This window comes from Cannabis sativa, chromosome 9 (assembly GCF_029168945.1).
Source record: "Cannabis sativa cultivar Pink pepper isolate KNU-18-1 chromosome 9, ASM2916894v1, whole genome shotgun sequence".
Taxonomy (NCBI): Eukaryota; Viridiplantae; Streptophyta; class Magnoliopsida; order Rosales; family Cannabaceae; genus Cannabis; species Cannabis sativa.
The window spans coordinates 17942020-18014108 of NC_083609.1; the positions used below are offsets into that span (position 1 = coordinate 17942020).

General features: G+C 35.2%; 1 protein-coding gene, 1 long non-coding RNA gene and 1 other non-coding gene across 3 annotated transcripts; all 3 read left to right on the plus strand.

Moving 5' to 3' along the window:
• The first annotated feature begins 814 nt into the window (after window positions 1-814).
• Window positions 815-15604, plus strand: LOC133030908 (uncharacterized). Its single transcript, XR_009684438.1, has 3 exons — window positions 815-1685; window positions 2086-2133; window positions 15371-15604. It is a non-coding gene; the product is annotated as an uncharacterized LOC133030908 (long non-coding RNA).
• Window positions 15605-23179: 7575 nt separating this feature from the next.
• Window positions 23180-28991, plus strand: LOC115722816 (ras-related protein RABA5e). Its single transcript, XM_030652148.2, has 2 exons — window positions 23180-23797; window positions 28383-28991. Exons 1-2 carry the CDS (start codon window positions 23461-23463, stop codon window positions 28700-28702), a joined length of 657 nt encoding a protein of 218 aa, XP_030508008.1. The 5' UTR covers window positions 23180-23460; the 3' UTR covers window positions 28703-28991.
• A 30391-nt stretch (window positions 28992-59382) lies between these two features.
• Window positions 59383-59489, plus strand: LOC115724376 (small nucleolar RNA R71). The gene has a single exon (XR_004013169.2). It is a non-coding gene; the product is annotated as a small nucleolar RNA R71 (small nucleolar RNA).
• Window positions 59490-72089: the final 12600 nt, after the last annotated feature.

Consider the following 72089-nt stretch of genomic DNA (forward strand, 5'->3'; position numbering starts at 1 on the left):
ATATTGAATTGAATAGATATTACGGTAAGTTTTAACATATCTAATCAAAGTTCAATATCGATCCCTTCCGATGTATACTCCATACATCCGATACTGGTAAACTTTGCCAATGTCGTGGAAAGGACATAACACTTTTCCAAGTTGTAAGAATACCTATCGCTGATTATACCATGTCAGTCTAAATCCAGTGTTCTGACAAATCAGGGAATAAACTTTTGAACATATAATAAAGATTATATTCCACTGTGCTGACAACACTATAATCTTTAACAAACACATATGTTTTGGACTTAAAAGGAATTCATACATTATATACATATAATCATGAAATAAATCATGTGAACCATGCAACATTAAATGTTATTTCTGATCTTTATTAATAGTAAATCTGATTATATGAAATGAGTTTTATTTAGGGCATAAAACCCAACAGAGGCAGGCCTCATGGCTCACGAACCAGGAGACAGGAAACTGCTTAGGAGAACCCTCAAAATACTCGGGAAGAACCTGGGGAAACTGAGGGACCTCCTGAAAAACGAACATCCCGGGGAAAATGAAGTTCCCCCTAAAAATCCAAATGATCAGCCAGAACCATCTCATAGAAATGAGAATAGGAGACGACCAGAAACCAGGGAACAGGAGATTCCTCGTGGAAACGAGGAAGGTCTTGGGACACAACCTGGGGAACGTAAGTCACCAGCGAGGAATCACCAGCGTACTTCTTGAACCCATAGGGAGAGGGCTTGTACAAACCTCAGTGGGGGAAACACAACGAACCACACCCAAGGGGGAGAATAGGGCACGAAAAAGTAAGTGTGACCTCGGGGCGCTCAAGGACCCACAGTCGATCAACTCGGGGAGGAGAAAGTACTTGTCGCAATAATGATCGAGAAACACTACTACAATGTTAGCCTTTAGAGGCAGTTTTTTCAACCCCATTTATAAAAAGGGAAGCTAAAGGGTGTGAAAATACCCGCTATGTTCGAAATTGACATTTAGAGGCGGTTTTTTGGTAAAAACCGTAGGTATAAAATTGCATTATACCATTTAGAGGCGGTTGGAAATTAATTTTTATTTTTTTTTTCTGAAATACCCTATGCCGTCGGTTCCTTCATAGGAACCGACGGCATAGGGTACACGAAAACCTGACACGTGTACCCTATGCCGTCGGTTCCTATGAAGGAACCGACGGCATAGGGTCGATCTCTGAATAAACCCTATGGCTCGTCTTCCTCCTTCATTTCACTCAGCCATTTCCCCACCCAGCAAAAACCAGAGAGAAAAAAACCCAGCAAAAACCCTCGCCGAACAAGCTTCTTTCAACCATATCTCCCCCATTTCTCAACCATTTCAGCCCATTTTTTTTTTAAAATCCTCCATTTTCGATACTTAATAACATACACCTAAAAAGTTTTGATTTTTTAGCCTCTAAAAGTGTCATCCGAACCCAAATAGTAAATTTTGGGTGTGAAATCCGGCCACCCATTTTTGTTGAGAAATTGTTCAATCTCAACCTCGTTTAAGGTATAAATATTGCTTCTATTCTTATTGTATTATGTATATTGTTTTATTTTTTGTTTTTGTAAATTATTATTTGAGTTTTTTTATTTTATTAGTAATATTATTGTGTTTTATGTGTATAGTGTCGGGATTTTTTACGGTGGTCGTCGGATTGCGGTTATTAGGTAATAATTTATACCACAATGTATAGTATATATATGTATTTGTATATTTTATTGAATATTTGTATATAATGTGTGTATATATTGTGTGTGTGTATATAGTGTGTGTATATTTTTTATGAAAATAAATTTTGTAATTGTATTTTATATATTTTTTGCAATATATATTTATTCTGAATAAAATGACATTGGAGGGATTTCATTAGTTTAGAAATAAAAATTTTAAAATTGAATTAGTGTGTGATATAATTTTATTTTTTTGAGATAATAGTGTGAGATATAATTGATTATATATATGTATGTATAATTTAGTAACTAAGTAACTTGTTACAATTTTTTATAACTAGTTATAAGTTATGAAATAATTAATTTTGTAATTTCGTTGTATTTCTTTATATTATAGGGGTTCGGCATAATTTTGTGTGTAGCGTATTTGGGCTTGCAATTATAGGTATATACTTTTACTAACTTTTTCTTAATATATAATTAATTATCAATGCATGTTAGTTGAGTTTGAATATCTTAAATATTCATCCGTAGTGAAGTAGGTTCTGCGAATACATGTACTGCGGTTGGATGGGTGGATTAATTTTGTATTGTTTATCTGTTTTGTTTGTTATTTTAGGCACTTGTAAAATTTTTGGGAACGTCCAATTACAGCCATTATGCTGCCGAAATTTCGGTAGAATTAGGATAAATCTTACTAAAACCATTCATAATATAGTTAATTATAACATAGTAATAAGAAGTTAGGTCACATAAAAAATAATAATATTCACATTTATGTAAACTTTTTAATTTTACCAACATTCTAATCAACTAAACAACCTAATAACATGAACTAATGTAAAACGAAAATTTGAGTAATTTTTAGATTAATATGAATAAATTGTGTGAGAAACTTAGTTAGTTACATTGTGTAATTAGTAACTAGATATAATTAGTTACTAAATAAATTAACAAAATAAACATATAAAATCCTTCTTTTTTTATTTTTTTTTTCTTTCATTTGAGAGGTTCAATGTGGATTTTTATTTTTCAAAGAAAATAAAGAGCAAAAGTTAATTAAAAGGGGAAAATATTAGTTAATACCTTTATTGCTTTACCAAAAATTTTTCCCCTCAATTTTATTTATTAAAAATATTTAACATTTTAATAACATTCTAATCAACAAAACAACCTAATAATATGAACTAATCTAAAACGAGAATTTGAGTAATTTATAAATTAATATGAATAAATTGTGAGAAACTTAGTTAGTTACATTGTGTAATTAGTAACTAGCTATAAGTAGTTACTAAATACTGAATTTTTTTGGATAGGATTTTTGTTATGGATAAATCATGGATGCGTGAGGAGAGAGACACACTGCGATTTCAAGTAGGGTTTGATGCATTTTTAGAGTTTGCCTTAAAGAATTCTACAAATCACGATCGTATTCATTGTCCGTGTGTAGATTGTTGTAATGTATCTAAAGGGAATATTACAATGATTAAGGACCATGTGTATTTACGTGGTTTCAATAGAAGTTATACTAATTGGTATTACCATGGCGAACATTTACCTAATGATCCATATCCATTAGGAAAGTGGGGGGTAGATGATATCGAGGGTAATGATTTCGATGATTATCCATTGGACTTGCTTAACGAAGCACAGGAGGAATTTCTTAATGATCCTGAGAAATTCGATAATTTTCTTAGTGATGCTGATAAACCTCTGTTCGATGGTTGTAAAAAACTAAGATTACCAACAATGGTAAAGTTTTACAACATAAAAGCAGAAAATGGAGTGAGCGATAAATGTTTTACTCAATTTTTAGCTGCTTTTAAAGATATCTTACCATTTGCCAACTGCTTTCCGGAATCTACTTATGAAGTGAAAAAAACGTTAAATTCTATAGGATTGAAGTATGAAAAAATTCATGCATGTCCGAACGATTGCATTTTATATTGTAACGCCCTGTCCAACAGGGACGCCACGTGTGTGCACTTTATTTAAAATACCAATAATTATATAAGATGTAACTATACTAAAAGTGTGGGTAATTAAAATTTTGATAGTTAAAAACTCAACCTTTAAATTGTTTAACAAAAGATAAGTAACATGATTTATGGGGTCCCCCTGTTTTCAAAATATTTACAAACTGATTTCAAAGTATTTTACAACATAAACTTTATATTTTTCCAAAATACAATCAAAATAGAGCATCCTGTAAACTGGGCTGCCCGTGGCTGGTATGTACATTGCTGCTGTGACCATAACTCATGGTTGTTCGACTTTAGCTTTTCCTTTACCTGCACCATAAAGCACCAGTGAGTCACAGAGACTCAGCAAGAAAGTGATCAAAACAATAATTGAAAGAAATTGATTATCCACTTAATCTCATGCCATTATGTTTACTCACTATTCGATAATAACAAGCATTTTCTTAAACATCATACATTCCTGGTACTTAATAAAGTACCACTTTTACCACTCGTTACATACGAGCTGAATATGTCACTATCGTTGCCCGATAACGCAAACGATAAGTAAGAAACCTAACCGCGGTTTCTAGAGTAATTACTCATAACGGTAATAACCGTTTCCAACCCTAGGTAATAACCTAGGCTTAATAAGCTTTAATCAATATCATGCTAATAATCAAGATCACCTCCATTCATTCATTGATTTTTAACCACATATGGTGCTTACCACTTTTCTTACCTTAATTCAGAAGTCAAGAATATGGCCGACCTGGGTGGAAAAACAAGCTAGGCAATCCCGGTCCTATGTCACGACAATTGAGAAACACAAATAAATACCTTAACATAATATTCCGGATTAAAACCCTAATTCTAAACCGATTAGACTTAGCCTTCACCATCAATATAATAATTCAAATAACTCAAAATTATTCAAAGGCAGGTACTAGGTTCAACCCCGAGCTAAACACGGATCGTAGAAAAACCCGAGAATTGTTCCCCCGTCGTAACCGGTCGACGGTTCGATCTGACAGAACCAACCTATCGGCCGGCTTCTTGCCGTACCGTAACAATTCTGGTTTTTCTCCTCCAGCTCGAACCAAAACCAAATCATACCTAATTTGCACTTCCAGAACAGTTCAACATACTAAATACAATGCATTCAACATATCATTTAATCACAATTCATCATGTTACTCAAAATCAACATCTCACTTGTCAATTTTCATTAAAAACATCACTTTCCACACCTATTTGTTGCACAGCCCTTAATCTCCCTCAATCTTCATTCACACAAGTTCCAAATCACCCTAAGAACCTACCCTAACTTCAGCTTATACCCCAGCTCTGAATTAAATGAAAACCCTCACCAAAACCTAATCTAAACTCATGGAAACCAACCAAGAAAAGAGTAGAAACCTTACCTCCACTTAGCTAGCTCCTAGGGTTAGGATTAGCTCAAGAATTTGAAGAAAAAGAAGTGAGTTTTTCCCTGGTTCCAGCTGCTACAGTGATCGGCAGAAGGAGAAGAAGAGAAAAGCTTGGAGTTGTTGTTTGTTTTTTTTTTTTTTGAGAAAAAAAATGATTCCTTGCCTTGGAAGGCAACTTCTTTTAAATAAGGGTTTCTTTTTTTTTTTTTTTCCTTTGCAGCCACAAAATAAATAAGTAAAGAAAAGAGATTGCCAAAAATAAAATGACTAAACTATCCCTCAAAATAACCTAAACTTAAATTATAACCTAGGGGCATTTTGGTAATTTTACTAATTCCCCAATCCGACATTCTAAAAAAATTCTAAATTAATCCGGGATATTCTCCAAAATAATTCTTTCATTTAATGTCGTGACATTGCTAACCACATAGCTAAAATTCCACAATTGCCGGGCCCAAAATAACGTATTTCATTAAATAATTTCTCAAAAATTCATCTAAGTAAGATCATAATCCTACTTCATTTTCCAAGTAATTACATATTTAATAAAATATGTCCATTTAAATATTATTTATTTTCTGGGATATTACAACTATCCCCCACTTATAGGAATTTCGTCCTCGAAATTTACCTGAAAAGCTCGGGATACAACTCCCGCATCTGCGACTCTAATTCCCAAGTCGCTTCTTCAACTTTGCTATTCCGCCACAACACTTTGACTAGTGGAATAGTCTTGTTTCGCAACACCTTTTCTTTCCTGTCTAGGATCTGTACTGGTTGTTCTTCATACGACAGGTCGGTTTGAAGCTCAATATCTTCATAACTTAAGATATGAGTTGTATCAGATACATATTTCCGAAGCATCGAGACATGAAACACATTATGAACCCCAGATAAGGCAGGAGGTAGAGCCAACCGATAAGCTACCTGACCTACTTTCTCAAGAATCTCAAATGGACCAATAAATCTGGGACTCAACTTTCCCTTCTTCCCGAACCTTCGAATTCCCTTCACTGGGGACACCCGAAGAAAAACAAAATCCCCAACTTGGAATTCAACATCTCTACGCTTTGGATCCGCGTAGCTTTTCTGTCTACTTTGGGAAGCAAGCATACGAGCTCGAATCTTCTCAATAGCCTCGCTCGTTCTTTGGACAGCTTCAGGTCCAAGATACCTACGTTCACCAGCCTCATCCCAGTGAATAGGTGATCGACATTTCCTTCCATAAAGCATCTCATACGGAGCCATGCCAATGGTACTCTGATAACTATTGTTATAAGAAAACTCAATCAGAGGTAGGTACTTGTTCCAAGAACCTTCAAAGTCCATTATACATGCCCTTAACATATCCTCAAGTATCTGGATAGTTCTTTCAGACTGTCCATCGGTTTGAGGATGAAAAGCTGTACTGAATTTCAACTTAGTACCCATTGCTTGCTGTAAACTTTCCCAGAATTTGGATGTAAATTTTGGATCTCGATCTGAGACTATCGACTTTGGGGCACCATGAAGTCGAACTATCTCTTTAATATACAAATCGGCATATTGATCCACTGTATACGTTGTCCTCACCGGGAGAAAGTGAGCAGACTTCGTATATCGATCCACTATCACCCAAATAGAATCATAATACCCTACTGTTCTGGGTAATCCCACCACAAAATCCATGGTGATGTCTTCCCATTTCCATTCAGGAATCTTTAGAGGTTGAAGCAAACCTGCCGGCCTTTGGTGTTCTGCTTTAATTTGTTGACAGGTTAAGCATTTTGACACATATTCAACAATATCCCTCTTCATACCCGGCCACCAATATAAAGCTTTCACATCATGATACATCTTGGTTGTTCCCGGGTGTAAGGAGTACGGTGTAGTATGAGATTCATCAAGAATCTCTTGTCTGATTTCTTTGTCAACCTAAGATACGTATTCTCGTTTTTGTATCGCAACAACCCATCAGATAAGCATGAAAAGTCTCTTGCCAATCCAGCCTCTAACTTCTCCTTATATCCCTGTAGCTCAAGGTCACCTTGTTGGGCTACTCTAATTCTTTCCAATAGATTAGATTGTATGGTGATATTAGCAAGTTTTCCAATTATAAATTCAATTCCCGCTCTCGTCATATCCTCAGCCAACTTGGCTGAGATTTCCTTTAGTTCACAAACTTGCCCTGGTCCTTTCCGACTTAGAGCATCCGCTACCACATTTGCTTTACCAGGGTGGTAGAGAATCTCGCAGTCATAATCTTTGACCAGTTCTAACCATCGTCGTTGCCTCATATTTAAATCCTTCTGAGTGAAAAAAGTACTTGAGGCTTTTGTGATCTGTATAAATTTCACACTTCTCACCGTACAGATAGTGACGCCAAACTTTTAGTGCAAAGACAACCGCTGCTAATTCAATATCATGGGTAGGATATCGTTGCTCATACTCCTTCAATTGCCTGGATGCATAAGCAATCACTTTCCCTGATTGCATAAGAACACAACCTAACCCTTGTTTGGATGCATCACAATAAATCACGAACTTTTCGTCACCTTTTGGTAAGGTTAGCACAGGAGCGGTAATCAACCTTTGTTTCAATTCCTGGAAACTACCTTCACACTTGTCAGTCCAAACAAACTTACAATTCTTTCGGGTCAACTCAGTTAAAGGCGTAGAAATCTTTGCAAAGCCCTCAACAAATCTTCGGTAATACCCTGCTAACCCCAGGAAACTTCTAACTTCAGTTGCTGACTTAGGTCGAGGCCAGTCACGCACTGCTTCAACCTTTACTGGATCCACTAAAATACCATCTTTACTCACCACATGCCCCAAGAAACTCACCTGAGGTAACCAAAATTCACATTTCTTAAATTTGGCATACAACTTATGCTCCCTGAGACGTTGTAATACCATTCGAAGATGTCTTTCGTGAGTCTCTTCCGAGTCTGAATAAATTAGAATATCATCGATAAAGACAATAACGAAATCATCCAGAAAATCTCTGAACACTCGGTTCATCAAGTCCATAAATGTCGCGGGGCATTTGTCAATCCGAAGGACATTACCAAGAATTCATAATGACCATACCGGGTCCGAAAAGCTGTCTTGGGAATATCCTCCTCTCGAATCCTCAGTTGGTGATAACCAGATCGAAGATCAATCTTAGAAAAGACAGTTTTACCCCCGCAACCGATCAAATAAATCATCTATTCTTGGCGTAGGGTACTTGTTCTTCACTCGTTAATTTGTTTAACTCCCGATAATCTATACACATTCGTAATGTTCCATCTTTCTTTTTCACAAACAAAACTGGTGCACCCCAAGGTGAAGTGCTAGGTCTAGTGAATTTTAAATCCATCATCCCCTGTAATTGAACTTTTAGCTCTTTCAGCTCTGCAGGTGCCATCCTATAGGGAGCTTTCGATACAGGCTCAGCTCCTGGTATTAAATCAATCTCAAAATCAATTTCACGTTTTGGTGGCAACCCTGGTAACTCTTCTGGGAACACATCCAGAAATTCTCGAACCACTGGGACATGCTCCGGTCCCGCTAGTGGTTCCCTGGAAATATCCACAACACTTGCTAAGAAACCAATGCACCCCTCACACAACAAATCCCTTGCCTTAAGGGCTGAAATTAAGGGAATCCGAGATCCTTGCATCTTACCCACAAATACAAAAGGGTCCTCGCCCTCAGGCTGAAAAGTTACCATCTTTCTTTTACAATCAATGGTGGCGTTGTATTTAGCAAGCCAATCCATCCCCAAAATAACATCAAAATCCTCCAGATTTAATTCTATCAGATCAACTGATAACTCTCTTCCTTCCACAAACACTGGAAGGGATCGAACCCACCTGCTGGAGATAACCAACTCCCCAGTAGGCAACAAGGTTCCAAAACCTCTAGAAAGCACATCACTAGGTTTATTCAGCTGCTCAATTATTCTACTTGAAATATAAGAATGCGTCGCACCAGAATCAATTAATACAGTCAATAAAGTACCAGCAACAGAAAGCTGACCTGTCACAGTAGAAGGACCAGCATCAGCCTCAGCTTGAGTCAGGGCAAATACTCGAGCAGGAGCGGGTGTATCATCCTTCTTTTGCTCTGGCAAGTAGCAATTGTGGGCAATTTCTCTTCATATGACCCACCATTCCACAGTGGAAACAGGCCCTAGCCTGACACTCGCCCAGGTGATGCCTTTTACACCTCGGACATTCAGGAAAAGTCCGCCAGTTTTCATTCCCACTACGACGGAAACCTTGGTTACCCTGGAATCTTTTGTTTGGGCCTGCTGCTGATGTTTCACTAGGTCTTTTCCTGCGGTCACCAAGATCAGTACCCCTACCCGAACCAGCACACTGCTGTTTGTTTCCACGAATCTCTTCTGGCAATATTTTTCTTTCGTATCTGAGCCTCTGCACCCTCAGAAACTAAAGCCAACTCAACTATCTGAGCATAAGTTCGGGCAACCCCCGGTTGTTTAGAAGCAACAATCACATCCCGGGCGATGTGTTCATCTAGCCCCCGAATAAACTTTGCTTTTCTAGCAGCTTCAGTAGCCACCTCATCTGAGGCAAACTTTGCCAGTCGATCAAACTTAGTAGCATACTCTGTCACAGTCATACTACCCTGAGTTAACCGTATAAACTCTTCTGCCTTTGTTGCCTTAATAGACTCATTATAATACTTCTCAAAAAATAAGGCCCGAAAAGTTTCCCAGGTCATATTATTCAGATCATGGCCCTGAGATACAATCTCCCACCAAATACGGGCATCATCTCGTAGCATATAGGTAGCACACCTGACTCGGTCATTATCTTCAACTCACATAAAATCAAAAATGGATGTTATCATACTCATCCATTGCTCTGCTTTGAGTGGATCAGCACCACCCTCAAACACTGGCGGGTTCTGCTTCTGAACCGTTCATATAATGGTTCCAAACGATTTCGCATCCGGTGGCACTACTAGAGGTGCCGGAGGATCAGGATTCAGATTTAGAGCAGGCTGAGCTCGCTGCTCTCTCAATTCTCTGATTTGTTCACCCTGCTGCCGAATAGTTTCTTGCATAGCAGCATATAACTGTTCCCAATTAGGTGGTGGTAAAGGGTTCTCTCCCTCACCGGCAGCCCTGAGCCCAGCTAGCTCGCGGGCACCCCTACCAGTCCGCCTTGGGTGCATAACTATACACCTGCGATCACATTCCAAGTAATAACAATACTGATAAGTATTTCCATATATTATAATCCTTCCCACAACATTCTGATATCGACATAATTCAGATAATCAGGTAATCAGAAAATTAACAAGCTGTCTGTTAACTTAAAACTTACTAAACCATGAGTCGATCAGGTCCTTGCAGCCAATGTACATATCAAACCAGTCTTCAGGATCTAAAAACCTTGGCGCTCTGATACCATGTTGTAACGCCCTGTCCAACAGGGACGCCACGTGTGTGCACTTTATTTAAAATACCAATAATTATATAAGATGTAACTATACTAAAAGTGTGGGTAATTAAAATTTTGATAGTTAAAAACTCAACCTTTAAATTGTTTAACAAAAGATAAGTAACATGATTTATGGGGTCCCCCTGTTTTCAAAATATTTACAAACTGATTTCAAAGTATTTTACAACATAAACTTTATATTTTTCCAAAATACAATCAAAATAGAGCATCCTGTAAACTGGGCTGCCCGTGGCTGGTATGTACATTCCGCTTTGTGACCATAACTCATGGTTGTTCGACTTTAGCTTTTCCTTTACCTGCACCATAAAGCACCAGTGAGTCACAGAGACTCAGCAAGAAAGTGATCAAAACAATAATTGAAAGAAATTGATTATCCACTTAATCTCATGCCATTATGTTTACTCACTATTCGATAATAACAAGCATTTTCTTAAACATCATACATTCCTGGTACTTAATAAAGTACCACTTTTACCACTCGTTACATACGAGCTGAATATGTCACTATCGTTGCCCGATAACGCAAACGATAAGTAAGAAACCTAACCGCGGTTTCTAGAGTAATTACTCATAACGGTAATAACCGTTTCCAACCCTAGGTAATAACCTAGGCTTAATAAGCTTTAATCAATATCATGCTAATAATCAAGATCACCTCCATTCATTCATTGATTTTTAACCACATATGGTGCTTACCACTTTTCTTACCTTAATTCAGAAGTCAAGAATATGGCCGACCTGGGTGGAAAAACAAGCTAGGCAATCCCGGTCCTATGTCACGACAATTGAGAAACACAAATAAATACCTTAACATAATATTCGGATTAAAACCCTAATTCTAAACCGATTAGACTTAGCCTTCACCATCAATATAATAATTCAAATAACTCAAAATTATTCAAAGGCAGGTACTAGGTTCAACCCCGAGCTAAACACGGATCAGAGAAAAACCCGAGAATTGTTCCCCGTCAGTAGGCCGACAGGTTCTGATACGGAGAACCAACCGGCCGACCGGTTCCGCCGTACGAACAATTACGGTTTTTCTCCTCCGCTCGAACCAAAACCAAATCATACCTAATTTGCACTTCCGGAATCGAGTTCAACATACTAAATACAATGCATTCAACATATCATTTAATCACAATTCATCATGTTACTCAAAATCAACATCTCACTTGTCAATTTTCATTAAAAACATCACTTTCCACACCTATTTGTTGCACAGCCCTTAATCTCCCTCAATCTTCATTCACACAAGTTCCAAATCACCCTAAGAACCTACCCTAACTTCAAATTATACCTCACTCTCCGAATTAAATGAAAACCCTCACCAAAACCTAATCTAAACTCATGGAAACCAACCAAGAAAAGAGTAGAAACCTTACCTCCACTTAGCTAGCTCCTAGGGTTAGGATTAGCTCAAGAATTTGAAGAAAAAGAAGTGAGTTTTTCCCTGGTTCCAAATTTGCTACGGTGATCGGATCGAAGGAGAAGAAGAGAAAAGCTTGGAGTTGTTGTTTGTTTTTTTTTTTTTTGAGAAAAAAAATGATTCCTTGCCTTGGAAGGCAACTTCTTTTAAATAAGGGTTTATCTTTTTTTTTTTTTTCCTTTGCAGCCACAAAATAAATAAGTAAAGAAAAGAGATTGCCAAAAATAAAATGACTAAACTATCCCTCAAAATAACCTAAACTTAAATTATAACCTAGGGGCATTTTGGTAATTTTACTAATTCCCCAATCCGACATTCTAAAAAAAATCTAAATTAATCCGGGATATTCTCCAAAATAATTCTTTCATTTAATGTCGTGACATTGCTAACCACATAGCTAAAATTCCACAATTGCCGGGCCCAAAATAACGTATTTCATTAAATAATTTCTCAAAAATTCATCTAAGTAAGATCATAATCCTACTTCATTTTCCAAGTAATTACATATTTAATAAAATATGTCCATTTAAATATTATTTATTTTCTGGGATATTACATATATCGTAAGGAATATGCAGACATGAATTATTGCCCGACTTGCGGTTTATCCCGCCATAAAGTAAACAAGAGTAAGGAGAATAGGAAACTTATCCCCCAAAAAGTGATGTGGTACATGCCTTTGATTCCGCGACTGAAATGATTATATCGTAGTGCAGAACATTCTGAAAATTTGATTTGGCATTAGACCAAGAGAGTGAAAGATGGAAAACTTAGACATCCTGCAGATTCCCAAGCTTGGAAAAAAGTAAACTACATAAATCCTGAATTCAAATCTGAACCAAGACACATTCGTCTCGGTCTGTCTGCGGATGGAGTAAATCCACATAGATCTCTAAGTAGTCGTCATAGTTCATGGCCTGTCTTCCTAGTTATGTACAATCTTCCTCCCTGGTTAGTGATGAAGAGGAAATTTAACATGCTTTCTTTAATGATATCAGGCCCGCAACAACCTGGACATAATATCGATGTATATTTGGAACCATTGATTGACGATTTAATAGAATTGTATGAGAACGGGGTTCAGGTCTATGATGGTTTTAAAAAAGAATTTTTTAATCTGAAAGCTGTGTTGTTGTGGACTGTCAGTGATTTCCCTGCTTATAGTAATTTATCAGGCTTAAGCACAAAAGGTTACGAAGGTTGTCCGATTTGTTGCACTAACACATCGGCTCGTCGCTTGGCAAATGGACACAAGATGTGTTATATGGGTCACAGACGGTACTTGCCTGCAAATCATCCTGATAGACGGAAGAAGAAAGCATTCGATGGTACTGAAGAGGGTGATATGGCTCCTTTGCCACTGTCTGGGGAACAAATTCTCCAACAAGTTCAACTTGTAGATTTTAAGTATGGAAAGACGCAAAAAAATAAATTAACTAATGGTTGTTTTCAAAGAAAGTCAATCTTCTTTCGTCTTCCATATTGGAAAAGTCTACTAGTTCGACATTGTTTGGATGTCATGCATATTGAAAAAAATGTGTGTGAGAGTATTATTGGTACCTTACTTGATATTCTCGGCAAAACTAAGGACGGTCTAAATAGTTATTTAGATCTCATTGAAATGGGTATACGACAATCTGTGGCACCTGAGAAGAAAGGTGAACGGTTATATTTGCCTCTTGCTTGTTTCACTTTGTCCAAAAAAGAAAAACAAACAGTTTGCAAATCACTTGCAAATATGAAAGTACCCGATGGTTACTCGTCTAACATCAAAAACTTGGTGAATGAGACTGAATTGAAACTAATGGGTCTGAAATCACATGATTGTCATGCGTTAATCTGCTTTCAATCGCCATTAGATCAGTCTTGCCAAAAAATGTTCGAGAGTGTTTGACACCTGTTTGAATTTTCTTCAGTATCTTATGCAGAAAGGAATTAGAAATGGATAAATTAGATGCATTACATGAACATGTAGTCAAACCATTGTGCAACCTCAAAAAGTTTTTTCTGCCTTTTTTTTTCCACGTCATGATACATTTAATGGTTCATATATTGAGAGAAGTAAGGTTGTATGGGCCGGTGTGGGCGAGATGGATGTATCCATTTGAAAGAAATATGAAGGTACTTAAAAGCTATGTGCATAACCACTATCCGAGAAGCATGTATGGTTGAGTGCTACATATCCGAAGAGGCCGTGGAATTTTGTTCAGAGTACATGGCCGGAGTTGAGGCAATTAGAATTAGCAAACCAAGAACTGACCCAGATGATGTTGATAGAGGATTAAGGGGCAAAGGGACAATGGTGACAGTGTCCAAGCTTGAACTAGATCAAGCTCAATTAGTCGTGATGAACAATAACGCAGAGGTTCAACCATATATAACGTAAGTACCTTTTGTTTGATTAACATTACTTAAGTCACGATGAACAATAACTTGATTTATCTTACTTGTTTTACAAAGGGACTATATGGAGCCGTTACAATCAATGGTTCCAAGAAATCAAAAAAATAAACAAAAATGGGTTGCACCAACATCGTCAAACTTTCATTGGGTGGTTAAGGAATACCATTATATCAAAGTTGAACGAACCGAATCATGGAGTATCTGATGTGTTGAGTCGTATTGCCCTTGGACCAACTTTTGCGGTTGCAAAGCATGAAGCGTACATTGTAAGGGGTAAACGTTTTCATACAAAGTCAAGAGATGATGCTCGAGAGGTTCAAAATAGTGGTATACGTATCGTCGCAGAAACTATGCACTTTGCAAGTGCAAAAGATAGAAACCCTGTTTTAGGTACTATGACGTATTACGGGGTCATTGAAGAAATATGGGAGCTCAATTATTTTGCGTTCCGAATTCCACTTTTTAAGTGTTCTTGGGTTGACAACAACGTTGGAGTAAAAACTGACGAGCTTGGTTTTACTTTGGTTGATTTAAGTAAGAGAGGAAGCAAGAATGATCCATTCATCATGGCTAGCCAAGACTCAAGTTTTTTACATTTCTGATCCGGCTAATGATAAATGGTCTATTGTTTTATCGACACCAGAGAGGAGGTTCTTAGAGACTGAAGAGGATGAGGAGAATGCTGACTTATGTTACGATGACTTCATTGTTGGACAACCAATTCATGAGCAACTCATGGGAATTGATCGTAACATTGAGGAAGACGACGCTGAATACATTAGAAACGATATCAATGAGGGAATATGGGTCAATTGTGATTCAGGGAAACATAAACAAAAAAAGAAAAGAAAACGTGTCTAATTGGTAACTTGATATATAGCTTACTTTATATTGTGGTTGTGAATGGTCCTGAATACTTAACAATTTGTTTATGCTTTTAATATTTCATATACACTACTTGTTATATATAGCTAACTTTGAAGTTTGTTTGTTAATGGTGTAGACATGGCGAACTCAGAATCAGGATCTGATTCGGGAGCAGAAAATGAGTGTCCAACCACAATACCTACACGAGGGCCGACGCAAATGAATGAAATATCCAAACTAATGGATCAGGGCAAAAGAGTGGCCCTTGAAGTTAATGATAAAGGTCAATACTGTGGAAAAAGCTACGCGAAGCTCGTATCCACTCTAGGAGTCAGATGTCGGCAGACAATAGGGTTGGCTTATAAAAACTGGAAAGAAGTCAACCGTACTGCGAAAAATAAAGTTTGGAAAGACATTCAGGTAAGCTATTATTTGTTAGAATTTTGATTTGTTTTTCTATTACTCCAAATGTTGACTCTAACCGTATTTGTTTTCCTTCAAAATAGACGGGGTTCATTGTGCCGGACACCTTCAAACATGATTGTCTAATCCTAGCTGGGAAGTTAATGAAAGACTTCAAGAATAGGATGACAAAAGACATCATAATACCCGCGTTGAAAGAGAATGATCTGGGACGACTGGCACAAGTCCCTGAAAAGCACCCGGAGATCGACGCTGCTGATTGGTGCAAATTTGTTGAAAGTCGACTAACTCCTAAATTTCTGGTACGCTAATTATATTAACACTAAGATAAACTCTTAAATACAAGTACATGTATCTAATGTATTTTTTTGGCATTGTAGGAATTGAGTAAGGTGCAACGTGAACGTTCCTCAAAAATTCAATCCAGACATCGAAGTGGTCGGAGTGGAATGGTGAACGTACGGGAAGCTGTGGTAAGTAATACTTAAAATTTAATGTGCTATAATGTGCTATACAATTTAATTGGTACTCATTTCATTGTTATAACGTTATGTAGAAAAAGGACCTCGAAGTTGCAGATCCTCCCCGCCACCGTGTTTGGATTAAATCTCGCACCAAGAGTAGAAAACTTGTCACTGATTACGACAAGGAAATTGCCGAGAAGATAGTAAGTATATATTAATCCTTAATTGAGTTCTACTCATGAGTTAGTGTATATAATTCATATACTAATTGCTTGAATATATGCGTGCATTAGGCTCAATTAGAGGAGAAGCTTAGTCAGGGACAAATTCGTGTCCGGGGCCAAAACGATATCCTCACGCAGGCGCTCGGGACACCAGAGCATCCTGGACGTGTCAGGGCTGCTGGGTATGCTATTACTTCAAATGTTATTTATTTAGTTACACAAATGAAATCGTTGCTAATTTGCATTTTATGATTTGTAGGTTCCTGACCAGGGCATCTCAACTGTTCGGCAGGAAGAAAAGGGAAGTGTCTGATGTTGTGGCTCGGCAAGCGAAGGAGATTGAACAATTAAAAGCCGAAGTCCAATCCCGCAGCAGAGGAACGCCGCCGAACAAGAGGAAGATGGAGAGGTTGGTGGTGAGGCGTATGTTCCACAACCATACGCTCCTCAGGATGAGGTACAACCACAAATTTATGCTGAGGAGTTCATTTCCCTCAACGACCAAGGTATCCTATACAATTTTGATGACCATGCGGCCCTTAATCAGACAGTACATCTCTGCTCTGACAACATCGACAATATTGTGGCCCGAGGGTATTTGTACGAGCATGTGGGTACGATCAAAGTTCACTGCCAGGATTACGATGATTCACATGCTCGGATCATGGTTTCGGAAATCCTGCAAGAGGATGCTGAAATCCCAGTCCCAATTGAAGAGTTCAGATATGTTAGGGACGTGTACCAGATGTTCCTTCCTTGGCCTAAACACTTAATTTTAACAACCGAGGTAACTTCTCAACTGAAATTAATTATTAATGATTAGTGGAGTTTGAATATCTTCAATATTCATCCGTAGTGAAGTAGGTTCCGCGAATATATGTCTTTGCGGTGGGATGGATGAACAAACTACTGTTATATATGTGTTATTTGTCGTTATACAGCCATGTTCAAAATTTTTGGGGTCATTCAATTACAACCGTTATGCTGCTGAAATTTCGGTAGAATTTAGATAAAATTTGATATATATATATATATTATGTTCTGTTTTGTTTAGGGTCCACTCGCTCAACCGCCCTCAAGACGTGATGCGTCAAAGGGGAAAGCTCCGATGCTTTCTCCACAAAGCCGTGGTGCACGGGAAGATGAGTTGTTCACGGAAGAGAAGATGGCGTTGATCCCTAATTCGCTAAAATGGATGATTCATGAATTCGTAAGGCTCAAAGATAAACGTGATATAATCACAATTTCTGTCCCCCGAGGATTCATTGCACCGCGTACCCAGATCATTTTATACGGAGAGGATTTGCGACGGTTGCTACGTGTAACTACATCGGCAACCGGGGAATGCCGTTTGGAATGATGTATAATCTTCTTTAATCTAATTAACCTTATATCAAATTATAGTTAAATTATTATAAGGCACTAACACTTTTTTGGCGAGCACATATGGGAGAGCATCAACGGTCTGAGAAAAATTTTCAAGTTTTACGACCCAGAGCTTCTCACAGTCCATGGGATCAACGATGAAGAACAGAGTCAGTCTTTTGACGATGCGGCAAGACGATTGGCTAATTGGTTATCATTAATGAACAACAACCACCAAATGTTCTTTATTCCTTGGAATATCGGGTAAACTTTATTAAATTCTTTAGTGCTAATTGTTCATTTCTATATTATGTCTTCAAATTATTTTTATACTATCTTACTTATATTCCAATATAATTTTCTAGGATGCATTGGACGCTAGTGGTGGTTGCGCCAAGGAAAATTATCCATTTAAACCCTGTAAAAGGCCGCCCAATTCCCGAAGAAATAGAACAAATGATCGGAAGGTAATAATTTAATGACTTCTTATGTAACGAATTTAAATTAACTAACGAATTGAAATGCTAATATAATTTTCCCAAACAGGGCATTCATGTATATAGGGGACGCACATCAGTATCTTGGCCCGTGGCAAGGAATTTCACAAGCAACCGTCCAAGACAACCTAAAAGCCAAGAATGCGGTTTTTATGTTTTAAAATATATCACCGACATCGTCGCACGTGCCAACCCCAACCGATTACATACAAGATCAAAAATTTGTAAGATTTAATTATTGATCATAGTATATAAATTTTATAATAACAAATATATAATATACATATACATAAACTAATATAAATTTTTAATTTTTTTAACAGTTTGGGGGTAAGAAGCAATACGATCCAAAAACAGAATTGTTACCACTACAGCGAAAGTGGATCGAACAATTGATGGCGGTGATTCACGGTGACGATTGAGGTTCAAAGGTCGAAGAATTTTTCTTCATTATGTAATTTTTATAGATTAACTTGTAATTAGATTTATTAACTTATTAATATTTTTAACTAATTTTACATGTTTGTGTAATATTTAATTACTTTTATGAAATCAAATTATGTTTTTACCCAAATTTAATTACTATTTAATTTAAAATGTAATTAATATATAATTAAATTAAATAAATATGTAATTTAAAATTTAAATAAATATGTAATTTAAATTAAATAAAATAATATATAAATTAATAAATATAAAATTAAAATAATATAATTAAATTTAAAAAAAATGAGGAAAACTGAAATTCGCGTACATATGGCGTCGGTTCCTACGCCATATATGGCGTCGGTTATTGTAGAACCGACGCCATATGTACCCTTATGGCGTCGGTTCCCAGCTAATAACCGACGCCATAGGGGTATATATGGCGTCGGTTCATATAAACCCTTTAGCGTCGCCCTGATCAGCGTCGGTAGCGAATTTCGCGAAAACCGACGCCTAAAGGGCTTAAAAACCGCCTCTAAAGGGTGTTTTTGTAGTAGTGAAAGCACGGGAACTAGTAAGACACTAAGTCACTCAAGGACGAGATCCATGAGTAGGACGAGGTCCCTGAGCAAGACGAGGTCCGTAAGCAGGACGCAGTCTATGAGTAGAATGAGGTCCGCTAGTAACTATAACCAACCGGATCTGCGAGAGCACTTGAACTAGAAAAAATCCTTCTTCCACACACATGTCGAAAGTTGCAGGATTGGAAGTTACTATACTTGTAACTTCGCTCTATCCCCCTTCTACTACTATACCTGTAAGGCTGCAACAATGAACAACTCCGAATGCGCTCCATTCACCCCCTCGACTTCTCCCAACTCTTGTAATTTCTTCAACTCTTTTTATTTTTTTTGTTCACTCTGTAAATTTCCAATTAATTGCTGAAATTTTGAAAATTGGATTTGATGCAAAGAGAATTTCTATTATGGAAGGGCAAAAGGGAAACTTTTGAATTATATAGACATTTGTTTTTAGTAATATGAACTTATCTGGAAGCGGTAATCTAAAACTTGTTTTGGGATTTTTCAATTCGGGTCAATATAAATATTTGGAGCAGAATGTTTCTGTTTCTTTGGTTTAGTTTGAGACTCATTAATCCTATAATCTTTTGTTATATTGAGAAAATCTTTACAACTTTAGCATTCCATTTGGATGATCTAGATCTTCAAAAACTTGTCGTGAAAATTGTATACGCAAATGTACGCAATCGTAACAAGTAATAAAGTGATAAATCGAGTATCGTCTCCACATGAATTGAAAATTAGAAATTAATTTATAAAACTAATTACTCACAAATTGGTTTAAACAAAAATAAAATAAAGTAATGAGAATATGTAGAAAAAATTAACAAACACAAACTATGAAGAAAACAAGTTAGAATTATTAAATTGGCCTAAAAATACAAAGCTGATATAATAGTGCTAATGAGTATTGTTGTAAATTAATAATGTCAACTAGGAATTTAAAATGTTATAATCCTTTTTCCAAAGTGTTAATGGTTTCATTCTCTAATTAATTAAGATATTCCTATGCCCAATTAATTTTAAAAATACCAATTTAAGTACAATTCCTTCAAGTCATACAAGGTAAATAACATATTCCTATGTCATTTACAAATCACACTTTTCCAAGGTGATATGCATACATCATTCAAGTAATTCCACTAACCCTATTTTTTTCAAAATCAAAATTAGCTTGCAACTTACTAATGGTGATCAAGCAAAAGTAAGTTATTACACAATAAACACTTTTGAATGAACAAAATCAATTCACTTAAGATAGCAACAAAATATTAAATCATAATTTTTAGCTAACAAAATAATTCTACCAAAAAAAAAATTAGCTCATAATTAATTATGCAAAAATTACAAAATTCCAAATAAGAGAAGGATGAAAAGAAAAACTCATATTGGAGTTGTCACAATACTCCAAGCTTTTCATTGTCAAAATCCTCTTCTTCTTTCTCTTGATTTTTGCTAATCTCAAAATAAAAATACAAAACTAAAACCTTAAATAACACTCAAATAAAACTCTCTCTCTCTCTCTCTCTCTCTCTCTCTCTCTCTCTCTCTCTCTCTCTCTCTCTCTCTCTCTCTCTCTCTCTCTCTCTCTCTCTCTCTTTTTCCTTTTCTTTTTCTTCATTTTCTTCTCTTGCTGTTTTCGGGAGTAGCAGCCGCCTCCCTTCTTTCTTCCCATCACTCACGCCACCTCTCTTAATCATATATATGAAGAAAAAGTATATGAACCCTCCAAAATTACAAAGACATTTTTGTTTGGCCCAAATCTTTTTTCTCCTCTCATCTCTTCCTTGCTTTCTTTATACATCAATTTGAATTTAATTTTGACCATACATAATATAAACTTGGCCCAAATCCCTTCTCTCCTCCTTGCTTTCTTTTATCTTTTTAAATGGATGGGCCCATGACACTAATTGCCAATTTTACATTTAAATTCCTACGACACCACACACAATTATATTTAATTAATTGGGAGACTAAATAAATAAAAATTTGGTATTAAAAAAATATTAATTAAAACTAATAAAGAAATACTAAAAGTAATATTTATTCAAATATAAATAAAAAGACTACTAAAATAAACTAAAAATATTTGAGAACAAAGCTAATTTAATGTACAAAAAGATATAAATAACTCTATTTTCATTGAGTTATCATTTAGTTTGAGACTCATTAATCCTATAATCTTTTGTTATATTGAGAAAATGTTTACAACTTTAGCATTCCATTTGGATGATCTAGATCTTTTAGTTCTTGAGATTGACTCCAACTTGTTGGGTCAAAATAGAGTTGATCATGACAGTAATTTGTTTGGATCACAGGAAAATGATTGACATAGAATTCATGTTGAGTGAAGTTATGAAGCCTCACCTTTTCGTTTTTCATAAGCAAAAGAGGGACGGACCTGAGAAACTTACACTGATGCTGACTTATTATGTTTTGGATGGGTCGATTTACCAAGCACCACAACTTTGCAATGTTTTTGCTGCTCGAGTTGTAGGTTCTTTTTTCTTATAGAGTTATGTTGTATTCTTATTATATCTTTATAACTGTTAATGATTTCTTTGAGGCACAACACTATCACATGTAACTTCCAATCCTACAACTTTCAACATGTGTGTGGAAGAAGGGTGTAATTTGAAGTCGTTTGGATTCAATTGTTAGTTTGTTCTTTTCAGTCGTGCAACTTGCTCAATTTTTTTTTTTTTTTTGAGAAATAGAATTTCATTCAAGGTTAAGAAAGGGGCCGAAGCCCTACACGCCCAGCGGACGAACCGCATGACCTCACAAGGAGATGGCACAAATATTGGCTAACCACACCAATGATGGAAGGAGCAAAAAGCTCAAGGCTCACACAGGAGCATTTAGAGGGATAAACCCCAAAATAGTCTAAGACTAACGCCACCAAAAAATAAAAGGTGAACAACATCAAAAAGACTAATTAAACTAAAATACACAAAACAAAGAAGCAAATAACATAGAAGAACTTCAAAGAACACTCCCAAAACGCAGAGGAGGCTGCCAGAGAGCCCAAAACAAACATGCCAAAGACAAAGAGTTGCTGCCAACTTCCAACAAGGAAAGTCCACACTCAGTCTCCCATAGCGGTTCTGAACGGTGAAGGTGGTAGGACAAGGGAAGCACATCCCTTTGGGTAAGACCCGAATCCCCCCCTCTACATCTACAACACTCCTAAAGCGAAACAACAGCCAATGTGCACCAAAGCCAGGACGCCTGAATAGAAACCCACAAGGAAACACTGAGATTTGAAAAAATAGGAAGAAAAACAACACTCCAAAGCCAAAACACCCGCCTGAGAAGGACCCCAACCAACCAAAAACCTCAAAGAAAAAATGGTGGGAGCCCAAAGAAGCCCATTAACAGCGCCACCACGCTGCCCAAAAGGATGGAACCACCAAGAGCCTCTGACCGACGGCGATAACCATCGCAATAGAGATGGACCGCCTCCAACAGCGGCGGCCGGTCACCTGAGAAAACAGGTGCCATGGAACCGATCCCCAAGAGCAACGCCCAACACCCACTTGACCCACCAACACCGAAACCCACCAGGAGGGGACTTCCTCCACCACGTGTAGCACGCCGAGAGCAGGACTCCTGGGTGCCACCATCCCAGATCTGGGGGCGGCGCCCAAGGGTGCATAAAAAACCCTAGAAGAGACTTTAAGAAGAAGAGAGAAAAAAACCCTAGCACATAGAGAGAAATCTAATCCCAACGCTAAACTAGTTACTTTTCAACTTGCTCAAATTTAATTTCTTTAAATTGCCCACATTTATTAGGACACCAAAACTATATACAGTAATGCGATTCCGAAGGCGCGGTGTCATAAAATCTACAGAGACAGAATGTCGTTTACCTGACAACCCAACGACATGTCGTTTCTTGTTTACAAAATAATAAAAGGTAATTATTATTACTGCGAAAATATATAAAAAGAAAAAGAAAATGTATTATGAAGCCACTACATGCGCAGTTTGTCTGTGTGACAGCTCGATTCCATATCATTCATTCAATACACACCACTCTCACACCTCTTTCCATTAATTCTCTCTCTAATTTATTCCCTTTTCTTCAACTTCGATTCCAACTTTCTTTTCCCTTTACGTTTTCTCATTAAAATTCTGTTTGGTTACTAAGAAAATAATAACAGAGGAAAAAGAAAAAAAAAGCTAAAAGTTGAAGTAGAGAAAAAAGCGCAAGTAAAGCGAAGTACCTTCATCGAAAAACGACATGTCGTCGTCGGACGATGAGTCGGGAGAGGAGTACCTTTTCAAGATCGTGATCATCGGCGACTCGGCGGTGGGGAAATCGAACCTTCTCTCTCGTTACGCTAGGAATGAGTTCAATATGCACTCCAAGGCCACCATTGGAGTCGAGTTCCAGACTCAAAGTATGGACATTGACGGCAAAGAGGTCAAGGCTCAGATTTGGGACACCGCCGGCCAAGAGCGCTTCCGCGCCGTCACCTCGGCCTACTACCGCGGTGCCGTCGGAGCTCTTGTTGTCTACGACATCACTCGCCGAACCACGTTCGATAGCATCGGTCGATGGCTTGATGAGCTTAAAAGTAAGTTCAATGAGACCATTTATATATATGTGCATATTTGTGCGTGCGCTTGTATATGTTTGAGCTGAAGTAAAAGTACTCTGCTAGTGCTTAAGTAGTTTGTTGCATTGTTCTCCTTTTAGGTCGTTTCGGATTTTCCTTTTTATTGGCTCTGAAGCATTTTGTTTTTTCTGTTGGATTTGGTTGTTGTGAGGCTTTCGACTCTTTTTTTGGTTTTGTTTTCAGATCTGACCTTATGATGATGCTTCAGGGTTAAGTTAAATTATAGAACAAAGTAATTGGTTGACTCTTTTCTTTCTTTTCAGGGTAAGAGTGTGTGTGGGGATAATAAAGTCATGATTAGATTTAAATTAATGAGAGGTTAGCTGTCTATCCTTATTTTGGTAAGGCGTGTACAATTGGATAGGCACACCGTTTATGTTAATGCATTAGACAGAGGTTGTCTTGCACTGCATCATCTGTATTTAATCATGTTTGGAGCACTGGGGTTAGTTATTTGTGTGATCTCATTAGGTATCCAGTTGTTCTTCTCTTTCTGAGTGTTTGAAAGCAATAATTATGAAAGTGGGCAGCCTGAGATGCTGCTTCATTAATTGGCTTTTGATTATTTGACTGGAATTCTTATTATCTTGTTTGGTCGAGTGTTTACTTTATAGATCTTAGAACATTCATGTGGCATTATTCCTTCAACGTATGAAAGTTACTCCATGCTGGAAAAACTATTATGTTCTAGGGTTTATTTGGGCTACTTTATAACTTTAAAGACTTAAAAGAGGTATAAGCAAGAATAAAGAATGTCCAATTTAAAATCCCCTAGCAACCTTTGGAGCTAGGGGCATTTGTTGTGCGTATAAATGATAAGCTACCAATACGTTAGTGGGCTAGTTAGGCACTGTGGTCTTAGTTGTTCGGTTCAGATGTTATTTGTGGGGTTGTTTATTGATCTGAGGTTATTTACGTTGGGAATGTGTATGAATATAAGGACTGAGATTGAAAGGCTATTGAAGCAAATATTGAGGTAGACATTTCTCTTATATAGGGAGAGGAACTTTTCAAACTAGCTAAATCCTTGTACTAGAGCTTTTCAACTATGATAAAGATCAAAAGATGAATTGGGATTACGGAGATTATTAGATTTTATTTATTTTCTTAGCCCAACCCTACAATATTTGGGGACTAGGAAACTATAGCAATTGCTGTGTTGGTAATTAGGAGGGACTCGAATCTTATACCTTGTGGGAGTAAACCACTACCATTTGAGCTACCCTTTGTAGGAAGGAGACTCTAAGAAATTGCCTCAATAATATAATTAATGGAGAATTACATTCAAGGCCATTATGGAGCACTAAGTCAATGAGTACAGCATTGCATTCAACTATAATAGCTTTGATTTAAGGCTTATTGAGGCGATCAAAAGTAAGCAGCAAATTCTTTGGTGTAGGAGCATTTGGTGTAAAATCAAGTTTAAATTTAAGAATATTATGTGCTGACTGAAGAGAAATGGATGAGAATTAATTCAGAAGGATGAGAAAAGAAAAAATCTATTGCTCGAGGGAGGTCTTGCCTTGAATAGTAGAATTCTGTGATTGTAGTAATATTTTACACAGTTGATTTTGCCATTGACTATTGTAATATTGTCTAGTTCTCAACGTAAATCATAGTATTGTGAGTTTTCTTAATTATCTTTCATTTATTTTTATATTGTTAGTCACATTTTTTGGCCCTAAATTTCCTTTTTGACAAAACCTCCATCATCAATATTAATTTCTCTTTTGATAGTTTTATAATCATTAGTCTTTAATAAACTAAAACTAATTTTCTCTTATCATCTTTGCAAAGGAATTATGTTTCTTAATGATAAGACAGGTCTTGTTAAGGATAATAGAAAAGGAAAGAGGTTTAGCTATGTAGGATTCTGTGTTAAATATTCAGATTATGTTTGGTTTGAAGGCCTATGAAAAGGAGAAGAGATTAACTAAAAAGGGATGGAAAATGTGAATTGAAATAGCGGAACCAATAGTTTGCTTCATAGAGAAAGGTGGAAGAAATAATTTCCTTGGTTATTTTTGAGAAGGATAAGAAGTAATTAATATGGAAATACTTTGAAAAAAAAAATCTTGAAAATATTTAGGTAGGACCATCACTTTTGTCTCTAACAGGTGTTTTTGTTATGTGGAGAAATTATAAACCAATTCTTCATACATGATGACATACACTACAAACAAAACTATTTTTAGTGACAATTTTTTTAGTCATAACATAATTTTTTTGTGACTAATTATAAGTTTCAGTCACAACAAAAAGTTACCTGTGACTAAAGCATAATATTTAGATACAAGGTGTCACTAATTTAGTTTTATTTACAACAAGTATTGTGACTAAAGATACATTTAGTCACAACAAATTGTAATTTTTGTGACTAATACTTTAGTCATGAAATTTTTAGTCACAACATAAGAATGATGATTTATAATTAGTCACATTTTTTTCACTTTTTAGTCACAAATTTTGTTGTGACTTAAAGTAACATTTTTTGTAGTGATACATTATAGTTATTGTAGACATCTTGCCATTTTCGGAAACTTTTGAGTAGTTTACAATACTAAAAATGAGGTCAAATAGTCAGTTGCATTGCACGCGTGCCTATTTTTTATACGCGTGCAACGAGCTATTCTGAAATATATTTTCAACACCGTAAATTATTTAGAAATTTTCGAAAACAGGTGAAATGGCTACTATAACTACAATATACACCATATAAAAAAATTAGGTTATACTTTCTTCTAAGTACCAAAAGTAGAAAATAATTTTATGAAAGGAGCAAAAGTGATGTCCCTACCTAAGAAGCTTCCAATAAATCTTTATTTGTATTAGAAAAATTTAAATCCAATTTCCCTGTATGCTGTAACATGTTAAGTTTATTTTCTCAATAACCCTACTTCAACTAAAGTTGCATAGATTTTAGACGTTTGAGTTTGAGGGATTTCGAAATCCTTAGTACATGTTTGATATCATAACGAAAAAATTATTCTTTGTTTTTGAAAACAATTAAGCTTGTTTGGTCTTATTTTTTGAACACAAAGTTACAAAAAAACAAAAATTTTGAGAACAACAAAATATTGTTTTCTATTTTAAAAAACAATTCACTTTTTGTTAGTATTTTTTTTCTACTTTATCTCACATCATTATATACTCGTTATTTTCTCATATTATTTTCTCTCTCCTCATTTTCACTCTCATTAAGGTTTGGAGCCGAGGATCGGGGCTCCGGTCTCGGGGCTCAGGGTTCGAGGTCCTGGTCGGGATCGAGGTCGAGGTCCGGGTCCTGGTCAAGTGTTGTTCATATCAAGGTCTCAAAGTATTGAAATGTTTTTCAAAAAATAAAATAAACACAAAAATTGTTTTTAGAAAACATTAACCAAACGCCACTTGTGTTTTAAAAACTGTTTTTTGTTCTCATTTCTAAACACACATTTTTGAAAATAAAAAACAAAAAACAATGTCAAGCATGCTCTTAGTAAACTTGTTCTTTTGCCTCTCTATTCCTCTACCATAAGGTGTTTTTTTTTTTCCTTCCATTCATTTATATTATTATACCCGCATTCTCTCAGTTTTCGTCTTTAGCAATTAAAGCCTAATGGTGATTAGTTGATGGGGTATTTTATAAATTTAGAGAGGCTTGGACCTCGGGGTTGACAGGAAAATGAAAAGGAGAGGGGATGGAACCCAGATATAGAGAGAGAGACAGGGGAATCTTAGTATGAAGAAAGGGAAGAAGCAGTTTCTTTGCCTTCAATTAATCTTATGAAAGAGGTCCACGTATAGCAATTAAACTGATATTAAAGCTATACACCGTCTTTGATGAGAGTTTAATATTCAGATACATGATCTGGAAAAAGTGAATGCTGGTCTTTAAAGTTGCATTTGGTTGGATGTAATGAAATGGAAAGGAAATAACTTTTATTCAGTTCTTTTGTTTGGTTTTATTTTAAAATATTGGAATGTTATTCCTGTTCTAGGTATGTTTTCAATTCTTCCAACTAAACGTCACCTAATGGAGTGTTTGTTTATGTAAGTTTGAGTTGGAGGGAAAATGAAACCCCAAGTGTTGGAGGGGATTAATACCATTTTAATTTAAAAAGTGAGACCTACTTGTAAACACAAACCCGCCATTCAAATTTAATTTAAATTTGATATTTTTATTCCCGTAAGTCTAAACTTCATACCAAAGAGTTATCACAAGCTAACTCAGTAGTCCTTCAAAACTCTTATATTTCTTTTGTTTTATAACTTTTCTCAGTTTCTTTGCCGTACACAACAAAATTTATGAAAAATGAATAAAATTTTTGTGTCTCTCATTTAAGTTCGTATTATAAAGCTTCTCAAATATCATTAATGATACCTAACCAAATTGGGTTCTTTGAGTATTTCTTGATTATTGGAAATCACAGAATTGGGAGAATATGAATTATTAAGCGGCACATACTCTTGAGTTTGGGGAATGTGAATTATTATTGATTGACATTTATTAAATACATGTGAGATCTAAATAATTGACCCCTTTTTTCTGGGAACAATCTTGCAGCTCACTCAGATACAACTGTGGCTAGGATGCTAGTTGGGAACAAAAGTGATTTGGAGAATATTAGGGATGTGAGTGTCGAGGAAGGGAAAAGCCTTGCAGAAGCCGAAGGACTGTTCTTCATGGAGACATCAGCACTAGATTCCACAAATGTTAGAAAGGCTTTCGAGCTTGTCATTCGAGAAATTTACAACAATGTCAGCCGCAAAGTCCTAAACTCAGACACTTACAAAGCAGAATTATCTGTAAACAGGGTAAGCCTAGTCGACGAGGGCGCAAATGGATCAAAGAAAAACCAGAACTATTCTTGCTGTTCCAGGTGATCCTATCTCCAAAAGAAAGGGAGTACAAATTGGGATTTTCTGGTTGGTTTTTGAATGTAATTTGGACGACTAAATTATTTTGTTTGTTTGTTATATTGGCTATCGTTGAAGGATAACCAAATAAGACAGTATTATAGAAAGAAATTTGTTATGTTGATTTATCTACACTACAGATCATTTTTTTTTGTTATGCTTATATTAAAAACTGAAATGTAAGTAAACACTGAACAGTCTTTCTTCTTTTGTGTCCTGCTTCCTATGATTTGGTTCTAGTTGGACTTCTTTTTTTAATGGATAGTGCTTTCTACTTGCGCATTAGTTTTGGTGGGTAAGGTATAGATACTAAAATGAAAGTGATACTAAATTTTTAGATTAAATACATAATATTTTTATTATGTGAATCAAATGAAACGATGACATGCTTGCTAAAAGTAAAAAAATGGATTGAATTTGAAAATTTTAAGGTGCTTAGAATCAATAGAAGTGGTGTTGTCCAATGATGCTTTTAGGCCTTGAGGTATTAAATAATAAGGGTAAATGGGTCAGTGTATTAAGGTAGTTAGGTAGTATATATGAGTGTATTAGAAGGGGTCGGGGGAAGAATTTGGTTTAGTTGTAACTGTTTTGGGAGAGAACCAGGCTCTCAAAATCCTGGGCATTAATGAAAGGCATTCTGCCATTTTTATCCAAAGACTACTCTTTCTGTATCTTCTGCAATTGATTAATTTTGATAGGAAAATTCTTATCAGATGCACTACACCATATACTCTAAGGTGTTCATTCTAGATATACGTTATATTTTGCTTACAATACATAATACAATCTCTAGAATTGAGTGTTTATAGTCAGAGGAAGAGTTTTTCTGGCTGTTTAGAATGGGTTAATGCTAACAAGGGAATGATAATGTGAATTGAGAAATATTATATTGTTTGTTTTGAGGGTTTAGTCTTGGAATATTATTCTCTTAGTAATATAACTACCATTGACGAGGGTAATATTGATACCTTAAAAAAGGCTAAGATTGAATTATTACCTTCCATTATATTAATTTGAATAACATTTTTGAATTAATAAATAAATTTAAATACTAATAATATTATCATTTATTATAAATAAAATATTACGACATAGATTTAGTCTGTGAAATCAAATTTTTTTAACTGAATTATTTTTATATTATTTACAATAACATATATATATTCACTATACATAAATTTTATGAGAATAGTATACATAAATGACATAGCGAACAAAAATAAATAACATAGAGATAAAATATATAAAAATGTTAATTTTAATTAATAAAAAATACAATAAAATTTAATATATACTAATTAATAAATATATTTCTTTAATGAATAATTATTTTATTTTTATATATAATTAATATTAAATAGATATAATAAAAAATATTTTTATTTTTATTTTTAAAAATAATATATAAGATTCCTGTACTCAACCAAACAGTGTAAGTTAATTAACAGGAATATGATTACATATTACCCTACACAGCCAAACACAATTTACACATTTCCCTACAATCATATTCTCCTTTATAATATTCCTTATAATCAAATTATTTTGAACATCTCGTACCAAATCCCTAAGAAACAATTATATTTAAATATATAAAATTTTCTTAAGGTGGGAAATTTTTAAAATGCCCTATTTGTGAGGATTTATTATAAAATAGGTCTCATTATATTTTTGTAGATATAAAATTAATAATTTTTTTTTTATAGAGATATATAGTTTATAATAACTAAATAATAATTATTGTTTTTATATAATATACGATTTTGTTAAAGTTTTATTGAAATTTTTTCTTAATTAATTAATAATTAGCATTTATTAATTGAATAAAAAATTAAGAAAAAGAGAGAATTAAAGAGAGAAGAGATAGTGAGATTAAAGTGATTTTAGAATGCCACATCACCGCTTCATACTTCTCCTTTATTTATATAGATAGATGGGTCCCATTATACTTTTGTAGATATAAAAGGGAATACATGGCCACTACAATGTGGTGTATTGTAGGAGATTAGTATCAATTTATACCGTGGGTTCCACTTATTTAATGTTTTATTTTTTAAATATGAAAAGGCTATTTTTTGAGCGAGCATTGAATGCTTGTTGATATTGATGGCTTGTGAGCATTAAATTTGCTCTGTGTTTTAGGGTTTTGGTGGAGGTTTTTGAAGAGTATTTGGAGAGAAGAAATGCAGAGCTTCAGGTGTAGGTAATGATTTCTCTACATTATTTTTTTTTACAAAAAATCTTAAGAAATCTTAGTTGTACAGTCTAAACTTATATCTGAGTGATTATATATAGGGGATCAGAAATGGATCTTCAACATGTTTTATCATCGAAGGTTAGGGGGAGGTTCTTTGATTGATTGAAGAATTTTGAGCTTGTGCGAGTTGTTGAAGACGATGGCAGTATAGTTTTAAATTGTTTTCTCTTTATTAAGTTTCGATTAAAGTCACTGTTCTTAGCTTATGGTGTTGAAATAGATTTTGTGATTTTAATTTTGAGTCCAAAAGAATGTGTTCGATCGGTTTGTTTTCGTTTATTTTATATTTTTGAAATTTTCAATTGAATTCTCACTTCTTTGTATTCTGAATTTCATTTGTGGAGTTCAAACTTTAGTCCAAAACAAAAGTTATGTGAGTTCCTTAATACAAGCTAGTGTTTCATTCATGTGCTTGTAGCTTGTTGAATGGATTGGTCATTAGTCAAGTTTTAGTCTTTGTTTTTGATTCATTGTTGAGTGGTTAGATTAAATAGAAACCAATTACCTTTATTGGTTTGATCTTTGTATTCATTAATACCGAATTAAAGGTTCAAGCTTTGATCTTTGTAAAGAATCCATTTACTTTGTGTTGTGTTTATGTTGTTACTATTTTGCTTGTTTGATTTGCATGTTTTGTTTTCCTGGTATACTCTATCAATTTTACTTTGAAGCTTCATTTCTGTAAAATAGCTACTATGAATATTCAGATTTGGCTTGGCTTATTCTCATCATTTCATATAAGTATATATATAAAGTTCCATACGTTTTATGTTTAGTTTTTTTTTTGTTTAAAATTTTGTAAAAGTAGTTTGGTTTATGATCTTTATTTTTTTAAGTTAGTTGATTAGATTTATTGATTACTTTGTGTTGGATAACTTGTGCATGTTTCTCGCCTTACACAATGAATTTTATTGCCCAGTATGTGCAACGGTTGCATGACAACGAGGAGCTAAAGTATGAAGTTGCCAAATTAAAATCCGACCTCCAAATGCTGAAGGAGGCTAGTTCAGAGAGGGACAAAGAACTAGCCTCTCATCATGCGGAGGTTATTAGTATTCTCTTGTCCACATTGTCTCTTCAACATCCCACACACCCTACCACTTCGAAAGCAGCAGGTAAGAGACCTACTCAGCCTGAGAGTGGCCTCCCTGATCTGACCTTGGGATTGTCCAATGTTGGTCCCAAACTTTATGAATCCGCGAGCACCATACTCGAGTGCAAGGTGAGAGTTTTGTTGTTTTCCTTTTTAGTTTTAGTTCTGGTAGTTTATTCGTGTTTGAATTGTTATAGATTATGTCATGTTTATTTCGTTTTGTGCAATAAACCTATATGATCATGATAGAGTTTCTTGGACTCTTTCTCTGTTGGAGGCAAGACATCAGAGGTTTCTGGTACATCCACCTAGAATGGGAGCAATTCTTACCGTTCTCGAGGGTGCCGACGAAGGGTATAATTTTATTTGAGTTGTTTATTATCTTACATTTTAAAATGCATATTAGTTTTTATTGCGACTTGGTACAATATTAATTTGTTAGGGTTGCGGTAGATTTACAATTGGTAGATTTGCAATCGTAATTGACTCTCCTTTCAAGACAATGGGTCCTTTCCAACATAATATTCCACTCGTGGGCGATGATGTTGCTTAGACAGTAGATTATATTTTCAACCCCAGACTCCCCGATGAGTATGTCCACCGTATTTATCATATTTATGTGGTTTTATTTTCTTTTCATGCTGTACATGTTAACTAATAAATTGACACTGTGAATTTCTATGTTGATTTAAGGCGATAGAATACGAGGGTGTATAAGTATTTATTTCCTTTTAAGAGAAAATGTAGTAGGAACCAAATCACAACTTTTCATGTTTTGTCATGATACCTTCTTTTTAAGTTGTAGAACTGATTAGGCCTATCAAATATGATTTAGTCATTTTATTAAATAATGTTGGGGCTACTTTTATATTGTGGTTGTAATTCATAGAAAACCAGTTTTGGTTTTAACTTTCTATTCTTGGAAGTTAGTTAAGAAAGTTAGTTAAAGTAGTTATGTTAGTTGGCATTGTTCAAGTGGTTAGTAGCTTGGTTTTATAACCTATTTAAACACCAATTGTAATGTAATTTGTAAGGAAGAGAGAGTTCATGAGAGAGTGATTGAATTCAGAGAAGAGAGTTGAGAGATTGAGAGCCAAAGTTGGAGACTTTTGGTGGTGAATAACCATGGTATTCATGGTGTTCTAAACAACTCGATCATGGAGGTTTGAGAGGCAATATATCTTTGTATGTATCTCTGATTAATGAATTCTTTATTGGTGTTTGTAAACTACATTACATAGTGGAGAAACTCCTTGGGGGAGAGCTGGAATAGGACTCACATTGAGATCCGAACCAGGATAATTTCTTTGTCTCACTCTTTTATTTTTCTCTATTTTTCTGGTTCATGTTCATTTTTTTTCTGGTTTATAATCTGGTTTATGAGCATTGCATTGTGTGTGTGTGTGTTGAGATTGTGCTGGAGGGATTTACAACAGCGGTATCAGAGCAAGGTTCTTGGAGGATCCAAGACTCAACACCAAAGCTGCCAAGAATCAAGAAAGGTTGATCAATGGCATATTCATCAACCAGATTCGACTTAGAGAGGTTTAATGGATCATGGGATTGCAGCCTTTGGAAAGAGAAGATGATGGCAATACTGATCTACCAAAAACTGGACTCTGCAATAGAAGAAAAGGTTGAAAATCAGGAAGGAGATGCAACAAAGAAGGGTGAAGCTGAAACCATAATGAAGCAAGTTAGATCAGCAATCATTATGAATCTTGCTGATAATGTTCTGAGACAAGTTATAGGAGAGAAAATAGCCTTGGGAATTTGGAAAAGATTAGAGCAACTATACATGGAAAAGTCAACAGCTACCAAGATTTTCTTAAAGGGAAAATTCTATGGATTTAAGATAAATGCCGCTGTTCCATTAGAGCAGAACTTGGATGATCTCAATAGGATTGTTCTGTCACTAACCAATATGGGAGAAACAATCAGGGTGGAAGATCAAGCTGTGATCATATTGAATGCTTTGCCAAATCAGTTCAAAGAAATGAGAACTATTATAATGTATAGCAGAGACACTCTCACCCTTGAAGATGTAATGTGTACTCTCAGATCAAGAGATGCAGAACTCGATTGGCAAAAGGCTGCAAAGCAAAGAAACCAGAAATGATGAAGCCTTGATGATTCGAGGAAGACAACCAAAGAGAGGAAATTCAAGATTCAGGGATCAGTCTAAGTTCAGGAACAATTCAAGGCCAAGGGGAACACAAGATCGAAATCAAAACCAAAGGGAACAAGGAAATGCCATCACTGTGGCTAGATAGGTCACTTAATCAAAATCGGTTAGGAACTTAGGGACAAGAAGAAGCAAAATAAAGATGAAGAGGAGAAAGGAAATGATTCAAATGCTGCAGTTGCTGATCACTATAGTTCAGATGGTGATGTTTTTTATAATAATCAAGGCACAAGATGAAGCTTCAAGCTCTAGAGATGCATGTACCAGCTCAGATCACAGGGACAATGATGAATGGATTCTTGACAGTGATTGCACCTACCACATGAGTCCAAACAGGGATTAGTTTATTGACTACTCCAAGATTGATGGTGAAAAAGTCATGATGGGATTAGTTTATTGACTACTCCAAGATTGATGGTGAAAAAGTCATGATGGGGAATGATCACAAATGCCAAGCTGTGATGGTATTGTCACAATTACCATCAGAAGCTATGATGGCACTATCAAAACTCTCATAAATGTTAGACACATTCCAGATTTGAAGAGAAATCTGATTTCTCTTGGAACTCTTGATGATGAAGGATATGAGTACAAAACTGGTAAATGGACTATGAGAATCACTAAAGGTTCATTACTTGTCAAAAGAGATATTAAGAAACATGGCTTGTACTTCATGGATGGAAAAACAATGACCCCTGCATAAGTTGCAGCAGTCACCAAAGGCAAGATCGATTCTAAGCTTTGGCATGCCAGATTGGGCCATATCAGTGAGCAAGGATTGGTGGAGTTGTCTAAACAAGGTTTGCTCTTGAACTATACTCATGTAAACTTACCCTTTTGTGAGATCTGTGAGTAGGGAAAACAACACAAGATCACATTTTTAAGGAGCAATTATAGAGCTAAATAGGTGCTTGAGTATCTACATGCTGATCTTTGGGGTGCAAGCAAGATCAAAACACCTAGAGGAAATCAATATTTCCTATCTGTTATAGATAGTAGTAAGGTATGGGTTTTCTTATTGAAACAGAAAAATGATTGTCTTAACAAGTTTAGAAATTGGAAAACATTTGTTATAAACGAAACTGATAAAAAGGTCAAATCTTTGAGAACTGATAATGGACTTGAGTTTATTAATGATGAGTTTGATGAGCTATGTGTAGAAACAGGCATTAGATTTCATAAAACTATTGTCAAAAACCCTCAACATAATGGGGTTGCTGAAAGGATGAATAGAACACTTTTAAACAAGGTAAGATGTGTTCTACTTGACTCTGGTTTGCCCAAGAAATATTGGGGAGAAGCTTTGTACACTTCATGTTACTTAATAAATAGAAGTCCTAGTAGCGCTATTGATCTCAAAACCCCTAAAGAATTGTGATTATCTATTGTTACAATCCTAATAGTCAAAGATCCTCTATAGATGATTTACACTGCATAGGGACAAATTTACCGTTCTTCCCTTCAATGTATTTTATCCTTAAAACACTTAGCTACCTATAAATGATACTTCAATAAACTAATATAATCACTAAATGAGGCCTCAATCATGTATCCCTATTCAGCCAAGCTCGAAGGAAATCATCGTTTCATTTATAAATACTTATAGAAGCTATAGATTCCATATCTATGATTAGCGCTCCCACTTAATTGAACTAACATGTTCCCAAGATGTAAATATCTGTCAGAACCGTTAGCTTCCACGAACAACTTGAAGAACATAAACAATACAACTAAGCTGAACCTAACCATATCAGGATTAAGATCTATAGACCTAAGATAAACTATTGATATTGACTTAGAAAGATATAACAGTAAGTTTATGATATCTTATCCATGATCAATATCGGTGTCTTCCAATGTATACTCCATACATTCGATACTGGTAAACTTTTCCAATGCCCTGGAAAGGAAATAGCACTTATCCAAGATGTAAGTATACCTTATTGCCGATTATCATGTCAGTCTAAATTCAGTAAACTGACAAATCATAGGAATTAAACTTTTGAACATATAATCATGATTATATTCCACTGTGCTGACGACAATATAATCATGAACACATATATATATATCTATATATGTTCTGGACTTAATAGAATTTATACATTAAATATAATCACGAAATAAATCATGTGAACCATGCAACATAAAATGATTTCTGATCTTTTTTTTTTGAAAGGAAAAGAATCGCTAGAAGGAGGGTTCGAACCTCTGACCTTGTGGTTGATAGCCACACACTTGATTTTTGATATTTTATTAATTAGTAAATCTGATTATATTGAAATGTATTTTATTTAGGGCACAAAACCCAACAAATTGTTACTATGACTTTGAGGCCATTATCGAGACTTGTTTTACCATGATCTTAATTTACTAACATGTATGTTACATAATAATCTAACATCCTAAAATATAAAATTCAAAAAATGATAAAATAAAACATAAATAGTTTAGAATTCTTATATTGATAGCAACAGAAATTAGTGACTCCTTCTGTTCAATTACTCTAACCTTTGATTCTCTTTCTGTAGCAGGGCATTGCCAAGTGATGAATCTAGATAGCTTTCTTAAACCTGATAAGCGACAAAAGCTACATGATCTTCCATAAAGATCTGAGTATCACCTTGAATAGTATGGGTTGACACTCAACTCACTATTGGAATGATTTGAGAAGAGAAATAAACTAGGCTATTTCGAAAATAATAGAAAGAAATTTTTTCTTATCAGGTTTAGGCTAGTATCACATAGAATGAGTTGTCTTCCAAAAGTGTCTCATCTCTTTCCTTATATAACATTACACTGGGGTTAACTATAAATGATATGGGCTAAAATAAAGACAATTGGGTTCAATTAAATACCATGACTGAAACTTTAGAGGAATGAACCATGACTTTGATTTTTTTCCATTTTTTTTTTCCAATTTAGCTTAAATGAAACAAACTGCATTTCTTTAATTTATTACCACTTATTAAATCTAATTATTTAAATATTAATTTTTAATAATAATTATCAAACAATAATATAAATTAAATATATTTATTAATTAGACCCACAAAGTGTCTTAATTAACAAATAAACCATTATTTCTATTTTTTTTTTCTTTCTCAAATTGGTCCAACCTTAGTGAAAATTCTCAAATAAGATAGTCTATTTTTTTTAATTCTAATTGACTTATTAAATTAATGAATTGAGTCTTCAAGAAGATATTATTCCAGATAATGTGGAGACCATGGGCCTACGAAATCAAGCTCCCAATAAGTAGATATGAAATTTACTAAATAACTTTTTTATATTAATTCCTCCTAACTCCAGCATAGATTTAGAAGTGCACTCTTAATTACATAGAACACTTTATATATTCAGTATAAATACGCTATGAATTATCTATTGTTTCAATTTAAATAACCAATGATCATCTATAGACAATTTACATCGAGTAGGGATAAATTTACCGTTTTACCTATCGATGTATTTTATTCTTAAAACACTTAGCTCCTTATAAATGATATTTCAGTAAACTAATATAATTACCTAAATAATAATTCTTCCATTTATCTCGTTTAGTCAATTTCTAAGAAAACCATCGTTTTACTTCTAAATAGTTATAGAAGCTATAAATTTTATATCTATGATGAAAGCCCCCACTCAAATGCATTACTGAGTCTCCAAGATGTAAGTATGGGCTAGTCCGACGGGTAACCTAATTAAGGAACAAATCAGAGATCTCAAATACTACAATAGGCTAAAGTTTAACCATATGAGGATTGAGATTAAGTGATCTAAGATCAACTAATAGTAAAATTGACTTAGAAAAGATATAACGATGAGTTTCTAATATATTTTCTACGGTCAATATCAGTCCAGTTTGATGTATAACTAATACATTCGATACAAGTTTACTTTGCTAATGCTCAGAAAAAGACATTCCACTTATACAAGTGTAAGCAAACCATATCACTTATTATCATATCAGTGTAAATTCAATATACTTGTAAATCAAAGAACCAAATAGTTTGAAATATATGATCATAATTATTTTATTAGGTAGACAACACTACAATAATAATAGTAATAATAAAAGTATAAATCGTAATTGTTTAAAGAAATAAAAATCATATTTATTCAATAATCAATTAATGTCCATTACTATAAATAAAGAAAATAATAGAAATGCCATTTTTATAATGATACTAAGTCTAGTATATATATAACAGCCTGTTTCCTCAAAAAGTTAGGTATATATAGGCCTTCTCGTCAGTCACTAAATGATTATTAACGACATTTAAATAAAACAATATATAAGCATGCAATGCAGCTAAGACATGTGCTTCTACTCCTAACAAACTATATACTCTCTAAACCACTATTAACACATAGATTTTAAAGAGCTTTGAAGGAGTTTCAACCAAAAAAACCCAAGAGAGTGGAAAATTGATAGGTTGAGATTTTCTATTATTAGTGTGTTGAACAACAAAGCAAATCTCTATATTAATAGCTTTCAAGGAGAACAATATATTTAATTTTGTCTTTTATTGAGAAAATCTACATAATAATTAATCAAACAAATGAATTAAGCACAAAATCACATCCATCACCAATTAATTCCGGCAATTATTTTGATATGAAGAACACAAATCTGTAAACGTACATCTTACTAATAACAAGTGAATCGTAATAAGATCATGATTCAAATTAATACCATTTTATAATAATGTGAACACTATTTTTTCCAACAGTTTTTTCTCAATTAATCTGAGATTTGAATTCTTTCTGAATGCCTCTACATATATATATGATAATTATTGTAGTTTTATTTTATATATGTATCTCAATTATATATTATAAGCTTAGGTGAGGATCATAGTTAATATATAGCAGTGGGAATGGGATGACTAAAGTATATAAAAATCAATCGAGAAAAATATTGGAGTCCCTCAAGTACTCTCTTCTACCACTCAACCTCGATATACTCCACTTTGTTTTTTTTTTGTTACTCGAGCCACTGATTTCACATTCAATAGTTGTTGAAAGAAAAATAAAAGTTGGGAGATGCTGAGTGGGAACTAAAAACAATTCCATGAGATTCTTTGTTGATTTTTCAAAGGGATTCTTTGTATCTGTCAACATTCTAGATCTTTGGTCTTAGAAGTGGATGAGTTTAAAAAGTCAACACATTGTTAGGGGACAAGCCAAAATTACATTTTTCTTTAATCCAACAAAAAAATCTGGCAAAAATTCACGGATCTATTCTTTAAACTATATGATATATCGAGTTCAAAAAAAAAAAAAAAAAACTATATGATATATCCATGGCGAAGCTACACATGAGGCAATTGTTCCCTCTGAAATTTGTACCGGTTTTAAATTATTTGGAGCTTAAGTCTAAATAATATTTTTGGGCCTTCATATGAATACTTTACAGGTCAATATTCTACATTTTTTTTTTAAAAAAAATATTATTATTAGGATTTAAACCACCTAAAAAGAATGTGAAAAGCCAAATTTGTAAATACCATTGCATAACAATTACTTTAACATCATTATGCATTATTTTACATTTTATTAAATGTAATTCTATAATTTCTATTAAAATTTTGAAATATCCACATAATAAAAAAAACATAATCATCCCACTTCAATTTTATTTCTATCTTCGCTCTATATGAATTCAACTTTGAATTTTATGTTGACAAATTAAAAGTGTAATGCATGTGTTAATAATATTACTAAACGCGGATTCATTAATCATTGTTTTAACAACGTTTTAATATCATGCTTATTGTTGTTGTAGATATTGTTATGACTAATAAAATAACATAATCTATTATTTTTCTTGACGGTTTAAAATATTATACTTTACCGTTTTTTTGACATGTTAAAAATATTATTGTTATACCATATAGTTTTACAAACTATGTAATAAATATTATTATTTTAACTAAAATTATTAGAAAGATTTTTAAATTATATACTTTATTGATTCCTCTGACTATGCAACCGTTTTAATTTATTTTTTTTTGATGTATATATTCATGAAACTTATTATAAATACACATTCATAATATTTTTGATAAAGTTATACCAATGAACATAAATGAACACGAATTTAAATTATTTTATTAAATATATTTATATAAAATTATATTCTCTAGTGGTGTAGTGGTGAAAGTATTTTTAAATTTTAAGGAGGTTACAAATTCAACACTCTACACTCCCTTTTTTTTTTTTAAAAAAAAAAAATATTATTGTTAGGATTCAAACCACTTAAAAACTATGTGTAAAGAGGAAATTGTAAATACCATTGCATAACAATTACTTTAACATCATTATGCTTTATTTTACATTTTATTAAATGGAATTCTATTATTTTTATTAAAATTTTGAAATATCCACATAATAGAAAAATACATAATCACTCCACTTTAATTTTATTTCTATCTTCGCCTTAGGTATATCAATTCAACTTTGAATTTTTCCAAGTATGTTGACAAATTAAAAGTGTACATAATGTATGTGTTGATAATATTACTAAACGCGGATTCAATAATCATTGTTTTAAATCAACTTTGAAATAACAAAACACTAAATATTCTTTATCCATAATTATATATGTAAGAATCTTTATCCTTAATTATAATAGTAGGATCTACTGCAGCAAAAATATGTTTCAATGTCTTTTCAAATGTGTTTTAATAATGATTTAATAATATTTTTAAAATGTGGTTAAATAGTGTGGCGTGGAAAGTCTAGTACTTTAAACCACAATGTTTTAATATCATGCTCAATGTTGTTGTAGATATTGTTATGACTAATAAAATGGCATAGTCTACCATTTTTCTTGACTGTTTAAAATGTTATGCTCTACCTTTTTTTTGACTTGTTAAAAATATTATGTTATACCATATAGTTTTGCAAACTATGTAATAAATATTATTATTTTAACTAAAATTATTAGAAAGATTTTTAAATTATACATTCTCTATTGATCTCTCTGACTCTGTAACCGTTTTAATTTATTTTTTACATGTATATATTCATGAAATTTATTATAAATACATATCCATAATATTTTTGATAAAGTTATACCAATAAACATAAACGAACATGAATTTAAATTATTTTATTAAATATATTTATATAAATCAATTAAATATATTTATATAAAGTTATATTCTCTATTGGTGTAGTGGTGGAAGTATTTTTAAATTTCAAGGAGGTTACAAGTTCAACACTCCACACTTTTTTTTTTTAAAACAAAAATATATTGTTAAGATTCAAACCACCTAAAAACTATGTGTAAAACGAAAATTGTAAATACCATTGCATAACAATTACTTTAACATCATTATGCTTTATTTTATAATTTCTATTAAAATTTTGGAATATCCACATAATAAAAAAATACATAATCATCCCACTTCAATTTTATTTCTATCTTCGCCCTATATCAATTCAACTTTGAATTTTTTCAAGTATGTTGACAAATTAAAAGTGTACATAATGCATGTGTTGATAGTATTACTAAACGCGGATTAATTAATCATTGTTTTAAATCAATTTTGTAATAACACAACACTAAATATTCTTTATCCATAATTATATATGTAAGAATCTTTATCCTTAATTATAATAGTAGTATCTACTATAAAAAAATGTGTTTCAATATCATTTCAAGTGTGTTTTAATAATGATTTAATGATATTTTTGAAATGAGATTAAATAGTGTGCCGTGAAAGTCTAGTACTTTCAACCACAATGTTTTAATATCATGCTCAATGTTGTTGTAGATATTGTTATGACTAATAAAATGACATAGTCTACCATTTTTTTTTACGGTTTAAAATGTTATGCTCTACCATTTTTTTGATATGTTAAAAATATTATGTTATACCATATAGTTTGCATGTTTTGCAAACTATATAAAAAATATTATTATTTTAACTAAAATTATTGAAAAGACTTTTAAATTAATATTCTCTATTGATTCTTCTGACTCTGTAACTGTTTTAATTTATTTTTTTTACATGCATATATTCATAAAATATATTATAAATGCTTATCCATAATATTTTTGATAAAGTTATACCAATGAACATAAATGAACACGAATTTAAATTATTTTATTAAATATATTTTTATAAACTAATTATTTTTACATTCAGTCTACATAATGAATAATTATATTTCCTAATAAAAAAACATAAGAAAAAAAGCTTCTTTTTATTCTTCTTGAAGACCTTCTCCCCCCCCAAACTTCATGATCTCTAAGTCACCAACTGCAAATGTATAGTGAAAATATATTTGCTACTTCTTCTCTTTGATGCCATTTGTATATGACATGTGATAATTCTCAATTAACTGCAAAAAATATGAGAAATCATTGAATGAAAATTTCATAATAATAAACAAATCAAGTGTTTATACAAATTCAGTACACGCGCACACATATATGCATATACAAACTATTTATACAATTAATTGTATGAACATTGGAGGTATAAAAATCCTTAATTCTTATTCTTGCAGATTCTCTTAGGGTCTTTAAATTGTTAGAAAAATTTAGACAACATCAAAATATGCGAGTATTCAAGTAAAACAAGAACACACGTGTACAGAAATATGAGTATTCATCTCGAGTGGTGAATTTTCAAGATTAGACTATGAACAAACAAATAAGAACAGTAAAAATGCAATATGAGATAAAAAACTACATTGATATTACATAACCGGTCAGAGCTTGATCTTCTCAGTTCACTTTTGGCAATAGTTTCAGTTTAATTTATTTGACTTAGATCACTCCTTTATATAGAAAGTAAGTGCCCATTGATATTACATAACCGGTCAGACAAGACCATTACTACATTAATTATATACATTTAATTAAGAAAATGTTAAAAGAATAAATGAGAAAATGAGAGAGCAATTTCTTTCGTTTTTGATTAATTGCCTGAATGCACTTGCCAAGTCGCAAGTTGGCTATTCGTATTCTAAACACGCGATCTTGTAGGCTCTGTGGTGCTTTACTCACAAAATGGGCCTCTAGGCTTACTCGGTTAAATAATGAATGGTTGCGATTACAATTCATCTCGTACTCGGGGCATTCCTATGTTGACAACTTAGAACATGCGAGTCCTTAACGAGTCGTCGAACACATCAGTCTTTCAAACTAAACATATGTAAAGATACTGTCTTGTCATAGGAGAGATATACTTGATCGTCCATAATTGATATATACGCGATAAATACTAACTTCTCTTGGTCCTGCTTATTTTTCGACTATGTTAGGCATAATATAAGATTAGACCCTATCTCGGTCATACTTTCTCACAAGTTTAAGTCATGGGAGATCAGCTCTACTGGAGCTATTTATTGACACGCCATTCTTTTTCATTGGGGATCGGGTTCACGTGTCAACCATCTATAAAACTGTACTCATATTTCTAGGCGAAAAATTTGTACTATAGCACATGCCTCTAGTTTTACGATGATAGTTGTCTATTAGACGACAAAGCTATTTGAAGGGATAGACATGTTATCTTGTTTCATCGCGGTGACATTTGCCTTCCTAAGATGCCACGTCATTGAACCCTTCGTGGTTTGTGTATGCTCGAATTAGGATAAACATTGGATCAAACAACCTTTATTTTTTGAAAGTCACGTGTCACAATCACAACAGGTGACTATGACAACTATAAAAATTTTCTTGGTACGAAACATGGATTTCATTTTTCCTCTCATTCTAAAAAACTTTCAAGATTTTTCTCTCAAAAATCTTTGATTCCTGAATTTTTTTAACTCAAAGTCTTACTAATCTTTCGAAGCTTGCTTAATTTTTTTTTTTTCAGTTACATTGATAAAAATGATGCCCCAAGTTATTTAAGAAGATAGTGCATTCAAATTCAAGGTTGGTTCCTCTTATTATTCTCAGTTATTTATGTATGCATTTTCTTGAATGATCGTATACATTCTAGGTTTTAAGGATTGAAAATGTGCAAAAATGTTAGGCTAGCTTCTAGAATTCTAGGCAAAATGAGCTGAAAAAGACAACTTTTTTAGAAATTTTTACTTCTTTCTTGAATACTCGCACCTTCTTTGTATGAACTAGGAATAATCGCATGTTTATCGTTAGAACACTTTGAATACTCGCACATGCATATATGTTTTCACTTAGAAAACAAAGAACTGTATGAAGACTCATGATTTTCCTAGAATACCTTATTTTTCCTTGAATGAAATTATAAATATTTATACGTGTGAGAACACTCCTCTTTTTTGAAATTGCATGCACAACACGCTGAACAGATCTTTTATCTTTCAGATGAACGATCTTTCAGACAACTAGGAGTAAGAATCTCAAGGGGGAACATTTGCAAATGAACCTTAAAGAGTGACAATTTTATACCCATGTCGCTATCAGACAATGCATCTCCTAATATTGCAGTATAACAAGAATCCTTATTCATGGAGGATATCGCTCGCATGGTTAGGGAGTTAACAGAACCTATGATAGTGGAAGCGAGAAAAAGTGAGTCCACTATATCTGCCCAAGGAAGTTGTATCCATGCAAGGGTCTTCTTGGACAACAAGGTTGATAAAATTGAACAAGACTTTGAGTTGCCCACTCACAAAGAGGAAGACACGAGTGACGAAGAAGAAGAGGTTGGGTTTTTTTGATGAAGATGCTGTTGGAATTTATTTTACCAGGATCTTAGATCTACTCACAAGTATGTTTATTAACACCCTAAATATGAACTTTCTAAAACGATGAAATAAACACATATAAAGTTAAAGAAACCTTACATTGGGTGCAGCAGAATATAATGACTCCTTCCGTTCAGATATCTAGCCCTTGATTCCTTTCTGTAGCAGAGCATTATCAATATCTGAACCTGGATCTCTTTCTCTGAATCTTTGATGCTGAAACTCCTTTGCTGAATGTCTTTCTTCACGATCTTCCTCACTATGATTGAGGTATCACTTGCTGTGTGTGGGCACTACTCTTACACTAAGAATTTCGAAATCTCAATGAGGAAGAGAGAGAGAGAGTGGGTTCAGCCAAAGATAGGGAGAGAGAAGGCTCAGGTTTTTCTCTGAAGGAAAAATAGAAAATTTAAGTGTAATTTTCCTGAAGCCTTCACTATCTATTTATAGCATTCCACTAGGGTTAGGTTTGAATTATTTGGCATTAAAATAATGAAAATATCAGTTTAAATTGCCTACAAAAGTGGCTGGCCATGTTTAGTGGATTTGGGCCCACTTTTTGCAATTTTGCAGTTTTACCTTTTCTGCATCTGATTTTCTCAAAAACGCCAATTTTCTAATTCAACCATTTAAATGCTAATTCTAACTATTTAATAACTATAAATAATTATTAAATAATATTGTCATTTATCATATTTATTAATTGAACCATACAAAGTATCATAATTAACAAATATGCCCTTATAAACTCTTTCTTTACAATTTCGCCCTTACTTAGTGAAAAATTCACAAATAGACATAGTCTAATTTGAGAATTATAATTGATTAATCAAAACCAATTATATGAGTCTTACAAGCAATATTATCTCAACTAGTGGGGGGACCATGGGTCTATATAACCGAGCTTCCAATAAGTAGATCAAGAATTTATTACTAAAATTCACTAACTTATTAATTCTTCGTTGAATCCACGCATAGAACTTAGAATTGCACTCTCAGTATATAGAATGCTCTATATGTTCCACCATATAGACACATCATTAGTTATCCATTGTTATAATCCTAATTTGATCAATGATCCTCTATATGAATGATCTACACTGTAAAGGGATTAGATTACCGTTACACCCTACAATGTATTTATTCCTTAAAACACTTGACCCCGTATAAATGATATTTCAGCTTATGTGAAATGAGTACTCCACCATTTATGTTCGTTTGGTCAAGCTCGAAGGAGATCATCCTTTGCTTACTATTCGCCAGATAGAAGCTATAGATTCCATGTTTATGATAGCGCTCCCACTCAATTGCACTACCGTGTTCCCAAAATGTACGTATCACCCTGACCTAAAAGTAGGCTTAACTAACAAATCAAAGAACACGAATAGCCTCTCGAGATTGAGCCTAATCATATCAGGATTAAGATCATTTGATCTAGGATCAACTAGGCGATATTGACTTGAATAGATATTACGGTAAGTTTAATAAATCTAAGTCAAAGTTCAATATCGGTCCCTTCCGATGCATACTCCATGCATCCAACCTGAGCTTTACTTTAACCAATGCTCTGGAAAGAACATAGCACTTCTCCAAAGCAAGTAAACTCTGTTGTAGAATATCATATCAGTAAAACCCTATGTCTGATAAATCTAGGAAACTTTATTCACATAGTCATGTTTACTTTCCAATGTGTTGACAGCACAATAAACAGGATCAAGTATGTGAAAAGGGTTTCAGATGAATTTATACATTATGTTCATATAATCATGAAATAAATCATGTGAACCATGCAACATTAAATGCTATTTCTGATCTATATTAATAAGTAAATCTGATTATATTGAAATGAGTTTTATTTAGGGCATAAAACCCAACAGATGCACCTCTAGACAATCCTTTTTCCTGTGTGGACCTTGAATTGAGGTTAAGGTAGTCAGACTCAGTTTCTTTCAAGAAACTAAATCTAATTCAAACTGGTTGCACAAAGCCAGTGGCTAGGCAGCGACCATACCTTCTCTTTACTAATCCCAAGATCATCAAATCTGATGTCACAACTATCTTGATTCCCATACTTTGTTGTGGAGTCGAAATTCCTTTCGACCATTTTGTGAAAGGTATTTTAACCCAGTATGACATTCCACCATTTCAATAAACCTCAAATAGTTATAGGATCATCCTCAGGTTCTCTACAATGTACAAGGAGTATGCACAAGGAGAACCCACTATCGAAGATTTCAACTAATTCTACAATATTAAAATTGTTGGCAATGAAAGTGGCTTTTACTGCTTCAACAAATGGGCCAACTCAGAGATAAATGGAATCGAGGGCGCAATTTTCAATATGGGCGATTGGAAATTGAAGTGGTTCTACGTGTTAACATTGCCACGAATTAAGAAATTTAATTGTCATCCAAGTAGGTCGTGTATTTTTATACTTCTTTTTATTTACTGCTGGCTGAGATTTTTCTCTTTCTTATACTCGTAGGAAGGCCAGCTCAAACAAAACATACCAGAGGGAGGTTAGAAATTGCAGAGGTACCTAGCAGCTTGTCCGTTAAAGATCGTGACTGTAGGATCTTAAGTGCGATTGCTAAGTTGCAAGAACACAGGTTATTTTATCACAATGCTAGAGTCCAGCGAGAACCAGCTTACAAGGAGCCTTCAAAATAACAAAAAGAGAAAATTAAGAAGTCCCTTGCTAGACAAGAACAAAAACAACAAGCAGCTAATGATGCCCCTAGCATTCTTAGTTGCAAGTCTTTTGATTATACAGTTACTAACATGGTGTATTTTGTAGTAATTACTTTTTCAAGCTCCCCTTGTTCACAAGCCAACATCCAACTAGGATGCTGCAACTCCCTCTACTACGAGTCTAGCCTATAAGAGGAAGAGCAATGTTCTTGACACCTCAGTGATTGACTTATCGAAGAAGCAATACAAGGTTGTCCAAGACAAAGGGAAGAAACTCGTAGTGGATCTGACCACCAAGACTCGTGATTTGGTAGCCCTGCAAGAGCTTTTACCTGAATGATGATTTCTAGCTCGATCTTGAGAGTGCTCCAATCACAGACACTTGGAGTTGTTATTTTGAGAATATGATCGAGGGGATGGCAAAGTATGCTCGATCCTTCACGCTGACTCAGCAGATGCTGAAAGACAGTAAGCTTTTCAAGAAGTAGAATCTCGTTCTGTAAGAGGGAATGAAGTAGGCCAAGATCTCGATGACCAACAAGCATAAAGCTATTGAAGACGCAGGTAAAGAGAAAAAGAAAGCAAAAAAGGAGATCAAAGAGCTAATAGATAAAGTTGCTGCTCTCCAAGCTGAATTGGAAGCGAAGAAGGGTAAGGTCACAGCTTCTCAAATCAAAATGGAATTAAAGAAGAAGAAATGGTATGACCAGGCAGTCAATGACTACATCTATACAACCTTGACTAGCGTTCCCTCTTTTGACTTCACTGTGTGTGGTCTGGAGGCTGTTGAGATGGCTAATACTTTTTGCACTATGTCTCTGAGTGAAACTCAAGGTGTCGTGCGGATCCCTTTTCCTGAGAATGCAAATCCTGCTACTGAGATTGTTGAGGGGGAGAAGGTCGCAGGCAATGGTGAAGAAAATGCCCTAGCTTCTTAAGAAAATTTATTCTATCTTTTACTTTTAGCGGTACATGGGTACTCGTGAGATGTACTCATTTTTTATTTAAGTAGATAGATGGCCTCTTGCCTTTTCTTTTGATCGTGGGGATTTTATTCTTCGCTCCTTTTGTATAAACATTATGTTCCAACGGGGAACTTTTATTCAAAATATTTTCCAAGTATGAAATATCTCATCTTTATCATGTGTTTTGTGACTACAACTAGTGCACAAAAAAGTAATGACTTTTAATAATACGATTTTAGAACATCTCAGTTTTCATTGAGCATATTAACTAACCAAGTAAAGAAAATGCGAATATAATAAAATTTTGTAAAATTCCACGAGCAATAATATATGTGATAAATTAGTAGTACTTTTCATTAATGTCATACGGGAACATACACATCTTCCCTAGACTTAGAGAATCAAATGTAATTAAAATTGACTAAATATATACATGTGAGTACTACTGATAATAATATGGAACAACCTAAATGTATGTGTAAGATGGGGAAGATCAAAAGGTTTAAAAGTTGTTTAAATTCATTTTATGGATTAAAGCAAGCCTCTAGATCTTGGAATATCACATAAAAAAACTATTAAAGAGTATGGCTTCGAACAAAATGAGGATGAAGCATGTGTTTACAAATACATTGAAGGTAATGTAGTGTTATTCCTTATTATTTATGTTGATGACATTCTAGTTATTGAAAACAATGCAGAAAGTTTATCAAACGTAAAAAACTAGTTAGCTGAAAAATTTTAAATGAAGAATTTAGGAGAAGCAAGCTATGTTCTCAGTATCAAAATCTATAGAGATAGAAAGAGGAGAACCTTAGCACTTTCTCAAGAAACTTGTATAGATAAGATGCTAGAAATATTCTCAATAGAGGATTCTAAAAATAATAGTTATTGTCCAGGCATGGAACTTTTTAATACAAGCATCAATGTATAAAGACTCCGTAGGAGATGGAGCATATGACAAAGTATTCCTATGCATTAGGAGTTGGGAGCTTAATGTACGCAATATTGTGTACAAGGCCTAGCATATGCTATGTAGTAGGCATAGTTAGTCGTTATCAATCAAATCCAAGTTTGGAACACTAGATAGCATTAAAGCACATTCTCAAGTATCTTCAAAGAATGAGAGATCTTATGCATGTGTATTCTGGAGGAGATTTAAATCCTACTGGACATACCAATTTTGATTTTTAATCAGAAAAAGATAGTTAAAAGTTGATATCAGGGTTAATATTCACTCTTGGTGGTGGAGTTGTAGTCTGGAGAAGCATTAAGAAAACTAGTATTGTAGATTCAATCATGGAAGTCGAATTATATAGCAGCTTGTGAAGCAGCTAAGGAAGAAGTTTGGTTAAAAAAGTTCTACACTGATCTGAAAGTAGTTCTAGAAGTAGAAAAATCACTAGTGCTTTAATGTGACAACATTGGAGTGGTGGCTAACTGTTACGAAAATTATGAACAATACGCAAGTGTACGCAATCAAGTAGTATCTCACGCAAGTGAGGTCGAACCACAAGAATTGGATTAAGTACTACTAAACTATACTTATGATTCTATTTGGTAAAGTAATAAGTTTGCAATTTGAAAGTAAATAACTCAGAAAATTAAAGAGAAAATTAACGAAGATTAATCAAGATGAGAGATTAGGGAGGTGAATCCTGTTGTTAAGCTACCAATGTTAATACCTAATTGCTATCCTTATCTCAATGTGAATGACAGATTATAAATTAACCTAACTCTTTTCAGATCTTTTAGGTTCTAAATAATGTGTTCTCTAATTAACTTCTTAATTAAATCAACACAAAATCAGCATTAAGCAATAATCTATTAGTCACTGAGGCTATGTAAATATTTTCGTTCAAAACCTAGACTATCCAAATTTTAGCATTCTCAATCTCACTTTTCAGATTTCGAATTGAGATCATTGAACATGTAAAAGGTGATCAAGCTTGCACATGGAATTAAACACAAATAAAGATAGTTTTCACACATAAGATGAAGGAATGACAATTATTTATTAACTAGGCAAAAACTTAAACAACAATCATCATCCTCCCTTATTGGGAAATTTAGTTCATAACAACTCTAAAAACATCCATGATTAATTCAGAAACAAAAACAAACATAAAGAAGAATTTAAGGGTAAAAGAAAGAAACTAGAAGGTGATATCGCTCCGGGTCTTCAAGATAGCATCCTCTCCACTTGCATCCACTATTTAGGTCTATTTCTGCTTACTTTTGACCTTCAGTGTCGTATTCCTTATATAGGGATGAGTAGTGTGCCTCCAATTGAGAGAAAAATCAAAATTAGGTCAAAACCACGATGTCCGTACCTATTCGCGACTAGCCTTTAAGCTGGTCGCGACTACAGGCAAACCTCGAAAATCAAAGGTTCTGCCAAATCTCGAAGTCGCGACCAGAGTCGCGACCTGGCTCTCATGAGGTCTCGACTACTGACGCGTCTGGAGCCGAATTTTCCAATTTTTTTTCCAGTTTATCCCAGTTTTTTGCCATTTGACTAAATTTGAACTTTAACACTCCGGGAACCTGAAATAATGAAAATCAAGCATAAAACTGCTCCAAAAGACACCAATAGACGAGATAATGCTAACTTTAAAGACCCGAAACATAGGCTAATTATAACCTAACAAAATCCCCCAAACTAGATTCTTACTCGCCCCCGAGTAAGATAAAAAAACTAACTACGCTATCAGATAATTACTATGCTGCTGACTCATGCTCTGTTTTCTTCCTTGCATAAACTAGAATTTTGATCCTACTAACTCTAACAATTAACTCGGATGCTCAATTGATAACACTATGTACAACTGCAACAATTTATTCAAATGTGAAACACTGTTATAAAAGTTTTACTCTTTCCAACAATTCCACAACCCGATAACTCATAAGCTTGCATGCTTACCTTTCTCCACTAATGTTGACAGTATTCTTTGGAATCCTTAGGTCTTTTCAAGGCTTAGGTATTATGGCTCAGATATTCAAGGTTAGGCAAAAGACGATTTTTGGTTCAAGATATCATAAGCACACAAACAGAACCGACAAGCTTTTTACTTTTCTTTTTCTAGAATCCCATAATGTTCCCCAAATTTACCAAGATTGATAGAAGATATCTCTATTATTTTTCCAACATCACTGAATTTTTTTTTCACACTTATTTTTACTTTTTATTGTTCTTTTTTTTCTTCATATTTCTTTTTTTTTTCTTTTCAGTGACATTGAATTACAATTTTTTTCCTCTTCTCAATCTTACAAGTCTTTCTCCCTCTCACTAATTCCTCACACTAAATGTTTCTCCTCCCCCAAACTAATCATGTAGCTTATGATATCAAGGATAACATGGTGAAGAAAAATTAATAGTGTGGTTGCAAAATTTTTCAAATCAATGGGTGAAAAACAAAACAAGTTTAGGCTCAAAAGGTTAACTAGGGATACACATTATTATGGTAGGCTTGAAAGGCTCAAACTATCCAACAAATGCCTAAGTCATATTCCAATTGAACACTATCAAGGATTTCGCCTCAAAAGAATAAACATGCAAGTTCTAAGCTATCCTGTCAATCTTACCACAAACTATAGTAAAACAATTATAACAATTTTCACAGATTGAGTATTTGCAGAAAAACACAGGTTTCAAAACATCCGAACTAATCCAAAGAGTTAACAAAATCAAGCACACAGTTATTTTACAGTTTCAGATCACATCACACTAATCAGCAGTATACAACTATCATCAAGTTTATTGCCATTCCTTAACTAAAACAAAAAAAAACTACAAGAGAAAATTAAAATGCAGAAATTAAAGTGCAGAATTTAAAAGTTTTAAGTCTCTCCCCCCAAACTAAATATGACATTGTCCCCAATGTATACAGTAATATGCAGAGAAAAGAGACTTACCTGAGACTCTCTCAGAAAGGGTTGGGTTGTAGCGGCTGGTCATAGGGATTGAACCGAGGAGGTTGCGCCAAATAATTCGGGTCATCAATCCCGATGTTCATTCTGTTGATGAACTTGTCCCTCATCATAGATACTTCTCTGCACCATGTATTGTTGCATGTGGTTGTTCTGCTGAATTATGTAACTCAGCTGTGCATGAGTGTATTGTGTTGTGTGATCGATAGGCCCAGGCAATTGTAGGGGCTGCTCCTCTTCTTCTTCAACACTAGGCTCGCGTTGCCGCCTACGCCCTTGTGGTGCATCAGGTGGTGGTTGGCCATAAGGATGTGGCTCTTTCAGCCTGTTGACAAAGGCGATTGTCATACTCTAATTGGGGAACTTCATATGCCCCGCACAGTTCTGTGATAACTCCCGCCAAACCAAAACCACCTCCCGTGGCTCCTTGCACGATCTGCTCAATGCTCTGCCTTATGACTTATCCAATGTTAATGTTGTACCCCTTCATTATGGCGTACACATATTTTAGGCGATCCATTTGGACATCGGAGAAGTGCTTATTAGGCACCAACCGAGCACTTACAAAGTACAGCCATGTTTTTGCCACTGGGTTCAGCTCACACCGGTGTAGGATATTTGGCGACCCCTCTGTGCCATCATTGTCATGGAACCTCAACCCAGGAAATCCCACCGTCTCCGCCACATCCACCATATCAAACTGCTTTTCCTCAATAATTCGGAGGCGTTGTTCTTCCCTAGTGTAATCTTGGATAGAGAACATCACATTAAATGCGTCAGCAGTAGCAGGAACTTTCTTTCCAAGCACTTTCACTTCCCCATTCCGGCGGTCGGGCTAATTTGCAAGAAATTCACAAGCCATGGTAACATTAGCCCGACCCCGAGCATCCATAAAACTCCCCCACTTCATTCTTTCTATTTGAGCCCGAATTGTTTCAAATCGAGGTTGACGCCTCAAAGGATTCTCGGGGAATTCAATACCCCGATCATCAACATAAGCCCTATTCTTAAGTCTCATGAAGCGGTTTTGAGCCTCAATGTTTCCAAAGTGAGTCCTATCAAAACCCGTTGGTGGTGGGTTTGAAGACGAACCCTCCTCTACATTCCTAGTCCTCTTAGGTGCCCTTTTTCTTTTTTTTTTTTCAGAATTTTTTTTTTCGATTTTTTTTTCTTTTTTTTTTAATACTTTTTCTTTTTTTTTTTTCTAAAAAAAATTGGGCAGCACCTCCCCTTAATTTTTCTATATCCCAAAAATTCACAATCACTCAAACAATATTTCCAAATACTCAATACCGCAATACAATAATGACAAACCCAATATCAACAATATTCTTGCACAACACACAATTATACCACCCAAAATTCTAGAAAAAGTTAATCAAATTCCTTAAAGATTGAAGGCAGTGATACTTACAAACCCGAAGAAGCTTTACTCCACCTCCATTGTTGAATGTTCTTGAAAACTTGAGGTTGAAGATGAAAACAATGGTGATTTTCGGATTTGGGGTGTTATGGGTTATTTTTGGTATGGATTTTGATGAGATGTGTAGATTGTTGAGTGGAATTGGGTTTTTGAATGGATTGGGTTTAAGAAATTTGAGAAAAGATGAAAAGATTGAAGATTGGAGATGAAAAATTGAATTTTTAAGATGAAAAAGGGTAGGGTTCGGCTGAGAGGATTTGAAATTTGAAAGTTTTGGTGTAGGGTTGAATGAGGGGGAAAATTTGAATTTATAGAAAAAATCGTGAGCAAGTCGCGACTTGGCCTAGGGCTAGTCGCGACTAGCTTACGATCAGATTTTAAGCCTCTCTGGAAAATAGGGAAGTCGCTACTGGGGTCGCGACTGGGCCAAAGGCTAGTCGCGACTACTGGAACCGAAATTTTTTCCTGAGTTTCTGTAAAAGTCCAAGTCGCGACCAGGGTCGCGACTTGAAAAATAGGTCGCGACCCAAGAACCCTCAGGTCGCGACCACTGGGCTCCAGGTCGATTTTTTTTTTCACGCTTTTCACGATTCAAAAAAATAATGTCTGGTACTAATCTAAAACTTGAAAATACTAAAAATACTAAAGCATAGACTAAAAAAAAACATAATCAAAAAGTCTGAAAAATTAAAGAAAAACACTTGGGTTGCCTCCCAAGAGCGCTGTCTTTATCGTCATATAGCCGGACGCTGAGCCTTGTACTTCAAAGTGGCGCCAGAATCATGGCGGACTTGGCTTGGTCAAATTGACCTCCCAAGTAAAGCTTTAAATGCTGTCCATTAACTTTGAAAGTTGCTGGACCAACACCTTTTAACTCCACCGCTCCATAAGGAAACACCTTGACCACTGTGAATGGTCCTGACCACCTTGACTTCAGCTTTCCAGGAAACAGTTTCAACCTTGAATTAAAGAGTAACACTTGCTGCCCTGGTTGAAACTCCTTCCGTACTAGACCTTGGTCGTGCCACTTTTTAGTTCTTTCCTTGTAGATTTTGGCGTTTTCATAGGCTTCATTTCGAAACTCCTCTAGCTCATTCAGCTGTAACAGTCTTTTCTCCCCTGCAGCTTTTAATTCCATGTTAAGAGTCTTCATGGCCCAAAAAGCTTTATGCTCTAACTCCACCGGTAGATGACAAGCCTTTCCAAACACCAACCGATATGGGGACATGCCAATCGGTGTTTTAAAAGCAGTTCTGTATGCCCACAATGCATCATCTAATTTTCTTGACCAATCTTTCCTTGATCTTTGCACTGTTTTCTCTAGAATCATCTTGATCTCCCGATTAGAGATTTCAGCTTGGCCATTACTTTGGGGATGGTATGGTAAAGCAGTTCGATGTCGGACACCATATCTTGAAAGAAGTGCTTCAAACTGCTTGTTGCAGAAGTGACTCCCTTCATCGCTTACTATAGCTCGAGGAGTACCAAACCGAGTAAAGATGTTCTTTTGTAGAAAGCGGAGAACTGTCTTACCATCATTCTGAGGTGTAGCTGCAGCTTCGACCCATTTAGACACATAATCGACAGCCAATAGAATGTACTGATTGCTAAAGGATGAAGGAAAAGGACCCATGAAGTCTATTCCCCACACATCAAACAATTCCACTTCTAAAATTCCTGTTAAAGGCATCTCGTTTCTTCTTGAGATTTTACCTGTTCGTTGACAACGATCACATGCCTTCACAAAGGTAGTAGCATCTTTGAATAGCGTTGGCCAAAAGAATCCACTTTGCAACACCTTAGCAGCTGTTCTTGTTCCACTGAAATGTCCTCCACATGGTAACGCATGACAATGATTTAGGATAGAATACATCTCCTCTTCAGGCACACATCTCCTAATTATCTGATCGGCGCAGTGCTTGTAGAGGATTGGCTCTTCCCAATAATAATGTTTCACCTCAGAAAAGAACTTCTTCAATTGTTGACGCGAAAGCTCGGGAGGGGTTATTTTTGCAGCCAAGAAATTAACATAGTCAGCGTACCATGGTACCATCAGGTTTTCCCTCACACTAAAGAGTTGTTCATCAGGAAATTGCTCATTTATTTGTACCTCCTTTGTATTCTGACTTTCTTCCAGCTCTAATCTTGACAAGTGGTCTGCTACCAGGTTTTCAGTGCCCTTCTTATCTTTTATCTCTAAGTTAAACTCTTGAAGTAGAAGTACCCACCGAATCACTCTCGGTTTTGCATCCTTCTTGGTCATAAGGTACTTGATCGCTGAATGATCTGTGTAGACAATTACCTTATTTCCAATCAGGTAGGGTCGGAATTTGTCACAAGCAAACACTATTGCCAGCATTTCTTTCTCTGTAGTGGCGTAATTTAATTGAGCATCATTCAGAGTTCTACTAGCATAGTATATTGTGTGAAATACTCTGTCAACTCTTTGACCCAAGACCGCTCCAATGGCATAGTCACTTGCGTCGCACATCAACTCAAACGGCAACTCCCAATTTGGCGAAGTTACTATCGGTGCTGAAATCAATCTCTCCCTTAGAACCTTGAAAGCTTTTAGACAATCTTCTCCAAACTCAAATGGAACACCATTGACAAGTAAGCTAGACAAAGGTTTTGAGATCTTGGAGAAGTCCTTGATAAATCTGCGGTAGAAGCCAGCATGTCCTAGGAAACTCCTCACTCCTTTTACAGAAACTGGAGGTGGCAAATTCTCTATTGTTGAAACTTTAGCCTTATCCACCTCAATTCCTGCCTTTGAAATTTTGTGCCCAAGAACAATTCCCTCTGTTACCATAAAGTGGCACTTCTCCCAGTTTAGCACCAAGTTAGACTTCTCGCACCTAGTTAGCACTTTTTCCAAATTTTCCAAACAATGATCGAAGGAAGAACCAAAAACCGAGAAATCATCCATAAAGATTTCAATACAAGATTCAATCAAGTCTGAAAAGATAGCCATCATACACCTTTGAAAAGTAGCAGGGGCATTGCACAAGCCGAATGGCATTCTTCTGAAAGCAAAGGTACCGTAGGGACATGTGAAAGTAGTTTTCTCCTGATCTTCAGGGGCTATAGCTATATGGTGGTATCCAGAATATCCGTCAAGAAAGCAGTAATATTCTTGCCCCGCCAATCTGTCTAGCATTTGATCAATGAAGGGCAAAGGGAAGTGATCTTTTCGTGTTGCTTTGTTGAGTTTCCTGTAATCGATGCAAATCCTCCAACCAGTGACTGTTCTTGTAGGAATCAACTCATTCTTTTCATTATTGATTACAGTCATTCCACCTTTCTTTGGAACCACTTGCACTGGGCTAACCCACTTACTATCTGAAATAGGATAAGCAACTCCAGCATCCAACCACTTAACTACTTCTTTTCTGACCACTTCTTTCATGGGTGGATTGAGTCTTCGTTGAGCGTTGATTGTTGGTTTGGCATTGTCTTCCGTGAGAATTCGGTGCATCACTGTTGAAGGACTGATTCCTTTGACATCACCTAGTGTCCAAGCGATGGCCTTATTGTGGGCTCGGAGTACCCTCAGAAGTATATCAATTTCCACATCCAAAAGAGAAGCTAAAACAATAACTGGCAGCTTTTTATCTTGACCCAAAAACTCATACCTCAAGTGACTAGGAAGCACCTTCAATTCAAGTTCTGGAGGCTTTTCAGTAGATGGCATTAGCTCTTTTGGAACTGCTCCCAATTCCTCAAAATACCTTCTGTTCAAGGGCCCATAGGAATCAAGCCACTTCACATAACCCATGACCTCTTGTTCCTCTTGCTCCGTCAATTCATCTTCAGTTAAACTTAGTTCAAGAGGATCATTGAGCAGTTTTTTCTCACCCACAATTTCATCAATCAAATCAATGAAGAAACAGTTATCACTTGCCTTTGGGTACGTCATAGCCTTTAGCACATTAAAGACCACTTCTTCTCCTTGGACTCTCAGCTTTAATTCACCCTTCTGAACATCGATCAAGGCCTGGCCAGTTGCCAAGAATGGTCTCCCAAGAATGATTGGGACATTGCTATCTTCTTCCATATCCAAAACAATGAAATCAGTTGGAAAGATGAACTTGTCAACTTTAACTAACACATCCTCTATGACTCCTCTAGGATGGGCTAGTGATCGGTCCGCCAATTGGAGAGTTACTGTGGTTGGCTTTGCTTCACCCAGCTGCAATCTTTTAAACACTGATAGAGGCATCAAGTTAATGCTGGCTCCCAAGTCACAAAGTGCATTTATTCCTTCAATTCTCCCCGATAGTACAAGGAATAGTGAAACTCCCTGGATCTCTGAGTTTGGGAGGGAGTTTCTTCTGTAGAATGGCGCTGCACTCTTCGCCAGAGCCCTTTGTCTCATAATCCTCCATCTTTCTCTTCTTTGACAGAATTTCCTTCATAAACTTCACATAACTTGGCATTTGCTCTAAAGCTTCAGCAAATGGAATGTTAATGTGAAGTCTTTTGAAAACTTCTAGGAATTTGGTGAACTGCTTGTCTAGGCTTGACTTTCTAAGCTTTTGAGGGTAGGGTATTTTCACACGGTGATCAGTGTTAATTGGTGGAGACTGTTGTGGTTGTGTTGGGCTGTCAGTAGCCTTCTCTGATGTTGGTGTTGAGGTTGGCATTGGTTGAGCTTCATTCTCCTTTTCTCCATTCGCTGGTTGTGGCAGTTCAGGACCATCATAATTTTTACCGCTTCTCAGGGTAATTGCTTTGCAGTTTTCTTTGGGGTTTACTTCAGTTTTGCTAGGCAGATTCCCTTGAGGACGGGTTGCTACTTGAGTTGCTAGTTGGCCCATATGTGTCTGCAGGTCTTTGATTGAAGATCTAGTTTCAGTCATTAATTGAAGCAGTAAATCTGTTTGCAAACTAGAATTTCCACCAGAGGTTTGTTGCTGATTAAACTGTTGGTTCTGATTCTGGTTCTGATTTCGTTGCTGATAGAACCCACTGTTTCTTCGGTTATTACCCTGGTTGAACCCATAATTGTTGTTTTTATTCTGTGAAAAATTTCAATGGCTTTAGCTTCATCCATTGGCAAATCATCCACATCTGCTTGACACTCTGAAAAGTGATGACTTCCTCCACATAACTCACAAACAACTTGGGCTTGTTTAGCTTGCCCTGCAATTAGCTTTGTCAATGCCTCAACCTAAGCTGTCAACTTTGTGATGGCATCAACCTTAAACACACCAGCTACCTTCTTTGATTGACTCCTTTCAGTTGGCCACTACTGATTGTTTAGAGCCATCTCCTCCAATAGATCATAAGCCTCATTAGCACTCTTTCTCATAAAGGCTCCACCAGCTGCTGCATCTATTAGAGTTCTAGTGTTTCCTACCAACCCATTGTAGAAGTTGTGGACCAGCATCCACTTCTCTATACCACGATGAGGGCACTTTCTGATCAGATCTTTAAACCTCTCCCAAGCCTCATGGAGAGATTCATTATCTTGTTGGCAGAAGTTGTTGATTTCTCCTCTCAGCTTTGCAGACTTGGCTGGAGGAAAGAACTTTGACAAGAATTTCGTTGCCAGATCATTCCAGGTGGCACTAGAGTTGGGTGGCAAGGAGTTTAGCCAACTCTTGGCTCGTTCTCTGAGAGAGAATGGGAACAGTCTCAGTCGAATGGCATCATCACTAACTCCATTAACTTTAAAAGTTTCAAAAAGTTCCATGAAGTTAGAGAGATGCAGGTTAGGATCTTCAGAAGGGAGGCCACCAAACTGAACTGAAGACTGCACCATTTGAAGTATGGCAGGTTTAATCTCAAAGTTGTTAGCATCCACTGCCGGTGGCCTGATACATGACTCCACTCCCGTCAGAGTAGGGAGAATGTAATCTCTCAAGCTACGACCATTAGCTTGATCTTCCACGACGCCACCATTATTACCGTTATTACCTCCATTATTCGCAGCATTAGCATTCACATTAGCAGCCATGATTTTTGAAGTTTCAGCAGTTGCTGAAACTCCTTCTTGCCTCTTGTTCTTTCGGTTTCTCCTACAAGTTTTCTCGATTTCAGGATCAACTGGTAATATGACAGCTTGTCCTTGACGGTGCATACACTTAGGATTCCTGAAATGGATCACGAAAATATTGCAAGAAAAAGGTTAGAAAAATCAGCAAGAGAAAATATACCAAAGTAGAAGTTAGTATAATTTTGTGTAATAATAATCTTTAAACAATTCCCCGGCAACGGCACCAAAAACTTGTTACGAAAATTATGAACAATACGCAAGTGTACGCAATCAAGTAGTATCTCACGTAAGTGAGGTCGAACCACAGGGAATTGGATTAAGTACTACTAAACTATACTTATGATTCTATTTGGTAAAGTAATAAGTTTGCAATTTGAAAGTAAATAACTCAGAAAATTAAAGAGAAAATTAACGAAGATTAATCAAGATGAGAGATTAGGGAGGTGAATCCTGTTGTTAAGCTACCAATGTTAATACCTAATTGCTATCCTTATCTCAATGTGAATGACAGATTATAAATTAACCTAACTCTTTTCAGATCTTTTAGGTTCTAAATAATGTGTTCTCTAATTAACTTCTTAATTAAATCAACACAAAATCAGCATTAATGAATAATCTATTAGTCACTGAGGCTATGTAAATACTTTCGTTTCACATCAAAACCTAGACTATCCAAATTTTAGCATTCTCAATTCTCACTTTTCAGATTTCGAATTGAGATCATTGAACATGTAAAAGGTGATCAAGCTTGCACATGGAATTAAACACAAATAAAGACAGTTTTCACACATAAGATGAAGGAATGGCAATTATTTATTAACTAGGCAAAAACTTAAACAACAATCATCATCCTCCCTTATTGGGAAATTTAGTTCATTAAAACTCTAAAAATATCCATGATTAATTCAGAAACAAAAACAAACATAAAGAAGAATTTAAGGGTAAAAGAAAGAAACTAGAAGGTGATATCGCTCCGGTTCTTCAAGATAGCGTCCTCTCCACTTGCATCCACTATTTAGGTCTATTTTTGCTTACTTTTTACCTTCAGTGTCGTATTCCTTATATAGGGATGAGTAGTGTGCCTCCAATTGAGAGAAAAATCAAAATTAGGTTAAAACCACTATGTCCGTACCTAGTCACGACTAGCCTTTAAGCTGGTCGCGACTACAGGCAAACCTCAAAAATCAGAGGTTCTGCCAAATCTCGAAGTCGCGACCAGGAAAAAGGGTCGCGACCTGGCTCTCATGAGGTCGCGACTACTGACGCGTCTGGAGCCGAATTTTCCAATTTTTTTCCAGTTTATCCCAGTTTTTCGCCATTTGACTGAATTTGAACTTTAACACTTCGGGAACCTGAAATAATGAAAATCAAGCGTAAAACTGCTCCAAAAGACACCAATAGACGAGATAATGCTAACTTTAAAGACCCGAAACATAGGCTAATTATAACCTAACACTAACTCCAAGGAACCAAGAAGCCACTAGAGAGGCACGAAAATTGAGAGGAAGTACCATCTACTAGAAGATATAATATAGAGATGTGATGTGACGGGCTTGAAGATTGTGTTAGAACATAACCTGGCTGATCCATCATAAAGGCACTACCATCAAAATCTTTTATGGGTCATATTATGAATATGGGATTAAGGGAGATTCCCAGATTTCTTTTGGAAAAGTTGGGAGATTGTTAAGACTTATGCGCTGAAAATCTTGTAATGACATTATTAATTATAAATATTAGTTAAACATTTTGATATATGCTTGGATATTAAATTATTAATATTTTATATGGAATAATTTATATGCAAATATCAAAAAATTCTTTATTCATATACAAGGTTGTGACTTGTATTGTACAGAGAGTTAAGATCACTTAGCCATGAATAAAATAGTCAGTAATATATTGAAGTTATGGAAACTTTAATCAAATGTTTCTAGTACGGTTCACTGATGCCCCATTATCGATACAAACCATCTTAATTCAAATTGCTAATAAAGTATGACATCTAAGTGAAAGTGTTGTATATAATAGAGATTATATATGATATGGACCGATATGTAATTGAGCTATTATTGACGACGAAAACCCCCCAACCAAATTATAGCTAGAAAATCAAAACTTAGATGCAAGACCTAGGATTAAGATGAAGATCTAGAAATATGAAAACGTAAAGAAAAGTGCCAAATAACTATGGAGAAAGATAGAAGTGTATATTTCTCTAGGTGAAGTGTTACAATGATTTTTCAATCCCCTCTCACATCGGAGAATGGGGCATTTATAGGCTCTAATGACCTGGGATACACTTGTGGTCCTTAAGGGACAAGTTCGTTGTTTGTGGCTGCGGGTTGTAGGTGCTAGAGGTGGCCTTGCACCTTGTATCATTGTCGGTAGGTAGGTCTTGAGTTGCAGGAGTGGTGATTGTAGATTACCCATTCCTGGGGCGTTCGAGGCTGCAGATGAAGTGCCTCCACTACTTGTACCCTCTCATCACCAAGTCACGCTAAAATTGTGGTCATACTCTATTTTGTAGCCTTCTGTGTGCATGCCTTGTCATTTTCTTCTTCTTGCAATGATCTTCTCTCAAACACTTAGGAAAATTTTTCCTTGATTCTGCTTTCGCACCTTCTCCTTCTCGAATTTCTCTCTCTCACCCACTCACTCACTTGCACAAACACACACACACCACTTGCACACACACACACACACACACACACACACACACACACACCACTCACACACACTACTCCACTCGCACATACCACTCCACTCCACTCACACACACCACTCGCACACACCTGTCCACTCACATACACGTGCACCACTCGCACACACACCACTTGCCTAACTCCTCTCTCACTGGTGACATTCTTCCTGCCCATCCTCTGTTTGCAGGTCATCATGGTGTTTCTCTTTGTGGTGCTTGAATAATTGCTAATTTTTGGGATCAACACGAGGGTTTGGTCGAATGGTCCCGGGATACATGCATTGACTTAGTCATTCCTTGGCCAACTCTTAAAGTCAATTTCTTTAACTTCTTAAGACTAATTGTTGACTAATCTTGAGAATTAGCCTTGTTAATTTTTAGTGTTAACAATCTCCCCATAGACTATAAGAATTCTTTTAAGTGTTCTTGTAGACTAAGTTCGGCAACTGCCATCCCTTTTTCTTGGTAATGTCTTTCTTTCTTTAGGTGTTTGTGCCTTGAGATTTTTGGTTTGAGGGAATCTTCTGCCACTTTGGCCTTCTCAACCTCTTTTCTGATGTAACCTTATTATGAAAGGAGTATAGACTCTTTGAGCAGTCTCAAGCTTTTACTAATTACTTATTGGATGTTAAGGGAGTTTTTTAGCCTCTTGGGTTGCGCTTAGCCTTTTTTAAGTTGTTGGATGTTAAGGGAGATGTTTATCCTCTTGGGTCGCACTTAGCCTTTTTTAAGTTTTATGATTCCATTGAGGGAGCTTGTAGCCCTTAGGCGACTCTCGACTTCTTACATTGCATTCGTGGCACTTAAAGTGTATTTTGAATGCAAGAAAATAGGTATTCCTTTTAGAGAGGCGTCCATCTCATAGTCATACCAAATTCTCTTTCTTTTTTTTAGCGAGGCCATGAGTTTCTTTCAAGACTTTCTTCTCGGCCGACCAAAGATGTAGCATATTTTACGACACTAAACACTTAAATTTTAGTCTAAATATTTTTCTTCCTCTTAGAGAAAAAGGGAAGGACTAAAAATCCACTTTAAAGCAATCATTTGAACACACTAACATAAATCCAAGACATCATTTTTCTTTCATCTCGCTTTTACAAAAAGGGGGTCTGAAGGTCCTTGTGGCCTTTCACTTATTTACAATGAACTGAAAGGTAAACATGACTATTGGGGTCACCCGATGGGTTTCCACCTTGATTCACATAAACTAAAATGTGAGACCTAAAGGATATCTCCGTGGTTTTTCTTCGCAACAATACCTCATTCCTTCCAATTTTTCTTTAGTCTTCTTTTTTTCGCTCGTCCTTAGACCTTTGGTTCTCTCTGTAGTACCTACAGAAGTACCCTCATTGTATTAACTCATTGATTTCAATCTTGAGATCTTTGCATTCCTCTGGAAAATGTCCAATGTCCTAGTGGAACTTATAATATTTATTCGGGTCCCTTTTGGATCTATCTTTCTTTATGGGGGATGGTTTCTTGAAAGGTATGTTGTGTGTAGCATGTGTATTGGTAACACTGTGGTTCCATCCTTCTCTTGATCTTTTTGCTCTGATCGTCTTCCTGGTGATGAAACTCTCTCTCCCTGTGTAGTTTCTCGAGCGAGGTCCTTCCACATCATTCATTCTTATCCATACTGAGGTTTCTATGTTCATCCTCTAAGAGTATGTATTTTTTGGCTAGCTCATCGAAATCTTCTAGTTCGTCCAACTCTCTCTTGAGCAAGCTATTGTACATTTTTCTTTTAAGTTGGACTCCCGTGATAATGGCCATCTTATGTTCATCTTTCGTAAACTTTCCTACTTTAATTACCTTAGCATTGAAGCGCTTGATATAACTCTTCAAGCTTTCATCTCCCTTTTACTTAACATTTGCTAGGCTTGTCCCAGGAATGGTGTAGTCACGGGAGGCATGGTGTTAAGCCACAAACTCATCAATAAGTTGTTTCCACAATGTAATGGATCTAGGTGATAGCCTTTTGAACTATTTATATGTCGCACCTTTGAGTTTCATGACAAAGCATTGGCATCTCGCTTTGCTACTGACCCTCTTCATCTTCATAACCTCGTTGAAGGCATATAGGTGGTACTTTAGGTTTGTGATCCCCTCATAAAGTGGAAAATTAGGCTCTTTAAAGTTTAGCGGTAGTGGTTCAGTTTGAATCTCCCTTGAGAAAGGAGATTCATCACCAAAATCATCCTCATCCCAATTGCACTCTTTGGATGCAGCTAACACTATTCTCCTTTAGAGCTCCTCCATCTCCTTACTAAGTTATTCCTACCTTTTATTCAACTTTTCTCGGAGGTCTAATGATATGGGCTTTGTTCCTCCCTCATCGAGAGGGGTGATCAATGACAATGTCTATTTCTCAATGGTAGCCTTTTGGTTGAGTTTGTTTTTTTTTTCTATAAATAACCGTGGATCTCCTTACATTCAGTCTTTTTAGGCCAAGACAAGGGTTGTAGATCCTTTTGAGATTTAGCCTTTGCGATGAAGATTTTATTGTATTATTTATTGAATATTTTGACATCCCTTCATCCTCTTTCTCGCCTCTGTCGTTCTTTTTGGTCTCCTGCCCTCTTTGTTAGATTAGGGGTGTGTTAGAGTGGCCTTTCAAGACTTCATCGAGTACCCTTTGCATGTTTTCAATGATTTTTTCCAACCAGAGGTTTCTCATCCTCAACTCGTTCATCTCCTCATCATGAACTCAAGCTTGGGAGCTTGAACTCACTGAGTGAGGCCGTTTCTCTTTCCCAGGTCAATGGTGAAAGGTTTTGAGATCTTTCGGTGTCGACAGCGGAGGTTATCTTATAGGGGACTGAACTCTTTGCCTTTGCGATCCATTTTCACCATTATGTGTGATGAAAGCAATCACCCCATCTCACTGCATGTCTGTCAAGACCTCTTCATGATGGTCGCCTTCTTTTCTTGCTTGAGGCCTTCAACCATTTGCACTTTCGTCCTAAGTGAGGGGTGCTGGTGTGTCTCGCCTTCGAGCTACCAGTTGAGTGTTGTCCAGGTGAACCTCCACACCTTAGAGACGATAGGAGCATCTAGACATTTTGCAATGATCATATGTATGGAAACAACATAGCTTGAGCTAGTCGTTCCCACGGCGGCACCAAACTATTGATGGTGAAAATTCGTCAACCAAACTATAGCTGAAAAATCAAAACATAGATGCAAGACCTAAGACTAAGATGAATATATGGAAATATGAAAACTTAAATAAAAGTTCAAATAATCTATGGAGAAAGATATAAAAGTTTATATTTTTCTAGGTCAAGTGTTACAATGATTTCCCAACCCCCTCTCACATCTAAGAATGGGGTATCTATAAGATCAAATTGCCTGAGATACACTTGTCCTCAAGGGACAAGTTGGTTGTATGTGGCTACAAGTTGTAGGTGTTGGAGGTGGAGGTGGCCTTGCACCTTGTACCATTGTCGGACGTTAGGTGGTCCTGAGTTGTAGGAATGGGGGTTGTAGAGTACCTATTGTTAGGGCATCAAAGGCTGTAGACGAAGTGCCTCCACTACTTGTACCCTTTCCCCACTAGGTCACATTGAAGGCGTGATCGTACTCTATTTCGTACCCTTCTGCATGCATGCCTTGTTCTTTGATTCTTCTCCCAACGACCTTCTCTCCAACACTTAAGAAAATATTGCCTTTATTTCTCTTCCGCATCTTCTCCTTCTCACATTTCTCTTTCTCACCCACTCACTCACTTGCACACACACACACACACAACTATCTCTCTTTCACACACACACACACACACACACACACACACACACACACACACACACACACACACACACACACACACACTAGTCCACTCGCCCACACACCACACCACTCCACTCGCGCGCACACACACACACACACACACACACACACACACACACACACCACTCGCACACACCACTCCACTTTACTTGCACACACCACTCCACTGACACACACACCACTCTCCCAACATCTCTCTCACTTGCAACCTTCTTCCTCGTCATCCTCCGTTCGTGGATCGTCATGGGGTTGGTCTTTGTGGTGCTTGAATAAGTCCCAAAAATTGTAAGTGCTGATTTTTGGGGGTTAGCACTACGGTTTGGTCGAATGGCCCTAGGATACATGCGCTAACTTATTAATCATTCCTTGGCCAACTCTTAAAGTAAGTGTCTTTCACTTCTCGAGACTAATTTTGAGAATTAGCCTTTTTAATTTTCGAGGTTAACATCTGTCTTTATCAAATGTATCATTTATGATAATGACCTAATTTATATCGTAACGATGATCAATAGTAGATCGTCTTGAATCCTGAGTAATCATGAACTTCTAGTCATGTTATTAGTTTCTTTGATTCACTCGTTAAAGTTTCTCAAACAATATGATTCTTACAACTTCTATTTTGGGAAGCTAATAATATGGATGGCTAGAAACTTGATTTACAATTATGGAATCTTGACTTTCCTAAGAGATCGAATGTTGGTTCTCTTTAAGTGTTAATTTTAGAACTAAAAAAAGTTGTGCACAAATTTAGATTGGATCTAAATTATACTTTCACTACTGAATTAACGGTACTAAAGAATGAAGAAATAATTAGAAGGGTAAAGCGATAATTTGTCCAAAACTAATTACGAACCAACACAATGAGGGTTAATCACTAAAATTTATTATATCAATGGACACTACAATAAACTCATTAAATATAATTCTATAATTAGTAAGAACTAAATTCTATATTCATAGTGGAGTAATCATTAAATTAATAAATAAAACTATTTGGTTGATGAGATTCAATAAATAATCTAATTTATTGAAAGAAGCTATGAAGGCCCGAATCGTCACCTTGCAACACTGTGAAGGCAATGGATAAAATAAAACTGTATAATGATGTTTGAAAGAAGCTATTTTAAATTGTCAAAATTGTAATTATTTATTTTGTAATAAATAAATTGGGAGAAAATTTGTTGTCAAGACAAATGTATCACTATTGTCTGGTTAAGACAATGGTGGCAACAGTTAGTGTGTAAGGACATGGTGATAGGCACCTATGAGCTAAGATAGGCCCCACTGGATTTTTTTTTGGATTAATTAATTAGTCTAAAAGATAAATATTTATTTAAATTTGAAATTTAAAAAATAATTATATATATTTATAGTAGTTGAGATATTATCTCAAAGTAGTTGAGAGATTCTCTCAAATCAATTATTAGATATTTAATTCAAACCATAATATCTAATTCAAAATAAATATCTATAACATAATCAGTTACAAATATTTATTCAATATTAAATATTATTATTTTATTATTTAAAATAATAAATATCTTATTTAATTATTAAAAAAATATATCTTATTTAATTAAATTTTTATTATTATTATTTTATTATTTTAAATTAATATACCGTTATATCTTAAATCTATATATATATACGTATAATTTAAGAAACTTAGAAAATGTTAACCACATAATTATTCACTTAGAGAAAGAAAAGTTATTGCTCATGTGTTGAGGCAAACTCAAGAATGCACACACACATAGTTATATCCTATTAGCCCATACTAATACTTATGTGTGGTAGTTGATCAGGAAGATCAAGGTGTGAGTTTGACGTCACCATCTCTTAGATAATACTTACAAAAATATTCAAGGATACCCTCATTCACTTCAAGAGGTAAATATATCTTTTCATCTTTTATTTTAAATTTAATATATGTACATATAGAGAACATTGGGTGTGGTACGATGATAATCTAAATAAATACTTTCACCGCGTACCTGATTTAGTACCACAAAACTAATAGGAAAACCGTGTCTGCTTATTAAAGAGATCTCTCTATGGCCTGAAGTAGTCACCAAGATAGTGGTACGGGAAGTTTGATGATTTTGTAATCAAGATATATTTCAAAAAGAGTGCATATGACAGCTGTTTATATGTTAGGAACTCAAAGTTCCTGGTGTATTTGCTTATGTATGTTGATGATATGCTTATTGCAAGCAAAGAAAATGGAAAAGATTGAAAAGGTTAAGAAGACATTAGGCAAGGAATTTGACATGAAAGATTCGAGGGCAACAAAAAAAATCCCAACGATTGAGATTATTAGAGATAGAAAGCAAAGAAAGCTCAAGTTGTCTTAGCAATGATGCATCAACAGAATCATGGATCGATTTGGCTTTGCTGAATTTAAACTTATCAGCACTCCAATGAGTCAACAGTTCAGACTGTCATGTTCTCAAAGTCCTTCCACTGATGAAGACATAGAATACATGAACTCAGTGCCTTATACCATCTTACTAGGCAATCTCATGTATCCTATGGTCTGTACCAGACCTGAATTATGCTATGGAGTTATCATAGTCAACTAATTTATGAAAGAACTAGGGATTGAGCACTGGAAAGCAGTAAAATGGATTGTGAAATACTTGAAGGGAACTACAAATGTTGGTATGGTTTATGGATTAGACAACAACAACACTGATGTAATGACATCTGTAGACTCAAATTATGCAGGGGACATTGACTTAAGAAGGTCTTAAACAGGCTACACATTTTAGATGAGAGGCTGCATAATAAGTTGGAAGGCCACTCTACAATTAGTAGTTGCATTATCAACCACTGAGGCTGAGTATATTGCTTGCACTAAAGCTGTAAAAGAATCAATCTGGCTAAGGAGAATTACAAATGAACTTGGCAGTGATTAAAGACAATTTTGATTTTCTGTAACAGCTAGAGCGCATTGCAGTTAAGAAAAAACTAAGTTTTCCATAAAAGAACTAAACACATCGATGTCAGACTCTATTTCATTAGGGATATAATTAATGAAAGCAAGGTCAAGCTCCTCAAAGTTTCCACTGCATACAATCCTTCAGATATGCTTACAAAGGCTCTTCCTAGCGACAAGTTCAAGCATTGCTTGAACCTACTCTCTATCTCAGTTTTATAAACTATCTTTCCTATGTACATTAGTAGTCAATGCGGAGAATTTTTAAATTTTGCGTTTCTAATAATGCCCATAACAATTAGAGGTAGTTAATAGTTAGTTTAGTTGTGTTAGTAGCAGTTAGCCTTGGTCAGCTCACTCTGACTAATTTGCTTGTTGTTTGTCTCTTGCATGATTTCTATATAAAGGCCTAAGACTTCCTATAATATTTTTACATTGTAATAGACACAATTACTACAATAATAATAGAGCTAAGATTCACTTTTAGTATAGTGTGTGTGAATCTCAGATTTTATTTTGGAGTGTTTATAGTGCTGAATCGATAGAAACTTTTGCAACACTTATTTATTCTTTGTTGCGGGAGAGTTGAAAATACCACAAGAACTTATCTATTCAAAAATGAATTTTAAAGTTTGTTCAGTAAAATTAATTTGCAAATGAAAATTAATACATTACACTACTTATAATTTAAAATATATTAAAATTAAATTCAATTTTTTTATTAAAAAAAAAATACTATTGTGCCACAAAAACACTAAGAAAGATATTTACTTCTAAAAAAATACTAGAAAAAGATGTAAACTACATTAAATGGACTCTGCTGGGGCGAGGAGCATCCTGGCCAAACTCGGTTTAACAATAGGGACGAAAAATTATCTCTGTTCCCATTCTGTTCTCCATTTAAATATATATGAAATTATTGTCTCATTAGAAGCAGATCGTGTCCACTGTGTGAAAAAATGTACATCCTTAAATGTTATTGGTTTCAAAGCTAAGATTGGTTGTGAGTTATGTTGAAATATTCTACAAATCAATTAGTGATTTCTACAAATCAATTAGTGATTTCTAAATCAATTAGTGATTTCTAAATCAATTGTAGTCAATTAGTATATTCTATTTTTAGTACAAAAATCCTATAAATTGTATCCCTTTTTCATTGAATAAAATAAGAAAAAAAATCATTTCATCTCATGGTACCAGAGCAGGAAGAAAATCCTGTTAGAAAAAAAAAAAGAGAAAAGAAATACAGTTACAAACCCAATTTTTTTTTCAGCCAATCCATTGTCCAAACCCACCAAAATTATATATACATTTATATATATATATATATATATAATATATATATATATATATATAATCTCTAGTTCTCTACCAACGTTGCATCCCACAGTGTTACGCTGGAGCATCAAACTAAAGGAAATAAAAAGAGAGTTTGTTCGGTATATATATATATATATATATATATTTATATTTATTTAAACATTTGGCTTTGATTGATTATATGAGTTTGGACTTTTTTTTTTTTTTTTCATACTTGGTGCTTTGTTTGAAGAGTGCGTGCTCCTCTTATAATACCTTACTCTAATATATATATATATATATATATATATATACTCACGTATACCTTTATATACATATATATATATATTTTTAAATAAAAAAAAAAGACAATCCAACAAAGTGATACTAAATCAGCCCCATGTCTATTCTTATTCCCGAAAGTCCATTTAATATTGGCATTCTTCTTACCGAGACAAATTATGATGTATGGTCTCAACTTATGGAGATGCACATTGCCGAAAGAGAGAAACTCACATACATTATGGGCAAAGTGGAACCTCCCGCTACATCAGACAAAGGCTATGAAAAATGGCAAGCTGAAAATCAGAAAGTGAAACGTTGGCTTTTAATGTCTATGTCTCCTGATATCATGAAGCGATATCTTCGTTTACCAACTGCTCGTGAAATTTGGAGTAGTCTTTCTAAAACTTTCTATGATAGCAATGATGAGATGCAGGTCTATAGTTTGAATTTGAAAGCTTTCTCAGCCAAGCAAGGTACCAAAACATTATCTGTTTATTATGGGGAGCTAACAGAAATATTTCAAGAACTAGATCATCGAGATACAGTGGCCATGAAGGATCCTGATGATGTTACGGCATACCAGAAGTCCATTGAGCGAATTCGAGTTCACATATTTCTCGCAGGGCTTGATAAAAGTTTTGACCATCTTCGACGTGAGATTCTGCGACAAACACCTCGACCAAGTTTAGAAGAGTGTTATGCCATGGTCCGCCGCGAAGACTTACGGTTAATAACTTTCAATGAAGAGAATACCAAAACTGACGCTTCCGCTATGCTCTCTTATCGGCAGCCCACCAACTCAAAGAAGACCACTGTTGATAAAGCCTCATTGAAATGTACTCACTGCAATCAAACAGGCCATACAAAAAATCGTTGCTTTGAGTTAATTGGATATCCGGATTGGTGGGATCCCACTCGACATCGAAATGCTAAGAGACCATCTACAACAGCAATTGCCAAAACAAAAGAAGATGTTGGTCCATCTACGTCATCAGCACTAACCACCACCACCACAGAAGAAGGTAAAAAAGTTTTTACACCTGTTTTGAATAATGCATGGATAATTGATTCTGGTGCTACTGATCACATGACA

Excerpts from the sequence above, each read along its gene's own strand:
- LOC115722816 (XM_030652148.2), top strand. The coding sequence starts at position 23,461 with ATGTCGTCGTCGGACGATGAGTCGGGAGAGGAGTACCTTTTCAAGATC. Across the intron at positions 23,798-28,382 it reads ATGGCTTGATGAGCTTAAAA|CTCACTCAGATACAACTGTG; the intron begins GTAAGTTCAATG and ends ACAATCTTGCAG.